We start from the raw sequence: 72,089 nt of genomic DNA, 5'->3' as shown, positions 1-72,089 counted from the left end.
CTCGATGTGGAGGAGTAGCGGCTCTACTCTGAAGCTCCTCCCTGGTGACTGAGCTCCTCACCCTATCTCTAAGGGAGCGCCCAGCCACCCTACGGAGGAAGCTCATTTCAGCTGCTTGTATCCGGGATCTTGTCCTTTCGGTCATGACCCAAAGCTCATGACCGTAGGTGAGGGTGGGAACGTAGATTGACCGGTAAATCGAGAGCTTTGCCTTTCGGCACAGCTCTGTCTTCACCACAACGGACCGATACAACGACTGCATCACTGCAGCCGCTGCACCGATCCGCCTGTCAATCTCACGCTCCATCCGTTTCCCACTCGTGAACAAGACCCCAAGATACTTAAACTCTTCCACTTGAGCCAGAGTCTCTCCACTGACCTGGAGAGGGCAGACTACCTTCCTCCGGTCGAGGACCATGGCCTCGGATTTGGAGCTGCTGATCCTCATTCCTGTCGCTTCACACTCGGCTGCGAACCGCCCCAGTGCATGCTGCAGGTCCGGGTTCGATGGAGCCAACAGGACAACATCATCTGCAAAAAGCAGAGATGAAATCCTGTGGTCCCCGAACCAGACCCCCTCCAGCAGGGCCAGCCCGGGCTTCTCAAGCACCCCAGGCGAGCCCGACACAAGCGCTCCGTGGGAACCGGGGGGGGGATTCCGACAGTTGCCGAGCGATGCCAAGAAGTGCAGTGCAGCGCTCACACGGACCATCAGAACGGCGCAGAGCGGTGCTCACAAGGAGCATGGAGCGTCGGGCCGCCCCTAGGCGGCCGCCTAGTTCGCCTATGCATAGAGCAGGCCCTGCCCTCCGGACCTCCAATGCAGACCAGACTCCTACTCCGGTCATACAAAGACCGGACGGCCCTTAACAAGGAGCCCCAGACTCTGTATTCCGGAAGCACCCCCCACAAGGCACCACGAGGGACGCGGATGAACGCCTTCTCCAAGTCCACAAAACACATGTGGACTGGTTGGGCGAACTCCCACGAACACTCGAGCACCCTATGGAGGGTATAGAGCTGATCCAGTGTTCCACGACCAGGACGAAAACTGCATTGTTCCTCCTCGATCCGAGGTTAAAATATCGGTCGAATCCTCCTCTCCAGTACCCTGGAAGAGAATTTCCCTGGGATGCTGAGGAGTATGATCCCCTATAGTTGGAGCACAACTTCCGGGAACCACCACGACGGCCTGCCAATCCAGAGGTACTGTCCTCGACCACCATGCGATGTTACAGAGATGTGTCAACCAAGACATTCTCGCACATCCAGAGACTTAAAGTTAGGGTAGACGATGTTGTCCAAAAGCATTTTTTTTGTCATACTGAGTGAAATGCTCCTTGCCCCCTGGGAGAAGTCAAGTGCAGAAAAAAATCTGACCACTGTAGCGGCCACAGGAGTGTAAAAACTCCGACCAATCGTATCGCGCGGACCGCTCTTAAGGAACCAATCAAATCCCTTCGCCGTTCTACCAGCTCCCTGCGCATTCATTTCAATGGCGTGCACTGGCCCTGGTTCAGAGCGCGCGGGCGTTGCCAAGGAGCTCTTGGCGCTCGCGGCTCGCGTGAAAAATAGAAGGAAGCGGAGCGGGCACGCTGCGCTCCTATGCGCGTTGTGTGCGGGCAGTCAGAAAGGTTGATAGCATTAGAGGCGATCACAAACTCCGTGCGCGTGGCGCTTCCGCGTCCAGTGCGTTCGCTCCCAATGGGAGCTCCTCCAATGGGGTGGAAGCTGGGCGGAGCCTTGGGGAGATGCTACATTCGTGCTACATGCTAGTTTTCCAAGATCGTCGACCCTAGCTTTAATGTACTCATCTTAAGGAAATGAAAAGCTTCAAGTAAATATTAATATTAGTATGCTAATACTAATATGCTAACTACATCATTTTCAGTACAAAGGCGAAATGCTTCTGAAACAAAAATGTGCTAAGGGATAAGTTTAGAAACCCCAAATCTACTTATGGCAGACATTACCCATTTGACTTTTAATGTCTCATAAGAAAACCAACATTTGTAACGCTCAGTTTCACATGGAAGTCAAATATGAGGTTTTTTTCTTTTCTTTTTTTAGTTTACTCAACTCAGTAAAGTGTGCTTGACTCGGAGATAATCATTTTAATATTCACAGTTTTACAACAATCTTTCTAACTTTGGAAGGATTACTACATAAGGGCCAACAAGTCTAAATTATCACTTCTTAAGAAAAGAAAAAAAAATGAAATATGTATTTCTGTTATATAGTGTGTTTTTATTGTTTACATTTTTTATTGTCTGTGAAAACATACAAACATCTAAGATCACATAATATTTTTTGTATCACGTAGCACTAATAGGCAACTACCAAGAAACTTTATAATCAGTCTGAAATGCCAATCAGGTAGTTAGCGGTGGTCCAACTGAAAGACCAGCAGCGATCTGAGCATCGCTGCGAGCTGAAAACATGCGAGCTATCACTTTCCTTCCTGCCTGAGCTCATTTTTCTCCCCTAAATCCATATTTTATGTTGCTCCTACATCTTCCCATACTCGCATGCAACTGGCAACCAGGGAGCGTGACTAACAGGCTAAGCTGAGATTTTGCAGATAGCATAGAAGCTATGCCAGCTATAGGCACTCTAAGAGCGATTTGATATGCGTGTCGCGACAGAGTTGTTACATCTGGCCAGATATTGCTCATGTGTCCATGAATCATTTACAGAGCGGTGCGAGAAGCCACAGCGCAGCTTGGCTGGATCCGGCAGCGAGGCCCGGAGTCGCGAGGAAGCTGCGCCTGAATGAGGAAACGGAGCCACAGAGCAGGACAACACAAAGAGGCTTTCCATCAAAATCAATCCCGCTGTAAGTCCCGCCGGCCTCGTTTTACCTCCATCTCTCATTCTATCAGAGGCGATGTCAGAGGAGGGAGGAAAAATGGATTCTGCCGCGGCCGAGGAGACGACATGGCCGAGTCATGCGGTCTGATCAGCTCCCCGTGTTGAATGTGCATCGTCCCACCGCCACGGCAGAAGTCCATTCTCTCCATCTCCACTCCGAAAAGAAATTCTGATTTGCAATTCCAAACATCCAGAGTGAGTTAACGTACAAGATCTTGAAACAAAATCCAATTCTACACTCCTGCCTTTCATTTCTCGTCTTTCTGTCACTCCCCCACTGTTTAATTTAATTCTTTCAACACTATGGAAGAGGTGAGCTTTTTCTTTTTCTTCAAAATAGAAGCAGTGCAGAGATTGGCTTGGGTCAGCTGGAATTACAGCAAATTGTTTAAAACTTTACTTTAAGAAAAGAAGCAAACACAATTTAATTTAGTGTCAGGGCCATAACTCATGTTCCCACCCCCCACCCCCAATCCCCAACCCCAGCCCCTCCCTGAAAACGGCCGGGATGGTATTTTTCATGTTGTTTGGGCAGTTTTGAGGCTGGAAGCGCAGTTTCATCCAGCATTGCAGGTGCAGGAAACACAGACGGCTGTGGTTTCTGAGACAATAGCAAACACACAAATGGGATTTTTCATTCATTTTAAACAACAAACAGAAAACAGATTATTATTTGTGCTCTTTCAACAGCTGCAGTGTCCATCTGTTCACGTCTGTCTATGACTTCCTCCTCTATTCTAATCAATGAATCCCTCCCCCTTTCTACATATCTGCACTTCCTATCTCTCCTGATGTCTGTCTGCTTTTCTCTGACTTTTCCTTACCTGAGCATCTCTACTGACCTCCTCTCTCCTCTGATTGCTACTGCCGGTCTGCTCTCTCTGCTCCATCTCTACTCACGACTCTATCCTTTATCACCTCTCCGGTGCGTCCTCTCGATGTATTTCTGTTGACACCTCAGCGATCTCTGTATCTCAGCGGACCTCTCCTCCTCTGTCTACTTTCTGTGTTTCTACTGATCTCTATTTCCGTTATCTACTCTAGACATAGAGAGACGTTGGTAGAGATAGTCTATCGTTCTATCCCTACTTATCGTCTCTCTAGCTATTCTATCTCTACTGATCTATATCTATCTCTATGCCCTATCTACTCTATCTTCATTGATCTCTATTTCCAGTCTACTCTATCACAAATGATTTCTCTCTATCTGCCCTTGACATCTATATACTTTACCACCTATATATAACTGTATGTTCACGTCTGAACCTGTAAGTCTGCAGCATAGCTCGTGTTTGTTTGTTTTTTTTTTTTTTCTGTCGATCCGTTATTCAGCCTTGCCGAGTGAAAACACCGCCGCCACCTGTGCCCACTTGTAGAGAGGCCTGACGTGGATTTCTGTGGCGCGCCGTACCGCCTCTCCCACTACTAAATCCAATCAGGACATTATCGCTGCGGGCCCCGCATGGCTGATTTGTGAGAAACAGAACGTTTCCGCTGCATCTGCTGTTCATGATTGATGCAAGTAACCGAAATTCATTTTGTTGTTTTTGTAGGCGACATGGGAAGAAGAAAAAAAAAAGAGAAAGAAGCAGGAGGTGTTGGATGGAGTGTTAGCAGATACGTAATGATATTGGAAGTGCAATAATTCTTCGCCGGCTTGGTATATTTGATTAAATTAGGCGTCTGACTGTTGCTGCTTTCTCATCTCGGGTCTCACGTCGCTCCTGGTGCAAGGCTTGCTCTTATTTAATCAAGACAAATGCTTATTATTCAATTTAGGAAAAAATCTATTTGCTTGATCTCTGTGTTTGGGTGTCACTCCCACAACAAAACCAACTGAAACAGCGAATTGAAGCGGTACCCGTTGCTTGGTAGAAAAGAAAATCCTGGCAGTGGATGTGGAAGTGAATACACTGAATGAAAGTGTGTTAACCCAGGTGGGGTCAGCTTAGAGTCAATTCACAATATTTCCATAAAGTTGAGTCCCAAATCCCATTTTTACCACTGATGCTTTAAATTCTGAGCGCATAAGTACCTTCACATTGTCAAAATATAAAAATATGCAGGCTGAGTAACCAGATGGTGGCTTCAGAGCGATCAGAAAGTGGAGTGTGAAATGCTGGACACTCCTTGCACTTAATGGTCGCTGCTGCAGATGGGCAGGGGGGACCAGCTGTTGCTCTGCTCATTTTAAAACCAGGAGATGTGTAATTTTGCACCAGTATTGCAATTTCCATGGACATTTTCATCATTTAAATTTAAGCGATCAAACAAAACCAGCGGGTATTTTTTGGGGGGGTGATGTTTTTTAAGATGGCGGTGCACTTGGTTTATCCTCATGGCGATGTGTTAGTGAGCCCATAAACCCTGACTGGTTCCTGATGGAAGGCCGGCAGCTTGCGTGGCAGCTCGTCACAGGAGGTGTGGGAGAGCAAGTGTGAATGGATGAACGCCACCGAAAGTGTGAACAAATAAAAGATCACCAGGATAAAAACATGCAATGCAAGTCATGTCTATTCATCCTCTTGCTTCAAGGAGCATCCTTGCTTCATGAAGCTGGTTGGAGATGCATCTTTCAGGCCTGTTTCACACAGAGTAGTCCATCTCTGTCTGGTCACCCTCAAACACCAGCTGGTCACGGCCTGAGTTCTGTAACAAGGAAACATCCAATCTTCAACCGGACAGTTGTGTTGGACACTGAAACAGGCGTAACTGGTGCAGGGCTTTCTTGATATAATGAGAAATCAGTTGTTTCACAAGTCTTTTATTGGTTGTTGACCCTTTCACATTTGTTGATATGCATTCTGCACATAAAACTAATGCATGTTGCATTTTCAAATACAAACCCAATGATTTCCAAAGGCAAGACTTAGACTTTTCTTAGATATGAAGGACACACGACTCAGCTCATCAGATTGGAACAATGTCGTCTAATCTTTGTATTTCCTTTAGTGAAAAATCATAATGTGAGACATGAAATACGTATGATTTTGTTGAGCTCCATCGAAATTGTACATTAAGATACGATTACATCCCGGTGTTCTCAACGTAGTGTTTTGTATGCCTGCATGATGGATCCTGTATCTCTAAGTGGTTCTAATGCTCCACTGTGTTTAACTGATGGAAGTCAAGGTCTGGAAATCACGGTACGTCTACTTTCTGGGCTTCTAGACATCTTGTGATGATTGGAAAATTGAGACAGTTAGTGTAACTCTCCTGGACACACACACACACACACTGGGCCTTTGACAGGGATCCCAGCAGACTCCAGAGTTCACACAATCCCTGCCGCCTTACAATCCACTGACTCACACACAGCTGCCAATCCTGCTGCTCAAACACACACTCGGTTTTTTATGTCCGGGCCCGATAAGGATCTGCTGAAGGTCGTGAGAGGGATCTCATTCTCGGCAGAGATGAGCCGGCCGATAGCGTCAGTCTTGCGGGCAGATTAGCCGCAGTCTGATTCCAGGGCCGGCCCCGTCGTCCCACTGGTGTCATAGCTGCAGGACTGATGCTATCGCAGCCAGCCAGCCGCCGGTGACCCTCCGAGTCCATTAAAGATTCCATTTAAGGCAGCGTCATTCACTGGAGTGGTATGAAGGGAGCAGGGTGTGCGGTGTGCTGCGCACACACACACACACACACACACACACACACACACACACACACACACACACACACACACGTGTCGGCCATGTTGTCTTTTGTCGTATTTTTCTGAAAGATGAATCAAATCTGAACCTGCTACATATTGACTCAACAAAGAGCTGCCAAGTACAACCGAAGTTTTCTGAGCAGCTCAAGTGGAGTAATTCTCGGATTGTTTCTCGCTCAAGGCACATCAAGGCTGTCTGCTGAGCGATGGGAGGCGGGGAGGGGGGGCACTCCTCTCTCAGTTTCTCCCTCTTCCAGAGTTTCACAGTCAGCCAGGGACTCAAGAATAATAATCTGTGGGTCAGAAAAATGGTTACGCTGACAGCCCGAAGGTGAAAAGACAGACATAAAAATGGAAGAAGCATTGTCTTGTCTGCAGTTATTAGCTTTGACGCGGCAGGAGTCGGCGTTTACAGCTGCACTGTTTTTCTCTCCGTCGACATTCGGGACGTTCGGGCCTGACAAGACGATCCACTTTAATCACCCAGATCTTAGGACGCGCCGCGCATTTCGTCACTTTGAGCATCACATTATTCACCGCATACCGCCCATTTTCTGTTTCTGCAGCACTCCAGAAAAAGCTTCTTTTTTTGTATGACAGTGACAAAAAAAAAAAAGGCAAGTTTAAAAATAAAGCAGTGGCTGTAAAATTCCTCATTAGAACCATTTCGAAATGTATCAGTTTAAAAATGATTTACGCTTTTTTAGCATTGAGGTGTTATACTGAAACACGTCTTACGGTTGATCCGTTTTGGATGCAGACAAATCATGAGTGTGGAGTGTATTTCTAGTAGTAATTAAGGACGAACAATGTGGATCATGTGCCTCTGAAAAGACCTTTAGTTATGGATTGCTCAGGTTTACAGAGTGGCTTAATAAAGAGGGTTTTCCGCTGTTTATGAGTTGGCAGAAGATTAAAGTGGAAGAAAATATTCACAATCATATTTCCTTTTTTTCCCGTGGAGTGCAGTGTCAGATTGTAGTAATCCGTTCAGTTCTGGTCTTGTTTGTTGTGCCTTCCTGGCTCATGTGAAGTGTTTGAGTCATTGTTGAAAAACTCCTCTCACACACTGACAGAAGCAGCTGATTATGAACTTTGAACATTTATTCATGGCTATCTCTGCAGCCTTCAGAGGACATGACTGACTCATCTTTAGTCCAGTTAATTTAGTGTTTGGACGGTGATTAAAACGGGCTGGTATGTTATGTATGTGAAAAATGTCAATTTTATTCAATCTGTTTCAAAGCACTGAACGTTCCCTTCACACAGTTCGAGTACATATAGCAACAACGTCACTCATGACCTCTGGGTGACCCAGGAACAACAATAAGTCCTGGTGTCCAACCCCAGGTTCGGTTCCTTTTTGCTTCTCGTATTCGGTTCGCATACAGCTTGGAGATTACGGTACGAGCCTGTACGTCTGCTGGAAGCCCTGCGACCGGGTCGGTCAGAGCAGCGCATTTGCCCTCCGAAGGCGGCATTGGTAGCTAGCCTGTTTTCTCCTCCTACAGCGAGTTGATGCCGTGTTAGCTTTAGCTTAGTGTTAGCTTTTACCGCTGCCGATGGAGGTGTCGTCTCTTGGCTCATTGGTACCGAGCCCATGGCTTGTGTTAGCTTTAGCTGCTGGTAAAGACCACATTTTTGCTTTTCCCCAGCTGGTCGAAGCCAACCACGGCTGTTAGCCGTACGGTTGGTGTTAGCTTTAGCCGTTGTTTATGAAGTTGTTTTGGACTTGCAGGCCATTTGTAAAACACCACGCCTCCTTCTGAAGCCCATTGGGATGGTGCAGATTTTACCTAAAATGTTTCAATAATAATGAATAACTGGTTTTTCTGAAGGTCTGCAGAAGATGTGCCACAGATCAGCTACAGCTCGTACACTGTATCTGAGACATGGTTATCCAACACGCTGTCCAGAGTCATTAGGAAGATGAAGTTTTTATCTAACAGCTTCTTCACCTTGGACTCTGTGTGTGTGTTCGTGTGTGTGTGTTTGCAGAAGAAAAGGTCAACATACGGGCACCTTGTGTAATATTCAAAGCCTGATTTCACTCGGACTGATTTATTTACAGCAGAGCCTCATGACCACCAGAGACTCTCTCTGCCCTCCGTGCCTTGAAGGACCGGCGTTGGATGGCGGGAGCTGAAAGAAAAGGTCACTTTTATTGCCGTATATATTCTTCGTCCCACTTGTGTGTGTGTGTGCGGTGTGTCTGGCTCTTCATTCAGAGGAACTTTTTCATTTCAAACCGACACCCCTGTCATGTGTTTTCCCCCTCCAGGAAGTCTGAGTGTCTCGGATTCACAATGCGTCTGGACTTCACGGAGGAAACATCGTCCGGTGATTCAGTCTGTTATGAAAGTCGCTGCTGTTTGCATGACCTCTGAAAATAAAACAATTTTCAGAGCGGAGCAGTGCTTTTTGTGTGTGTGATCAGGATTCTCGCTGGTCTCTCACCGTCTGGAGGAATCAGCCGCTCCTGAATGAGGACTAATTGGTTTCAGACCCGCTGAATAACGAAGCCCACTGAGCATCATTACCAGGTAATCACCTCATGTGGTAACGTCTTCATTGGGATGACAGACAGGCCAAAATCTCCCCTGCTGATGCCTTGAAGTGATTGTTCCAGGAAAAAAAAAACAAAAAAAACATTGTTTCAGACGTGCATTCAGATTTAAATACACCCCTCCCTCCCTTTTTTTTGAGTGTGTGTGTTTGTGTCTGTGTGTGAAATGCTAATCAAGACATTGAGCCAACGAAACTTTCTCCATTGGTATGAGTGTGATTCTCCCCACAGACCGACCAAACAACCTTTTCTGACTCGTTCTTACTTTTCCTCCTCGGAACTTTGTGATTAATTCCTCACCAGGACGCATCGCGCACGTTTTGAGGGATTTTTTTTTCTTCTTCTCCCCCTCCTTCCTCTCAATACGTCCGGCCTCATTCATTTTCTTGCCTTCTCGTTTTTCTCTGATCTCGATCAGCCGCACGTTTCATGTGTTTCTCAGTGTTTGTTTGCCAGATAGACGCTGTTGAATATTTATTACTGTCACAGAATTTATGTTTTTAGTCGAAATTCTCTGTATTTATTACTGGTTCTCTGGATTTTTCAAAACGTATGTACTCTTTTACACACTTTTCTTGCCAGTTTATAATCCTTCATCGATAGTTTCCTTTAATATACTGAAAAAACAAGATTTGTTCTTGTCAACTCACCAAAATATGCATATAAAAACACATTATTAAGCTTTTTGAAATTATTATAGATGATTAAAGGGATTTAGCATGTATCAAACATCAGGCCTGGAGGCTTAAACTGGCCAGTGAAATAATCTGTTCCATCCTCAGAGCTGAGTTTCTGCCAAATTCAGTTTTTTAATAAAAGCAACTGCTACTTGTAACTTGTTTATGGCATCGCAGTGTTTTAGCAACGGCAGAAAACAACACTGAAGAAAAGCCTGAACGAGTTATCATGAGCACGAAGGCCAAAGTGTGAGCGTGAATCATGTGAAAACACCCTGCGGAATGCAGGAATCGTGCTTCTTTAGAGGCTTCTGGCTTTAAATGGGCTTTACTCTGAAGATAAACATTATGGAAGAGACGATTTCAACTCTTTCTGATACATTTGGAGGGCCAAATCAAATTTTGGGGGGAAGAATTTGCTGAATCGTGAGCAAAGGGGCTTTTTATTTTTATTCATTACATTTTGTATTCATTTTACTGGGTACAGTTTAATACATAAAATACTGAATTTAACTAAGGAAAAATTTGCAGTCGTGTAGTTACCGGTTATCATGATATTAATACACAGGTCTGACCCACTCAAGTGCCTGAACTACTATAAATATGATTCCCCTGTTCCGTTTAGTGTTCACCAGCTGGGTCCAGATCAGGAGGGCTCGTCCAGGTCCACGTCTCTCCTCTCTGTTGCGTCCCATACACACCTCCCCAGTGTTAAAGAAGCCCTGCATAGTGACTCAAAAACATTAACATTATCCTTAGTTTTTCTGTCTGCTCTCCTAAAAGGCGTTTATCCCCCCAACAGCTGAAATCTCGTGCAGTGAACGGCGCGGCGCTCCACTGGCTGCCGCTGACGTTGCACATTAGCAGAAAATGAACTTGGACTGTGGCTTCTCTTTCTCAAGTTGCAAATAATCAGCGTTAGAAATTGCACATTCAAGGACAGACAACATGAGGCCTCCGGCCAAGAAAACTCACAGGTTCCATGCAGGGACAGACAGGGAGAGTGGTAAACACTGCACACCGTCCACTTAAGCTTGTGCACACTCTACACTCTGCACATCACATTTTCCGTACACTGCACGCGCCCCTGCGAACAAAGGTCGGTGGAATGACACCAACAAGTCGAGGATCTACCATTTAGTAATATTGACAGAAAAAAAAAAAAAGCCCATCAAAGTCTGCCATGCATGATCCCGCTTATTAATCATCCTGTCAGAGTCGGGATCAAGTACATTTATCATGAGTGAATTAGTGGCGCTGGTGATGAGCTGGATGGGGGAGGGGGAGGGGTTTGAGGGTAAGCTGGCCGCCGTCTCCCTCCCCCCCAGGCTTCGTCTCGCAGGTGCCGGCGAGCGAACTCCCCGCGGTGGCGTGCTGCAAGCGTCTCGTCCAACAGGTGGTCCGGGGCCAGCCCGGGCAGACGGGCCAGACCAGAAAAGTTTTGATTCCGTGGAGTTTTGCGGCGCTCGCCCGTGTCCAACATGCATATCCAATTCCCCGCCACTGGCAGAAGGTCTGGCGGCGAGCGTTCATGGTTCAGTGTTTGTGCTGATTTTGTGAAATTTAATGAGACCGCTTTGTTTTCTTGGCTCCGGGCGAGACCACCGTTGTTGAGTCCGATTCAGTTTTCAGATCAGATCCAGTCGTCGTCGGAGTTTCGGCCGTGACCAACGAAGAACCTGAAGCTGATCTGCCGACGCTGGACGGAACAGGTAGAGAAAAACAGACCGGATTATAGCGCGGCCCCAGTTTACACATGGAGGGGAATTTCAGAAACACCTACAGGACGATTTCCAACACCCACAGAGAAGCATCAGTACCATCTGGGCACTTGTCTGAAAAAAAAAAAGAAAAAACTGCTCTTTATCTTTGCCTCCTAATTACATTTTATGGCTAAGGTAATCTAGAGAGCTCTGCAGAACAAACATCAGTATCACTACATCTGTTCTGAGTGTGTGAGCGTGTTTGTTTACAGTACATATTCCCCGTTTGCCCGCGGGACGCTCTTTTGATCAGCGATTGAGATGCACGAGCATCGCACTCCGCGCACTGTTCGCTCTCAAAGACTCGCCGCAGCGTGCGGATGAGATCCGCTCAGAGGTTTCTGTGTACGGACACAAATGAATGGCAGACGTGAAGATGGAGGATTAGTTTTCAATGGTTTCCCGGAGCGCCGTGGCGTCTTTGAAGCGCTTCGCCCTGCCCGAGGCAGAGGCTGCGTCCGCCGTAACGAGGCGGGTTGTTGCTCATTGGAGCCCGGGATTGTGTGTGGATCGCCCGAACGGGCCACCGAAGAGCCCCCCCCCCCTCCACCGGCCAGGAGCCGGGGCCCTGTAATTCAGTTTAGGGACAACTTCTTACAATATACTTGTAGAATTACTGCTTACTGCAGTCACTGGTGTGTAAAAGACATTAAATATTTAGGTTTGGTTTAATTGATATATTTACCTTTGATTAAGTTGTTTTTATTGATGTTTCACAGATATAATCAGTCCCAACTGCGCAACACTGCACATTGGAAGTAAATAACTATTTAAGCACACCATTGCATCGTATTGAACTAAATAGGACAAAAGAGGGGAATTTCTTTTTTTAGATAAGACAAATAAAAACTTCATGAAATTCAGTGTGATCAGTGTCACTTTATTTCTTAATTTAATTCAAAGTAAAAAGTTCACGGTTAGTAGCTATAAATGTGAACATTTTTCTGTTGTGGAACAAGTGTATCCTCTCTCTCTCTCTCTCTCTCTCTCTCTCTCTCTCTCTCTCTCTCTCTCTCTCTCTCTCTCTGTCTCTCTCTAATTGCTTGTAATTTGACACCAGCCTCATCCATTAGCTGGTCTTTATTGCGCCACACTTCATTTTAAAGTACAGTTTTTTTAGATCATAACGCTGCTTAAACAAATTAGAGGAAAACAAAAAACCCTTCGATATTTATTTGGACTTTACAAACTTCCTCCAGTTCACTTTGTGATAAAATGCTGAGTCGTTGCTTTCTGCTGCTGGTGAAAGCAGGGAAATCAGAACCAGAACGAAACACTGGATTATTATTACGTTTACAGCTTTTCTCCTCCTGCAGCTGACGGTGCAGTTCAGCAGCATATATGAGCATCCTAATGAAGTTTTTCCAGTCATTTTCCTTCTCCTGTCCTGCTTGAATCAAACTCCACAAACTTCAGAACTCAAAATGTAAAATAACTTTTGAAGAGCGGAGAAGCCGCTGTCTTGTCTCTGCTAACGATGTGAAAGATTTAAGAGGCGAGCAGGAGAACGAACGTCGGCGCCACACGTTCCTCCAGCTGTCCGTCAAACTGAGTCAGACGTCCTGCGGTTATTTTTATAAAGGAGCAGCTGTAAATCAAGCTATCAGTCACATGTTGATGTTTTAATCCTGAGGAAATCTCATTTTACACGACATCTCAGCATTTCTCTGCAGGAGGACGAGGCGGCTCGTTCCCAAAAAACTTTCTTTGAGTTAGAATCTGTCTGAAATATCGTCTGGTATCAGGAGTTCACAGGTTCCAATCCCACAGTGGGCAGCTCATAACCGGCTCCCTGAGCATGACCTTTGACCCCACCAGCTTCCTGGAGGAGGGAGGATGGGTTAATGCTGGGAAAGGAGGAATTTCCAAAAAGGGCTTAAAGGTGCTGTAGGCAGGATTCCGCATCTCCGCCATCTTGCTTAGGGTTACCTAAGCAAGATGGCGATTTGACCCATCTAAGATGGCGATTTGAAACCCAGCACAGCCAATCCTGTCCTGTTTTCTCTGACATCTCGCCCTTACGCAAGTTAAGCCCCTCCCACAAGAACGTGCGACTAACGCCCCTCGACCAATCACGGTTAGAGCCTCAGGGGCTCTTCTGATTGGTCAAAGATACCTGGAGCTGTCGAGATTCCTTTTCAGCTCAGAACAGAGACAGATGGAAACGCTGCGCCCTCGCGGTAGTGCAATTATGCTACACTCCTAAAGGATTATCAATGGATACTCTAACATTTAATCCAAAGAAAACACAGAAAAATTAGCATTTTCTAGCAAAATCCTGCCTACAGCAATGGAATATCCAAAAAGGGCTGAATAAATAAAGTGGAATTAGCTTAGAGTATAGTGTGTTAATGGATTCTACCTGCAGATTATTTGATCGCAGTTCATAAAAACTACTGAAATATTTAAAAAAAAAACTGAAGATCGGCAAGAAAGTAAAAAACAAAATGTGAAGAAATGTAATGAAAAACTTAAATAATTCTAAAAAGTCACTTCACATTTTTGTAAAGAATCATTTCTATGTCGTGTTCTGTCTTTGTTTAAATGAAAACCAGTGAAAACGGTGTTACTTCAACGTGTTTGGTAACGATCATATCTGACAACTGTGGAAGTGTGGAAAAACCAGAAAAGAGAGATGGAATTTACCTGCTTTTTACATTATCTACATGTGTTATCAAAGTCTAACGCCGTGCTTGGCTTCCCTTCCTCAGGTCTGATTGCCGTTCCCCTCGCTGATGTGTTTCACCTGCGCCTGATCGTGGTCCTGATCCTCGTCACCTGGTGGCTTTGCGATGATCTGGACTGGTCTTGTTGGTTCGTGTTTCTATGCATGTTAAAAAAAAAGAGAAAAAAATAAACTGTGTGGGACTTTTTTTTTTTGAGAGAAAAGCCTGGACGAAAAACGCCGCGCTCCAGAACGTTCAGAGCTACGAGTGTTGCTGAGTCACAAACCCTCTCATGGCTGTCGGACCTTTTCCCAGCTGAAGCCCACAGAACGCGACGTGGACACACACACACACACACACACACACACACACACACACACACACACACGACTCCACCGTGACTCAGAGAGAACCACGCACATCCATCGTGACCGCCTCTCTTAGCCTGTGGAGTGGAGGAAGTGGGATGGGGGGTGGGGGTGGGGGGTTTCGGTGGGGGTGGGGGGGCATCAGCTGCACACGACAGCATTTTGACGGCGTTCCAGGGGGAGTCATTATTTATGCATTAGCGATGTGAAACTAATTGCATTCATCACCGCTGCACAAGAGTCCACAGAGCTGACATGCCATTTCAGTGTAACACACACTAACACACACACGTACACACTGTCATTCACACACACCTGCCAAGAGCAGGGGGCTGGCCGAAAACTCCAAAGCGTCACGTGTCAAAGATCTGGAGGCTCCAAATAAGACTGTAGCAGACGACCTCACGGCCGCCGACAAACGCGACACAGCGTCGGCGCTGGGACCCGGGCGTAAACACACACGCCGCGTCTCCTTATCGCCGCTTTGGCCTTGGAAATATCAGTGTGGCGGAACGCTCCAAAGTGGGAGTCGTCGCCCTTGTTTGCTCGAACAACACGAAAGCGGAGGGGAAATAATACAGTGGCAATTCTGGCAAAAGTGGGTATCAGGAAGTTGGCAGGCGGGGGCGCGTGCTGCAGCCTTAGATCTTTTCCAAACTGGTGGCCCAAAGCTTCATCTGGGCAGCGGACTGTGACTGGCAGCGCCGGTCCAAAACACGAGAGGGAAAAAAAACCAGACAATGGGATGAAATGTGCTGGCAGGAGGCGGGAGCAAGTTTGGCTCGGCGTTCCCTCCCCTCTGTTCGGCTCTCAGCGCCAGCTCCCCCCCCACCTCCACCCGCCGCCATCCCACTTGTATCCCCGTCCCTCTCCCGCACGCTACACCTCTGCCCCCCCCCTCGCTGCCCTTGATGCATTGTAGCTACAACCACCGCGCTCGGCTGGAGTTTGACTTTGATCCTCTAAAGGCTCTAGAAAGAAAAAAAAAAAATACGACGGGACAGTATACGCCCTCCCCACCCATCTCGCTCCATCAGGCACTCCATTCACATCGACCTGACACCCCCACACACCCCCTGCCTTCCTGCCCCGGAGGCCCCGGTGTCAGGCAGATATGGAAGGAGGAAATTGCTGTATCATTCCCACATGTGGCTTTAAAAAAAAAAAAAGAAAAACTCCATATGGTAAAAAGCCTAAAAGGACCAAAACAAATCCCGGGAGGATTTCTCTCCTCTTTTTCTCTCCTGACATGGGCTGTAATCTAACACTCCACCTGCCACTCTGTACCTGGATGGGCCGGGTAGAGCGTGGAGGAGAGAGAGAGAGAGACGCCGCCGTAACGGCGTCCTTTGAAGATTAGAGCGATGGGTGAGCGTGGCGAATCATACGCCCCCCCTCAGTGTTCCTCGCTGGCGGAGAGCGGTGGGGGAACATCTGTGGAGGACCTCTCTGACATGTTCGCCTCTGATTCCCCCCCCCCCCCCCCCCCCCCCCCCCCCCCCCCATTTCGGCTTAAACATGCCGGAGACGTCTTCACTGGAGGATCAGAGGTCTGAACGAACACAGACTCAGCAGTGAACACATGGAGGAATCCGAGGCGTCTGACGGCTCTTTCCACTGTTCGCCGTGTCATTAAATATACATTAGATGGTCTATAGGAGGCCTGCGCTGATGTGTGTGTGTGTTTTCCCAACAAAAACAACCAGAGGCTCTTCGTGCTAACTGCAGCGTTTTCAGCATTTTCCTCCCATTTCTGTGGAAACAAACAGCTGCTGTCTAAATGTGAAACTTTTCTGCAATAAAAACGAAACGGTGTTGTTTTCACTGTGAAAATAGGGCCTGAAAATACCGTAACTCTTTAATAGCTGCCTCCAGAACCCAGTACCAATAGTGAAGTACTCATTTTCAATAAATTTCTCCAACACGAAAACTGAGTGAATGATTGACGACACTTCAAAATAAATGATCCAATAAAAATCTCCCTTTTTCACTGTTCTACATATTTACAACCAACACACAGGTCACACAGTGACACTTTGCATTTTAATTTTTTTCAAACTTTTTCCACAAATCAGGATTTAAACCTATTTTTAACTGATTATTTTAGTTATAGTTTTATTTTATTTTGCTCTCCCTCCATGAAAACAGAGCTTTTGTTTTTCTTACTCAGAATTGAATTATTTTCTTGCTTCAAACATAACTTTTTGCTGTTTTAGATTTAAAGATACATAAATTTGAAGATATGTTTTGGAAAGAAATACAATAAAAATTGATGAGCAAATGCATTTGCATCTAAAATCAGACTAAAATGCTGAGTAGAGAAGCACAGAGAGCATCATAAAGATGACAAACAGAAGCCCAGAAGGATTTTCTCTCTCTTCTCCTCAATCAAGCCGGTTTTTGCAACATACGGACATATTTTCCCGTCTTCCTCCGAGACGTCATCGTGGTGTTGGATGAACCGTCCCTTCATCAGCTGATGTTTCTGACTGAAGTCCAGCTGCGGAGGAGACGACGCTGCTTTAACGCAAACCCGAGGAAAACAACGTGACTCTTGAAACAGCGTCCAGACAAGCGAGACGCTGATTAAAGGCCAGGGTCAAAGACAGAAGCTCTGCTCGAGTCTCAACATGACGGACAAACAAACACTGTAAGGTTAATCTGTGTTTTTAGCTTCTGGAGCTCAGATCGCTGTTTTTAAGGATTATTATAGAAACTGACACAGAAAACATGCAGACAAGCACAGATGCAGATGTGGACCAGAAACAGTGGCTCATCGAAAGCATCTGCTCCCGGTTTAGGGATTATTCCTGATTTCAGCACTCCACAGCGGCCGAGGACATTAATTTCCCAAAGAAAAGAACGATTCACTGTGAAAAATCCACTAAATCTGTTGGCCAAACGGCCAAAAACACTGAAGTCAACAAACTGTTCGCTCTGGAATCGCTGCGGCTGGAAACTGTAATTAAACCTGTGATCATTTAACGAATAAATAAAAATATAACGTTTTTCACAGCTGGTGCAAATTAGGAGCAAAATAAAAGCAGCACTCAAAGCACAAAGACAATATAACCACCTATAAGTGTTTATTCATCACTAATATTCGTATTATAATAATATTCAACATGATCTGGGATTTCCTTCACCAATAGAAATACAGTGAGTATTGATAACAACAATCAAAGCAAGAAGAGGAAGGAGGGAGAAGATGACGGGGCCTCGGCGTTTCTGAAGGCCGGCCGTTACACCGAGTGTTTCATGGAAGTGGGAGTTCATTTAGAGAGGCAGCGTTTCATCTCCATGTTCTCCAGAAAGACTCGGGAGAGCCGATTTCCCACAGAGGGCAGATTTCCAAATAAACACTTTGAGGTTTGAAACCGTAACAAGTCTCACCTCCTGTTTTTAAATCTGGCCTCAAGTGTTTTATCCTTGTGGTTTTATTCATTCAGTCATTATTTATTGAGCTTTTATCTTACTCCACATCTCTGGAAACATGAAAATACAAATTCACGAAGCCCATCCAAATATCTGTGTGAAGGTTTAATCCTTTACAGAAACCTCCGGTAAACAAAACCTGTTTTTAATCCGCTATTAAAATTTTCTTGTAAATTTAAGAATATTCGACAGTTGAGCTGAAAGAACCCGGTGTAAAAAGAAGCTGCTGAAAACTGAAATATGTGAAGAAAACTTGACTGAAATGAGTCACTGTTGGAGAACTTTGAGCTTTCATCAAGTAGCTGAGTCCAGACTGAATGAAGATGTGAAGTGAAAGGAGGGAAAAGACGAGAGGACGAGAAGAGAAACGGAATTTTCTTGCAGCGATGGTTTCTTGACAGACCTGGCTGAACGTTTTCCTCACGCGGCGTCTTCTGATTCTGCTGTTGGTCCAGAATCTGCTCTGCATTTACTCTCCGGCGTCAAACTGTGTGATTTGTGAAACTGAAATTCAAGTTAATCGGGCGAGTTTTACTCAGTGTGTTCTCAGTGATAGCAGATGTTGGTGGAGGAGGGTGGAGGAGCGTGTTTTTACCCCCTGAGGTGGATAATGGAGCAGAAGGCGGAGACTCAGAACGGGGTCCATCTCTCTGAAGAAACCACGCTCTGCCCGGAACAGAAGGGAACCAATTCGCTGAGAAATTCTAACTTCCTTGGAGCCGGTTGAGTGAAGAGCTGCCAGCTCCCACCCAGAACCCCCCCCATCCCCCCCAGCAAAGTTTACAGTCCCTCCACCCTCCCCTGTGAGATCACATTTTCCCAATAACTCAATCACTCCGGCTTGATTTCACGAGCGTACTCAAGAAAAATGTTTTTTTCTCTTCAGCTCCTCGCAGTAACGGAACAAAACCGGCGAGTCAGTGAAAGTTTGCCGGCGCCTCCTGTTCCGGTCGCGCCTCATTATCCGGAAAGCTTGTCACGTCTTTTAAAATGTCAGGATGTACAGTTATTGTCCCACAAAAGAAGTTCCCTGAAGGGAATCTGACCTCATCTGACAAGCCCCGAGTCAAAGCCAACACGCTGACTTCTTCCGCTCCTGATTGGTCGGGAGCCGGTGACATGTTAATAGAGCTGTCGGCGCTCGCCCGTAATGAGTCCGCACGCCAGACGCAGCCCTTTGTTCTGAGGTTAGGCTCCAGATGCTGGTTAGAATCTGATCTTGATGTATGATCTGAGAGGAAAACGTTGTGGACGTGCTAATTTGCGGCGTCCTCGGTAAATGACTGGAGAGCAGAGTTAAAACCTACCGATCGATAAATCTCCCCCAGATGAATCCAACATGGCCGCTCGGCAGGCAGCGAGACGTTTGCATGATTTAGGGGGGAGCTGGGAAGCGGTTCACCGAGTTCATAAATTTTCTTTGTTTACGCCTTCAACGAAATCCGGCTAATTACTAATAATGAACTTCAGAAGGCATCTGCAGCCTGTCGGGATGAGACAAAGCCGCGTTTAGCCATTCCTTTTGATTAAGACGGGATTTTTTTTGGGGGGGGGGATGACCCAGTCCGAGGCGTTCCTCGGGTTTATCACTTATAGATGAGGCGGCGTTCGACCTCCAGCAAACGCAGCCGAGCGTCGAGCCGCAACACGGAGAAAACTTCTGAAAGAAAAGAGGCGGAGCCGCACGGAGACGCTCCACGTGCCTCGAATAAAGGGAATGTTTAAGCACAAATCAAAGGCTCTGTGGGATTAAACGACGGGTTTCCTGGTAAGCCCGGTACCGGCCTGAATGGAGGACGGAACGCGGAGCCGCTCATCCGGGCTCAGGACATGTCGTCAACCTCTGCGGGAAACGCGGCTTACAGCAGCAAAGCTGTAATAATGCAGCCGAGCTACAGCTGCTCTCTGACTGCTGTAAAGGGATTTCACAAATCCACAATTCTATCTCCGGAGCGGGAATCTACACTTTTTAAAATGGGTTGCTGTAGTAAAACCCGCTTCCTTAAAGCTTTAAATTAAAGATGGAGCAGAGCCAAGGCTCACAAAGCATCACAGGTCCCGGCTGGTTTTTTAGCTGATTGGAATCAGTCTGGATCGAGCCTGGAGGCTCAGAGAGCACGCGTCCCGAGGTCAGGAGGTCACCGCTGACTCAGCGGACTCCATCTGAGCCAATTATGACATTAAGCCACTAAAATATCATCTGATTATTCATTATGGACTAATTCCATCACTGTTTGGAGGTTTAAATGGCACGCCTTACAGGGTTATTGTTAATATCAACTTTCTGGAGAAACCTTGACTTCTTCTGAAGTTATTTATGGAATATATATGTTCTGTTATAAATTTGACAAGCTCTGCAAAAACGGCATCCGGGAATGTCTGTCCAGATGAGAACACCTGTAGAGCACGACCCTCAGAAACGGCCCAAAAAATATTAAAAACAAAAAACCAACGGCCACAATCTGAGTTTCCTGTTAGTGACAGAGAAGAAATAACAGGTTTCACAGGAAAATCTAGAACAAACTCAGGAGCTTCGACAGCACAAACACAGCCTGTGAGGCTCCGTTTTGCAGCTGCTGATTGCAGCGTTAAAGGAGGAATCAGCGTTTCTGCAACTTCTGCCTGCAAGAACGGAAACGCTGGGAGAGATTTATCCACTGGGGGAGCCCGTCTGAAACACTCTGCCCAGGATCCAGGTGAAAACATGCAGACATGGCCTTACGGGAGGTGATTTTTTTGGAGTACAAATAACAGGAAATTACTTAATTTTAATTTACAGAGTGCATGCATATCACAGAAAAATCTTCTCTTGGCTCTGTTGATTAAAAAAAACTCATATGAGCAGAAATGAAAAAAGAAAATCATGTTTGACAGGAAGAAACAACCTCCACCTTGTTTTATTTCCTCCCTGATCAGTTGAATCCCTGTTTGTAAAGCTCCTCGGGACTGATTCTTCTTGGCCGTTCTCTCTTGTTGCTGCAGTCCTGCAGTTCCTGGTTCGATCCCCCATGTGAGAGCTCTGCTGTCGCATCTGACCCAGAGACTCTCTGCCCGGTGAAGGACACTGGTGCTGCAGACTGCCACACTCTTCTCCCAATGCATGGCTGGATTCTTCGGGTTCAGCTCCGTGAACCCGTCCACCTCCTGCGCCCGCCCAGCGGGCCTGGCACCCAGCCTTCACTGTAACTCCTCAGATTTATGACCCTGTTGTCAGTGGTGCAGAATCAAAGTCACATTTTATCAGTCCTGGACTGAAACGTCACCATCGAGACATACGAACGTCCTACTCAGCAGTGGAAACTGTCCTCTGTGTTCATGTGTGGTTTCCTCACAAAAACAAACAACTTGTGAAGGAAAAGGAAACATTAAAAATACAGTAAAAAGACCTCCTGTTGGTGCAGTGGGTAAATAACCAGCTGTAGTTTCTTGGTGTCGTTTGTTAACTGGAACACTTCATGTTCTGACTCTGCTCTCTGCGCGCCGGTAATAAGAAAGCAAAAGAAGAAAATACAGACTAAAGGAAGGCCAGCAGCAGCCGCCAGGCACCTGCGCTATGAAATCGATTGCTGCTTTTGCAAGATGCTTTTATTCTTCAGAGATACTTTCTCACAAGGGTTTCTTAACACCCAAAATTGCAGAAAAATTGAAATTCTGGCTTTGTTCCTTTCTTCCCCCCCTGAGTCTGCGAGCCCACGGCTCCGCCGGCGCCGCCGCCGCTCTCCTTTCATTAAAGCAACGCCAATGTGTTCGATGGGGCGAAGACATCGAGGGTAATTGATCATCTCCATGTCCACCTTCTGAAGGGGAGAGGAGGGGGACAGCCGTCCCTCACTGTCAGAGAGACAGCAGACAAAAGGCAACGGAAGCCATTTCCCTCGATGGCGTGTCGGTCCGCGGCTCACGGAGGGCTGAAGGAAGTCTGGATCCTTATCTGCTGGAGACGGGCGGAGCGTTGAGTTTCACCCCGGTCAGCACGGTCGGGTTTGTGCAGCGAACACGCTCCGTGGTCACCCCGTGCCGGCTCGAGCCAGGCCAGAGTTCACCGCCGCCATGAATAAAACATGCGGAGATAACTAATGCGATGGCCCGGTTGCAGATGCAGAAGTTTGCAGAGCGCGGAGCCGCTGATAAATGATGTGACAGCTAATTGGCTGCGGTTTTCCCCTCGCCAAAATCTGTTGAAATTTATCTCAAATGATAATGGGCCTCGCTATTTAAATGATAAGCGTTTGCAGCATGCGGCTCCTGAAATACACTCCGCTCTTTGTTCTCTGATTTATTCGTTTGAGAGCGGCTGGATGTGGAAAAAAAATAAAATAAAAATAGCCGCGACTCACAATAAAACGCACTGTGGCGCAGACTGGAACTGTTAACAGTGGAAGCATACAGAAGGATGCAAATATGCGCGCACGTGAGCGCGCTGGTGAGCAGCCTGTTTAAAGTTGCATGCAGCCAGCAGTGGGGGGAATGGATAGAAAAGATGTAGGTTTATTGACGTATCGATTCCAAAGCCTGGCGGTGATGGAAATGCTGTGCTTTGGCTAAATCGTATGGACTAAAGAGTAATCTTCCAATTTAGACCGGTGCAGGCCGCTGTAAACAGATCCGGCAGGGAGAGGAATTGATAATGACTCTGAGCTCAGTCTTAAACTTTGGGTGTTGTTCGGTTCGAGGTGTGCAGGGTGGAAAGCACGGCGAGTGAGCCCATCATTTCCAGCTAATTCCACCAAGTGTGTGTGTGTGTGTGTGTGTGTGTGTGTGTGTGTGTGAAAGCTCCATTGTTGCACCGTCACTGCTGAACTACAGTATCAAGCAGCCGATGCCAGAAAATCTGGAGTCTGGCTGCTCAGGCTGTCTTCACCCTCTGTGCAGGAAACGTACACTAAATCCTCATTTTATTGCTCAAAGTATTTCATTTGCATTACGCCGAGCAGCGCGGCTCATGAAACGCTCCGTACCAGGAAATAGGGCGCAATCAATACCCAGTAGTGAGCTTTATTAGGTTGTGCTTTGACCTTCCTAATAAATTTCCTCTGACTTCGGTAAAATGGAAAAAAAAAAAAAAAAAAATACACAAGCTTTAAATACACAAATCAAATGTTTTACTCATTTATTTCATCTATTTCAAGCCAGGACTAATCTTTGTGGTGAAAAGCACTTTAATGGTTGAACAGCCTGATCAATGCAGCGATAACTGGGTGGAAAAAGCCTGGGAGGACGGTGGGAGAACCTTTGTACCGACAGGCTGGAGGTGTTGGATTTACTCAGGCTGAGACGAGCCAGAGGGAATAAACCTCCTCCTGGTCGACACACACGTTGTTGTTCTGAATTATTTTGATCAGAGAGACTTATGGAAGACATTTTGAATTTCTTTTTAAATGAAATCTGAAAACTTTGGCTGTGTTTTAGAAATTTACAGTACATGAACCTGAGCTGAGTAGCAGGGTGACTTGCTGTCATGCTTCCTGAGACACTTTAAATTCAAAGTTTTTGTGCTATTTTTGACCCATGACTGTTTGTTTGAGACTTTTCTTTGCAGTGAAAGCCAGGCTGGTACATCCTGAAGATGTTGCACCTGCTACACTCCTGTTCATTTAATTATTTAGTCGTTATGTATATTTATAGTCAATGGTAAAAATGTGACTTCTAAGTATCGGTTTCGTTTACTCTGTAGATGTTAAGAAGCAGCCACGCGTTAGAGATCCTGTTTCTTTATTAAAGTTGACTTTTGAATTTTTTTTCATCATAAATACCTAAAAAAAAACTTCCAGATTCCAGAATGTTGAGGGTAATGATCATTGTCTTTCAAATATGATGGCTCATTTGTGTCAAATCTGAAAAATTTTATGAAGTAAATATAAGAGATGTGGGAGGGCTTGGTGTCAATCAGTGTTGAACAGTTCAAACATTTGATAAAATATTAACTTTGATGCATTATTAGTGATTGGCAGTATGATGTCAATAATCATTAATAAGAAAGAAGATGAACTTGATCAATTTTACTGTCCGCCATTAAAATAGTATTATTGTCTCACTATCGATCAACATTATCAGTTATAATATAGTTTCATACTTAATAATGAACTTTTTAATGTTTTTTTTCATATTTCTGTGAATCAAAATTCATATTCAGCTGAAAAATTTGGAGGAAAATGTTAATAAATTATTATCATATAGATCATACAATATCTCATAGATGGTTTTACCCCAAAATGAGAAGTGAAAAGAACTTTTAAAGCAGTTTTGGGAGTCATTTGTTTTCCTAAATGACTTAAAGCGGCAGTCATTTTTTCACATTTCCATTGATCTATTGGAATAACTAAAATCCAGATTTAAAAATCTGTCAGAAAATAATTAATCACACCAAAAATGTGCAAAATAAATATATACTACCCAAAACTCATTTAAAAACTTACAAGAAATGAGACGACGCTGGGAAAATCTGCAAGCCCTCCACCCTGAACCCCGCCCCCCATCACCTCCACCAGGAAACACTCTCCGCTCTGGCTTCATACAGATCCGCTCCTGCAGGCTGTAAAGCCATCTGGAAGCGTGGTGGCGGGTCCGGCTGCAGAAGCGAGTCCGTTGTGGCGCTCCGTGAGTCATGCAGGGTATTTGACGTAGGAGTCAGATAAAGAGGGAGTGAGTTACGGACGCGCCAACGCCAGGGTGCAGATCGCAGGTTTATCTAAAGAACTTGATATCGTGTCTAACAGTGAATCCTACCGGTGGACACTTGTAGTGCAGCGGGAAGAAATGATCCATTCATCCCTCATCCAACCTATGGCAGAGCACTATCCAAAACACAAACCCACCAAAACATTGCGCCTCTATTTCATCGTAAAGTTATGATCTTTAGTGCTACGTGTTACGGTTACATCACTACCAATTACAACAAGGGTTTTAAACAGAATACCGTAAGACACTGCCCCCGCAGGTCACCAGTGGTAGTATCGTGTCTGTATCCATTTATAGATTTAGCATCTGGCATATTTGAGCCCTACGATACATTCGCTGTCCTTCAACCGCAGCATTAATTGGTTCTCCCACTCTCAACTCTACTTGTTGCTCTAATTTTTTTAACTTTTTTTGAAGTTCTGCAGTGCAGCTCCTGGTTTCAGGTGATGTTCTTCCACTATCAGCGAAATACGGCAGTGGTAAAGGTTCTGTGTCGGTGCGGTAGCAGCTTTCCATCGTCCTACAGTGACACCTTGTGGTCCAAGATGATATCCTATTTTTTCCACATACCAGTGGCTCCCTAAATACTGTACTAGTTTCACAATTTTAATTCATGTGTACAGTATCCTTTATCCCTCTTTACTTTTCCGGTTAAAGGTTTAAAACCTGGAAAATGACTGCAGGATGAATGAATTGCCTAAATTTTAGGCATTCCATTCATCCTGCAGTCATTTAGCAGCACTCAGAAGAAATCCCACCCACACACTGCCACACTCTTCCTCTCTTCTATACATTACTGATTGCTCGCCATTGAATGCACCGTTTGCATTTTTTTTTCCTTTAATCAGCGGGCTGCAGGGGTTTGGAATGAAAGTGAAGCCGTGTACAGTCGGACACGTACCTGCCGAACACACTCCCGCAGACAAATGACCAAAACACGAGCCGCACACGACACACGCCGCGACAGTGGACGTTTTAATGGGTTTTTCATGCATCACATTTCCTCGCCGGCATTTAAGTCGACGCCGCATTACACAGCTGTCACGAAGCATCCGCGGGTTTCACGCAGACGCGCCGACCGCGGCCGTATACATCAGGTGATTACACGGGAAAGTCATGTTTATGATGACGAAACTCGAACTCGGCCGCGCCCGTTCGCCGGAGTCTCCCTTCGTTTCCCCGCCGCGTGTCGAGGAAAATCCAAAGTGACAGACTCCCGACGCCGCGCTAAACAGGGGCGTGAAAATGAGGGATTGTGTAAATAAGAGGGGGGAAAAAATCCAAGATCAATGTTTTCTTTTTGTGTCACGCAGTCTCTCGAAATTGCAAATCCTTTAGTCGTCTGGAAAGTGACAAGAAGAAGCAATAAAAACAATCCAGACTCCCCTCCTCATCTTCACAGCCGCCAATAACAGCACCGCGGGGCGGATGGGATTTGGAAGACGGCGCATTAATTCATAAAGGTACAATCTGAGTGAAAGCCTGTGAGTTTTTGTTGCTTCTTTCTGTAAACTTGTCACATTTTCTTTAATATACTCCCTGAACGTAGCTTGTAAAAAAAAAAAAAATGCCCTGACTCTCATTTTACTGAGAACGTCTTTATTATGATGACCTTGCCTCCCCGCTAAGTGAATCCTTAAAGTTTTAGGATCTGCAGAAATGCAAAATGTAGGAGCGTCCTGGCGTTTTCTCTCTTTGGAGTCTGGAAAAAACGTGGGAACCGAACAGACAGGATCAGGAGAGGAGACCGACGCTTTTTTCTTGGCAACGACTTCGCTGTAAGCGATAAGACGTCGGGGCGGAGAACGCGGCGAGCCGCTATCAGCCATCTGCACACCTCTCACCCGCGGCGCGTCCTCGCCCGGGCGGCTCTGTGATGCCTCGCCAGCGCCGTCCCATCGCTCAGATCACGGCCAGATGTGACCCCGACCCCGGCGAGCGCGGGCGCCACCGCCAAAGACGCCGCCAAGGAGGCCTCAAGGAAGAGTAGGAGGACGAAATCGCATCTCCCAACAATTTCAAACCAGAGAACGGTCTTTCACAGGGTCGTGTGTGTGTGTGTGTGTGTGTGTGTGTGTGTGTGTGAGAGAGACGCCACTTTTTAATCAGCGGCACCATTTAATATTCGAGCGGCGACGCGTCGCACAAATACTAGCAGGATCCCGAGGGTTCACTCAATAGACGGTTCATCCGTCCAGGCGGCGTCGGGAGCAGACTGCTGGCCTTTCAAGTTTTAAAATTCTGACCTTTAATAAGCGCCCCCATGAGGAACATCTGTCTGATGTCTGAACGCCGCTGCAAAGATTCATCATCGCTCCGGGTCGCCTCTGAATCTGTTTACCGGCGTCTGGTTCCTCACCTGAGAGGAGGGTCCAGAGCCAGCCCCTCCACCGCCACAGCAAATATTACAAAAAAAAACTAACAAAAAAAGGCTCTTGGAGCAAACCAACCGGCTCCCCTCCCCAGACTGCAGTGATAATATCGCTCATTTACAAGTTCACCGACTCATGAATTTGCATCTGAACATCTGTCAGTGTCTGAAATACGAAGATCATCTGCATATTTTAATGAGGAGGTGATGTTTCGCTGATGGTCACTCACTCTAACCACTAACACGCAGCATAAATTTGCTTATAATGAAGTTTGTTTACCCCGCTGCTTCGTCTGTATTTTGCCACAGAGAGAGAGAGAGAGAGAGAAAAAAAGCCAGGCAGCGATGACAGATGGGGATTTTGTGAGTTTTATTTCTCCGACTGCCTCCACTCCCCTGGAAGAATGCAACTTTTTTTTTTCTTTAATATCCAACATGATTAATGAAACAGATTCCTCTCCTAACAATAAGCTAATGCAAGACTGCTTTTATAATATTGCAGTTGTGCAACTCTCACAATGGCTGCTTTACAGCTCCGACAGTTTTACAAATCTGTCCAGCAGACTTTTGTTTTTAGTGCTGCGTGTGAAGCCCTGCATGAGCAGCAAAGTTTCAAGTGAAAATGATGCATTTTAATTTCAGAAACACTTTACTTTAACACAGCAATGTACTGTTAACAATGCAGCTTTCACGTTGGGCCACTAGCGGACGCTTGTCGCTTGTTGAAAATAGACCCAAAACGCAAAAAACGTGGGGTTTTGATGTCAAAAAGTTGGTTTCACATATTTGAAATCAAATTAGCAAGCACACGAATGCTATTTTCTACAAAAAACATTTTCCAAATTCAAATAAAAGCGTCTCATTCAATTTAAAAATTATAATTAACTTGAAGAAAAGAGGAAATGGCCGACTTAGCCAGACTCGCTTGTGAATTGCTATCATTTGTAAACTAACTAGCTTGTTTTTTCAGCCCAAATCAGGAACTACTGAAGGTTAAATATAATATTAATGATATGTGAGACTGTTTTATGTCTTTGCCTTCATGCGATGGTGTCCTGTGCGTCCTCACGTCTCCCGGAGCGCCGGTCCTCGGCCCCGACGTCTCGTGTCTGAGTCAGCTTTTAAAGGTCGACGATAATCAAAGAGTGTGTTGGACATTTTATTTATTCCTTCAATAACATGACTGTAAAAACTCTTTCTTCTGATTGAACCTTGCAAATATAAATGCAGACAGAAAGATGGACAGAGACATCCTACCTGACCACTGAAGACCTTTATCATGCTGTAACTATTTAAGATGATTGAATTAGCAGTCAGGTTTCATCATTTTGTTTAATGCTGCTACAAACCAGATGTTAGCTTTTTGTCAAATCTCTATAATACAGTTAGACACAAACAGTCAAACTTATTTGCTGACTTTATGTAAAAGGAGATGTTTTTTGAACGTTTCACTGTTTTCAGCATCAGAGGGTTTCAGACAGATTGGCCTCATGCTGAGCTTGTAGTCATTTCCAGGTGAAATTGGTTGATTTCGTAGGAAATATCACCATTTTTTGATCTATTGCAGTAGAAGCTGCCCACTCAAGGTGAAATCCGGCTGCTCGAGGCCCCTGAACCAAAACCTAAAATGTGTTTGACGGCGCTGAGTCGGGGCGGCTGAGGGGCTCGAAATGCCACACAGCAGGTATGGAGACGGGGAAACACAGGAAGTAAAGAAACACGCTCACAGGGACAACGTCCAGGAAATATCATCTACACAGACAAGACAGTTCAGTTTGGTCTTTGTCAATAAAGGGACGATTCAATTATTTTTCGAGGTCTGAAATAATGACATTTTAAAATTAAAACATGCTTAAAACTCTTTAGCTGCAATCCAGATGTTCTGATGTAAACTCATGCAACTCTGATTAGATCTGATCAGATCAAACAAGATGTGATGCAGATCTATAATGGCCGCCATTACTTTAACAACAGCTGATACACCACTGCGTTATTTAGACATTGTTCTTGGTTGGACCAGTTGGTCTGTATAACCTAGTTAAACTTCTTTAGCAGCCATTAGCCTCTTAACCTTCGCCAAAAGCTGAAATCCCCAAATTCCTGCTGTATGACCCGCTGGCCGAGGGGCTGAGCAGCTCTCCAGCACCTGGCCGAGGCGAGGCGAGCCGCTCGTCACCGCCGATCAGGCTGCGGTTCGATATGACTGACCCGGGCAGGAAATCTTTAAGTGCCCATGCATGTGCAGAGGAGGAGGAGGAGGAGGAAGAGGATGAGAAGGAGGAGGAGGAGGAGGAGGAAGAGGAGGAGAAGGAGGAGGAGGAGGAGGAGGAGGCGGCACATCAAAGCGTCGGGGATGCAGATTGCTCATGCATGCTAACGCGGCAGCCAAGGTCAGGAGGAGCCGCTAAGTGACGGCTCGCCATCCAGCCGCGCAGAACGAAGGTGGACATTGATTTAACGCCACTGCTAAGCAGTTTACTCTCCCTCTGATGCTGCAGTCGCACGACTTCTCAAACTGTTTTTGCTGCGATGGAAGCTGAGAAATATTTTATAAGGAAACATGTCTGAAATGATAAACTCTCCCGGCAGGCGAAAGCTGCTTTTTAAGTTTGTACAACGTTCCTGGAGCGAGGAGAGGGATGGAGGCCGAAGAGGCCGGAGTGGAGAGATGAGGATGATGAAACTGTTGGTGTGTTTTTGGAATCACACACCTTTTTATTAGCAGCAGATTGTATGGTTCCTGGAAGTCGGGGCTTTATGGATTGGCCTTGTTTTCACGGTACATCCTTCAGAGGCTTCAGGCGGGAATTTTAAGGCCAAGTCAACACTTTAAACCCGTTGGTATGTTCCTCTGACCACTGCCCAGCAACGTCTCCAGCCTGGGGATAAAAAGAAAAAGTAGGTGGCACAAGTACAAGGAATGGGCTGCTGCCGGCGTTCAGCTGAACGCTTCTTGTTTCCTTTCTCTGGAGAAGAAATTCACCGACAACATATCGTCACACAACCACAGATTTACTGACGTGTCCATTTTGAAGATCCTCTGATTGTTTGGGAAAGTCATGACTTCGGTGTCTCATGTCCAGATATCCAGCATCTTGATCCTTTCACGTGGGAGCACAAGTTCATAAGTTTGTCTTTGTGTTTGGGTTTACTGTTTCCAACTTTTTGGAAATGGCTCCCAATGTGGAACTTTTTGAAAGGGCTCCATAAAAACAATCCAGCTCAGTCCAGATGAAAGTCAGTGTTCTTGCTATTGTTGTTGATAATAGTTTAGAGCGTATTGTTCTCTGTGTGGGTGTGTGTGTGGTTTCAAAACAAGAACAACAACGCCAACTCATGGCCTGGCATGGTAACTACATCATTACCACGAAAACATGGAACTTTTCTCAAACCAAAATGCCAACATGACGAGTTTCCACTTGAAACAATGTGTGAACGTAACCTCGCTGGCAAGCTGAATTCTTGCGGTATTTGTTCACACTCACCATGAGAATCCATCTTGTACCGCTCACGCTTATGCACTCGGGCTCGGTTTGTTTTCCTTCGGACCAATCACGCGTCGTTTAGGGCGGGACATGAAGCTTTGACGAAAGCAGGAAGTGACGGACTGCTAATAATATTAGCATGACTAGCGAGAAAACAGTGGATGTAAACGATCCTGAACGAGACGTGATTGGACCGCAGGACAAAAATTCGCGCCCGAGCGCATGAGCGCGAGCGGTGCAAGATGGATTCTGGTGTTGTGTGTGAACAAATACCGCGAGAATTCAGCTTGCTGGCAAGGTTAAGCTGACAGCCGATTTCTGCTAATCGGTCCGCCACGCGTTTGTCGTTGGTCAAGTGGGGTTTTTCAAAAATTAGCAGTGTTTGTCAGTACGCCCTTAATGAGCAGATTTTCGCTACATAAACGGCAAAAATCACTCGACATCTTGTCACGAATCTCACTTTCGAATCGCACAGTGTCCTTCCATCCAATGAACGCAAAGAGTTCTACACCAAGTCCCTCCATTCCCGAACGGATTTGCCGAGAGAAATCCCAGACTGACATGTGAAGCAATTCGTTGCTGCACATGTTAATATGGCGTTTGCCAGGTTAGTGTGAACGGCGTTTAAGAAAATTTCCAACAATCTCACTGTAGCTTGTCGACAACTTCAAAGGTTTTTGTTAGGAAATCAGGGAAATGTGGCATTTAGATGAAGTTGTCTGTCTGTTCTGTCCTTTCTGTGGTTATGTAGCTTCATGGTGATACAGGAGAGTTAAATTTCACTTCTCTCTGCAGTTAAAAAAAAATAATGAAACAGTAGAGGGGGGTGGTCGACCACAGGGGGTTATTATATATTCCTCCTTTCTCCTGGAAGTGGATCAGACCCTACACACACACAAACACACCCACCTTCTTTCTAACAAGTGTGTGTTTTCAGTTATCGCTGCCTATCTGGTGACCTTCCGACATCAAGAAGTCATTTTGTCGCAGAGAGCTGCTGCTCGTTGGAGTTTTGTCTCTCTTTTGGGCCGTTCTCCGTTGACTCCACAGATGTTTGTGTCTGAAAACCCCAGCAGTCTGTGAAAAACAGCCAGTCTGGCACCATTAACCACAACACACTCAAATACTTCTGCATTCTCATGCTCGGTTTGAAGTTGAGCAACTCTTTCTGACCGTTTACTGTGTGTGTGCGTGTTTGTGTGTGTGTGTGTGTGTGTGTACTGATCGATGTTTACAGGAGCGGAATAGCCAGCCCAGTTGGACGCCATATCAGCTCTAATACAGCAGCCTGTGATCCAGATGTCCACTGATGACGAATGTCATCTGCTAAGTGACCTTGATGAGAAACATTTGACTGCACGCGGCCGTAACGTCGACGCCTATCGACAATCGGATTTAGCAAAAGAAAAGACGTTTAAAGAAGCCGTGGCGCCTTCGGTGACATCTTCCGGGTGGACGAAAGTCACTTTTCACTCTGATTCAGATCATTGAGTTAGAAAAACTTTGGAGCTGCAGTTTTTACCAATAATATCGCAGTGTGGATTCAAATCTTTTCTTGAATCTCCATTTATTCAACAAAACATTCTCAAGCTCCCCAACAGCTTCAAAACTATGAGTCCATAATTACCAACCTCTGGACGAATGAATAGGAGATAATTAGCATTTTAAAAGACGTGTCTGTGTCAGCATTCGTACAAAATGAGCTCAACTTAAAGACATGACATTGATTTAGTCTTTCGTTTCACAGAGACGTACAGATGTGAAGGGTTTGATTAGCATATTGCCTCATATTGACAATCTGATATACATAATCCATAGAAAGATATTCAAAAAGGAACAGGAGGAAGTTCAAACTTTTCCATGTTAACAAATTATGAGCTTTCTCTGTAATTTAAAAATGTATATCCACAGCAACGTGTTTTTTACCTTTGTGTTTCTTCAAAGACAGAAGAAAAACGGATCAATTTGTGTAACAAGTGTTAACAAGTAATGTAGTTATTAATGGTAATATAATAGAGATGTTGTTCTTATTGCACAGGGGCAAAAAAAAAAAAAAAATAGAACAGTATTAGACATTAAAATTCCATAATCCCTGCAAACAGTGACGGTGAAGGCCCTGCTCCAGCCGTGCACTCTCTGTGAATCATTCATGTGTGTGTGTGTGTGTGTGTGTGTGTGTGTGTTGATGCCACCACGCTCCAGCACTCTGCGGTTCCGAGAAGATGAGGTGCCTTAAATAACTTTTAATACTTGTGATTCTTATGTAAAGATTCCTGTCTCGTCTGAGCGGAACAGACAGGTTATTCCCCACGCGGGGCAAAGCGAGACTGGCGAACAAAGACCGGGATCTGGCGGCGGCTGCCTCCATCCAGATGGCAGGATAGAAGAAAAACTGCAAATCTTCCCATTCAGGTCACTTCACAGTATCACCTCCCTTTCAGTAATTAAACTTTACAAGAACTATTGGTTGATTTACATATTTCTTTGCCCCGGGTTTCACCTCTGTGCTGGTTAAAGCGTCGGCGAGGCGGACCTGCAGACAGTCCTCGGGGCGACTCCAGGCTCTCTAACATCACAAAATCCTCTGCACCTTTTTTTTTGTCCTTAGTAAAAACATTAAATTGTAATCTACGAATATCCTTTATGGTGAATTTTAAGTTCAGAGGCAGAAGTCGACCCTCCTCACAGGTGTCAGAACCTTTTTCTATTAGTTTTAGGCAAATACTTTAACAAGAGTTCATCCTTGAAATGGTTCCTGCAGCCAGGGCGAAACTTTCCGGTGCATTCTGGTTTTCTCTCTCTCTGCGACTGACTGAAGCTCACAGGAATCCTTTTCACTCTGGCAGATTTCAATTCTCTCCAAATGTTATTCATGGCTCACGCTTGGTCAGTTGAAACTTTCCCGTCTTCAATTCCAACGTTTCTTTTGTGCTTCCTGATGTATTCTAGAGGACTTCCTCTTGTAGTGGGGTTTTTGTTTCACCTGAAGGAACTCGGGAAACGTGAAGCCTTTCTGAATCAAGAGTCCGAATCTCATCAGGAACTGAAGAAAGGAATCTTGAACCTTGACGCTTCTCCTCGGTTTTGCCTCCAGTCTTATTTGTCTGGGAGTGTTTGGTTTGTTGGTTTGTGCAGACTGAAAGCAGCTGGTCACACGTCCAGTGTTCTGTCGCTCGCCTTCGGTCCAAACAGTGACTTTCTCCCAAGCTCCACATCCAGGAAGCGTCCAAACAGCCGTGAACTCCGAGATACCATCGTGGACGGTTCACAGGATATTTAAGGTCTTTCTCTGATAACCTTGCTGACTTTAAAATTGGACTTTTTTTTTATTTTCTCTTTGCTGTCAGACAGCTCTTTCTGCTTCCACCACTGTGACAGAATGCGTCTTTTCCTACAGTTAAACCATTATTTATTCATTCATTTGTTCACCGGAACATTAAGCAGCTGTTTTCTGGCATTTTTTTTTTCCACTTTTTATAGGAAAATTATACAGAATACAATCAAACATGAAGTAATGTTTTATTAAATGAAATACAACAAAGCATGGAGGACCATGAGAAGTATTGGTCACAAATCAAAATTAAATAAAAAAAAAAGTGTGAGGTTATTTTAGAACGTTTGTTTCCTGTAGCGGACGTTAAATGGTTAAACGTGTGCGTGTGTACTGCTGATTAGTGTGAACAGTGATCTTTTAAATACACTGTTCTGTGGCCGATCTGACGTTACCTGTAGTGACGGGAAGGTAATGAATAATGGATTGATAAGCATTTTGGCGTTTTGCTTGAGCGATCTGAATCAACCAAAATTGATTTTTCAGCAGTGGTCCCCTATCTAATCATGCTTGGTATGTGTTTCTGATAAATAGAGTTGTGTGTTTGTGTGTGTGTGTGTGTGTGTTGGAGACGCTAGGTTAACAATTTGCATTTTGAATGTTTTCCTCTCCGACGGGTTTTATTATTAAGCGTAAATGAAGAGATTGTGTTTAAGGCTGGGGGATTGAAGGGAACCTGTATTTGCCATGACCAGACTCAATTGATGCTTTCATTACTGTTCTGATATCCATGATAATAAATACAGTTCATCCAACATACTAATAGCCTCTCTCCCGCGCAGCCTGGGCTTGTATTTCCTGCGATCAGCGGGGGATAATAACCGACTTTTGTGGCTTTAATGTAATAGATTTCAGAGGTTTTTGTTGGAGGGTTTTGGGGTTTCAGACGCTGCTCCGGCTGAAAGCCGGCGTCGTTGTGTGCAGCGGGTCGAGACGGCGGCTTCACAAAGCAGCGGTTTGTTTTGTGTTTGTCCCGACCGAACTGTCCCCAGATGAATATTGCTCTCCCCTCCACTTCCTCCACCTCGCCCGACAGAAGCGCTCACGCCTGAGCGCGGCGCTCCCGGAGTGGAGTGCGAGTTACGCCACCCATCTTTGTTGGGAGGGAACCGAAAAAGGGTTTATTTCATATCACGCTCCATAAACCGGCACTAAACCTGAGAGGGCGAGCAATCAGGAGGCGAACACATTGTGGGCCGCGGGGATTCTTCCAACATGGCCGCCCCTCCAGCTCCCCCGGATTCACGCCAAGCGTTAAATCAAAGATGGGGGAGCCGGCTATATGCGGCGCTCCAGATTAGTGCTGCAGAAATGACTCCATGCTAATTGGAAAAAGAAACCCGACGACACCTTATGAGCACAAAACCTATTATGCGGCATCATGGAGGGAGAGGTGGAGAACGCGGTGAATACCAAATGGCGGCAGACTTTTGGAGGCGAGTCTTGCGAAACTTGTGACGGACGGATCGGAGATGAAAGTATTCAGAGCGAGAATCACAAAGTAGCCTGATTTGAAGACGCGGGGAACCCGGGACATTACGGCGCCCGGCGGGAGAGTTTAAGCCGAGCCATTAGGTGGGATGAAAGGGTGGCCTGACTAACGCCGCCCGCGCCGCCGTTACAACGCCCGGCACAAAGGCGCAGCGGATTTCTGCATTTCACGATGGCGTCCTCAAAGGCTATTGTGTGTGAAAAGGAGTGGACATAATGCAGTGTGGGGGGGGGGGGGGGGGGGGGGGGGGGGAGCTGAGAGAATCTTCCGGGGAAATTGAACGCCGCGCTGACAGTGTAATGGGCGGAGGCTCGGCCCAAAGGTTGGGGTCGTACAGTTAATCCAAGCTGACGGGGGAGCGGATAAAAATGGGTTTCTCCTCCGCAGCCGACTGGAGGGCCAACCCTGTCCAATCTCTGTGATGGAGAGGGCTGCACCCCCCCACCCCCACCCCCCCTCCCTAATCACCCCCACCCCCCGATACATGGAGGAGCAGGGGCAAGAAGAAGGTGCTTTATTGAAGGTGAAAAGTTGCAATGTTTTCTGAGTGGACAGCCTCAAGGGCAGCTGGCAAGAGATTAGAGGATGTTATTAGAAAGCAATGGGCTGTACCCTCCTCATAATCCTCCCACACTGCTACCTGTGTGTGTGTGTGTGTGTGTGTGTGTGTGTGTGTGTGTGTGTTCCCCAGTGCTGAGGTAAATGTTTTGTTTTCTCTTTTGCCACAGCGGTGCACCAAACATCCCCGGTCGTCCAGCTGTTGACGGCGGTCTCATCAGTCCGGGTGGGAAACTTCAGAGGTGGTTTGTGTGTCTGTGAGTGACAATCTTCCCGCAGTTTCCTTTTTTTCCACAATCACACCACAGCAGATCACCTGTTTCTCTGGAAGTACAGTAATCCGGATCCGTTTCCCGGTTCACCGGTTATTTAATCTGTTGATCAGGGAGCGTTGGTTAGTTGGGGTAACACGGCAAACGGAGAAAGAGTAACTGGGGAAATCCCCTCCTGTTTGAATCAAATTGAACCATGGACATAATCTTGAGAACCTCCTGAACAAATGAGGATGGCTTGATTTGCTTGATTAGTTAGTTACAAAGCAGTTTTCCTCCCTCCAGTTAGCAGCGGGGCTCAGGCTGTCGTTTCTGTCGTGTTTGATGCGCTTAAATTATTCCATCTTGGGTGCTGATTAATTACCAATAATGTGTTCTTCTAATCTTCTGTCAAACTTCAAGGACACTGTCTTGGGGAATTTTTTTATTTATTTGGTTTTTTTTTTGTCCACTTTTCTTCCATTTTGTGATCAATTAGGAACTTCAGTGTTACTTTTTAGCTTGATTCTGTATGCAAATTGACAATTCTTCCTACTCAATATGCATTTTTGTGCTCTTGGTTGTTTATTATTCTGGCCTTGGGGACCCAGAGCCAGTTCCATCCCTGTAATTTAAGTTGATTTATTCTTGCTGGTTCCTTTTCCTGTTTATTTTTGCAAATGGATGCCATTTATTTTCACCATTAAAGTGCTTTTCTTGCTGGTATTCAGCTTCGTTTTAACGCAAGTTGCAGCAGAATGTTTCCCGTTAGTGCCTGCATGGCCCTAAACAACACAGAATACATTTCATTTTTCCTTAATCTTCTTCTGCTCCTTTAAAAAAATCTTCAGCTCTCTTCACTAAAACAGCCAGGAGATGTTCAAAAATGTCAACATTATCCACAGACTAATAAAAATATCATAACAAAAAGCTACATAAAATCAATAAGTCAGTGACTTTTTGACAAGCCTCTTAAAACAGCGGCGGTTTTCAGTGGTATGCATGGTATGGACAGGAATACTAACTACTGTGAAGGCGTAGCACAGATCACAGACTCACTCCCAGAGATCAGACAGCTCTGAATCCTCCTCCTGAAATCAAACTTTATTTCTTCCAAACAAGGGTCACACACTGGAGGCAGTGGTCGAACAATCCACCAGACTGGAGCAAAGGCCAGAGAGAACGTCACCCAGAATCGAGTGGTGGAAGGACTTCAAGCAGATGCAAAGACAATCTGGAGCAATGGATGTCAATGAGTGAGTGAGTGAGTGAGTGAGTGAGAGAGTGAATGAGTGTGTAAGTCAGTCAGTCAGGTTCAATTTACAAAACTTTTCAAGTGAAATTTATCACGTTTGCGTTTGTCTTACAAAAGTTCAGCATTTTTCTGGTAATGTTTCGTCTGTTCACACAGAAATAGCAGATATCCTGAAATCCATGTCGCTCACATGTTGAGCCCAGTGGACGCTACCGGTTATTAAAATGAAACCACACACGCATGCAACAGACCATAATAAACATTAGCAATAGTTTAGTACACAGGCAGAACAGAGGACTGAGTTCTGATGCTGTCACAGGTGACTCCCTGCTATAAGGACACGGTCACATGAAGCAAAACATTGATATTTCAATGTTCTGAGGCCTTTTTTTTTCCCCCTAAATGAAGCTACAACAGAACTGAAAACGATCTGAAAACTTCTGGCAAAACCCAGCCTTTAGGTTTGCATGTAGACAGTGGGAGACAGAGTTGAACATCACAGAATTACAGACTGGCTACGGAGATTACAATGGAGGATGGGAAGGTGCTGCTAATTTTCATGTTTGTGCAAATGTTTTTCACCTGTTTCCATTTTCTCCGAAGGAACAGGAAGTCCTTTATTGATAATGTTGTTGTGTTTTTTTTCCCAGGATTGTGATTGGCTAGCATGGCTTTAAGTTTTTCAGTACGCTGCACCCTATGGGTTTGGCATGCTCGCTGCAGCTCTTAATGCGGTTTGTGTCAATGAAACTTTTTTTTTTCTGATGTGAACAATGTTGTTTTTGAAAACTTAGAAAACTTATCAATTTTGTAAATTACTGGCTATGTGTAAAGATGACCTAAAACCACCAAGTCCCAGGAGAAAGTGAACTCTGGAGGTCACGGCCATGCAGTGCATGCACAGTAGCAGCATTTATGTAAAGTTGCATTTTTGGACGTTAAAACCGATTCGGAGAATTTTCAGAAAGTTGCTTTTTACCCCGTTTAGAGGAAGATGAAGTCGAAACATTTTCAATAATTTCTATATCATGAGCCGTTTTCAACAAGTCCCATTTGGAGTTGCTCCCAGCACCGTTGTTTAGTAAACAGACGCCCAAAACACAACTAAAGTTTTCTGCTTTCACCTGAAAACGTTAGAGTGTAAATGTGGAAAGAGAGACTGGTCAGTGACGAGGTGTGGTCAGGGAGGAAACTGTGTGGGTTCAAAAATAAAAGAGGAAGTGCCATCAAAGCAGATTTGACACTGAGAGTCTTATTTATGAAAAATGGCATGCTCACACGCATATAATGCACTTTCAGTCTGTTTCCATTCCGGCTTTCTGAAGGAGAGGATCTGTTTGATGTGATAGCGTTTGCTGTGGAGCGACCGGAAGGAGACAGTGTTGTAATGTGATATCCTGGAGATGGTTGTGTTTGGACCATTCCATAAAATCAGTTTGAATCCCAATGTGGTAGATTTGCTGTTTCACAGTGAAAGGTGTGAGGAAAAGAAAAGCAGAGACTATTGTTCTCTGTGCTAATAAATCAAAGTGAGAGTCCGTCGCCGGATCGACCGTCGTGATCGGATAATAAACGTAATGACTGTTCTATGCGTGACCAATCCTCACACTCACACCGGTCATTAATTAAGGCTTTTACTGCTCGGCACTTTGGAATAATCAGCGTGGCTGCGGCTCGTGGGGGCCTTCAGCTCGGCTGTTTCTCGAGGTCACGATCACCACAAAGTGAAATATTGAAAGCTGTGGACTTTGCGTCTTCTCCGCTGAAGAGCAAGAAGGTGAGTCAGTGACACTGAAGGACTTTTCAGAGGCTTTGAAACATCCGACGGTGTCATGCAAATGAATTTCTTTTGAAAGAAAAGGCCTTAGTTATCCAGCAAGACAATGACAAACCACTTTATTTCAGCACATTTCAACAGCGTGGCTTCATGATCAAAGAGTTTGATCTTTTCATTTTGCAGTTCAGACCCCTCAGCTACCAGGAAAGAGGCCTCAAAACCATAAAAGTTCAGAATCGGGGAATAACGGTTGACCGCAGTCGATTTTCTCAGTTAAGACATTTGTGTTAACAGAGGAAGTCCTAATGCAACACAGTCAGCTGTCTCATGTTTTATGATCTGTTCCTGGCACCAAGCTCCAAACTGGCTTTCAAAGTTTAACAAAAGAAAAAAAAAAAAAGGCAATTTTTTTCAGTTATAAACGTTTCACTTTTACTGCTTCTAATTGAAGATGAAAGTTTGTACATCACTGTAATCTGTTTCACACACGTTTTCACATGTTGGTCTGGAGCCGGTTCCAGACCGGAGGGCTTTCCCACATAACTGGAAGCAGAAGTCTGAGCGTGTCCGGGCGCTGGGAGCCAGACGCGTCCTCGCCGCGCGTTTCGCAGTGAACCGGGCCGGCTTAAGCTCTGGCATCCCAAAACAGCTTGTTTTGCAGAAAACCTGGCATAATAATGAATGTTTTTGTCACCCATTTGCAGTTTCCTGCAGGTGCTGAGCCGCTCCTCGCCCACCCATGACAATAATTGTTGTTTTCTTGGCGGGGATGCTTAAAACAGTCTCTCAGAACAAGGTCATCTGGGAGAACAACCTCTCACTTTCCGCACTCATCCGCCGGAGCTCCCGCTTCATCTCTCAGCCGCCAAGGCCCTTTCATTTCCGCCTCCATTAGCGTGTACGTACGCGCTCATGATACGTCCCAGAAAAAAGCGCGTGAAGCGTTTCTTCACCTCAATCAGCCCTCCAACTCGGTGGTGTAATTTGGCTTTAAGAGAGAGGGAGAGCGGCGCTCCCTCTGTTCCTAACCTGAGCGAGCCCCTGTGGCAAGCGACGGGAGCTTAATGAACTCCCAAGAATGTGCTGTTTTCTCCGGCGCCGAGTCTATATAAAGCAAAAACAGGGCTGGCGGTGGTGCCTTTGAGGAAAGAGGGCAGCCTGTTCTCGCCTCGCACCTCCTGCGTCCCGTCAACAAAACCAACTCCCAGATCAGAAAGAGTCCTGAAAGGCGTCCTTGAAGACGTCGCGTCGGACGGATCCAGACGGAGTCCGCCGCTTTGTGTAACTGTAACTATTTAGTCCTCAATGCGCCGTCTGTTTACCGAGTGACACCACGGTGACCTGTTTTAAAAACGGTCTGATGTACAGACGGAACGGCGGCGCTCAAACGAGACGTTTCCAGACTGATTTGTCTCCATCATTATATCAGTTTATCTATCAGGAAACACTTCAGCCGGATGTTTGAGCAGATATCCAGAAGATAAAAACACAGCTGAAGGCTGCTGAATACAAGGTTAATGTTCAGAACCTGAAAAGTTTAAACTGGAGCCCATGTATGTAAGGATTGATCGTGGATTGATTTATTCAGCGTTTATGTATATAGATCCTTTAATAAGATTGTGTTCAATCAGAAGAAAGAAAAACGTCCACATAAATGAGGCTACTGAGACCCGAGCTGAGATGCTGCCATTAAAGATGCTAACTAGCGTTAGCCTCAAGGTCAAGCTGTCAGGGTGAGTCTGTGAAAACGCCCACAACAGCTGGAGGAGAAGTTCTTAAGACATTTCTTTGAATTTTGCACCAGAAGGCTTCAATACAATTGGTTTTATGTTGAGATTGTAGTTATTTTCTGTGGTAACTGTTTGATTTTGTGAAAATAGAGAGATTTTCTTCACATATTTTCAGCACCACAACACAGAAAAAGTTCAGTTTGAAGGTTATGACGGCACCATTTAACCAGTTTGACCCAGTGGGGATGACATGGGGCTGACTGTGGCCACTGATCTACAACGTGGAGGTGCAGACCTTCGTATTTATTCTCAAATACCTAATTGAAGCTGAGAAAGCTCTCTGGCCAGACACCAAATCAAATTCTATTTATAGAGCACCTTTCATGCAGCATGTGTATTCCAAAGTATTCAAAACACAGTAAAAGTATAAATAGCCCTCTCACACACACACAAACACCACCACCCCCACCTCCACCCACCCACAACCTCCCTTACCCATCATTACCCATTTCTTTTCAGTGAAAATAACATTTTTCTTCTTCTGTCTTCTGCTGCTTCTTAATTCAAACATATTTCACTGATTATTTTACATCGTTATTTCATTTTTTTGAGCAGCAAAAAAACAGAATAACAAAGGGTTCTGTGGTGTAGTGGTCATCACGTCTGCTTTACATGCAGAAGGACCTGGGTTCAATCCCCAGCAGAACCATGTTTTCCCTTAATTTCTATGTATGAAACAATGTTCCTCCATTTCTACTGACCGGCCCTCCGTCCTCTTCCTGTACATGACTTTTGGCTGCACAGTGGTTAGAACTCTAGCCTCACAGCAAGAAGGTCCTGGGTTCAAGTACCAGGGCTGAGGGCCTTTCTGGAGTTTGCATGTTCTCCCCATGTGTACGTGCGGGAACTCAGGCTTCCTCCCACGGTCCAATAAAACACGCATGTTAGGTTTATTGTTAATTGCTTGTGTTGTATGTCGTTTTGGACAAAAACATAAATAAATACATCTTTTTTCCTGTTGTGGGTGGAAAAAACTGAACACGAATGTGACTAAATTACACGATATTCTGATATGAGGTCCTGAGTCATCGTCGAGCTTGAACCCCGACTGTAACCTCTTTTAAAAAAGAAAAAAGAAATTCATGGAGGGATTTTTTTTTTCTTTCAGTTCACTTTTTATTTGTGTCCTCGGAGGGCGATTAGTGTTGCAGTGAAGCATAAAACATAAAAACATACATACATACAGCAGCGTTTAAAAATCCAGCAGGGAGGGGGGATAAAAACTCAGCAGCAGCAACTAAATAGAATCATAAATAAAATATATTAGGTTGCCTTCCGATGGGCTATCAGCTGTAAAATGGAAAATCAGTCAAGTTCTATCGAAGTTCCTGCCTACGTGATGAACTGAGCTGCTACTGCTGCTCTGGAGGAAGGAGGACTGAAGGAGTGGCTGAGAGGAGAGGTATTGTCGTCTTCCAGGTTGCCTGTGTAGAAATGACGTCCCTGACCCAGTCAGAGGAAAATCCCTCCTGAAACAAAGTGGTTGTGTCTGGGCAGGCCTGCTGGAGCGGAATAATACTGTTTACAGGAGATAAAAACCCTCCGTCCAAATTGAAGGGTGAGACTTCTTATTAGAGCAGAAACAGGGAGGAAACTCTCCCTGAAAACACTGAGACAGCAGCGCAACGCAGCCTACCTGTAGTCTGATTCACCTCGGACGGTTTACAGTCCGGGATATGAATGAGGATTTAAACAAATGGGAATAAATGTGTAATTAGTATTCAGGGTATGAGCGCATTCCAGACTGTTCACCTCGTTCCAGGGTTCATGAGTTGTGCAGCCGCTTACGTGAGTCCCCTGGACCATTAGCTATCATCGTCCATAAATTACATAAAATGCTATAAATGTTAATTTACCTGCTCTATATTTATATTTTATATACCGCTTCCTGCATAAAAATGCAACTTTACTGTGTGCTTGATTTTAAATTCTAATACGTTCAGTTTATTAGAATAGATGAGGAGTTTTCGATTGCACGGAAGTGTATGGAAATCCTGTTACGTTCAATATTAATGGTGTTTGTGCTATGGAGTTTAATTTCATTCTGTTTCTCTCTAATTACGTCTTCACATTGTGAGAGTCTGGAGTAGAGCGTTTATTCCCACTGCATTTATAACCAAGAACATAAATGCAGAATTAACTATATTTACTGAACATTTTCTCAGTTTATACTTTCCTGGAGGTTATATAGGAGCCTGTGAAGGCTGATTTCTTCTCTATTCAGTGATAGCTTAATTTGTATAACAAACAGTATAAACTGGTTTCAAAATGTGGAAATCACGAGCGCACTGTATCTATTGGCTCCTTATTTTTTCTACATGCGCAGATTAGAGGACGGCCTGGTGCAGATAATGACTCCCACCGCCGCAATAACTTAAAAAAAATCCACTTGGTGAAGATTCAGTGGATATAAGGACAATGCGTTTTCAGTGATGCAACTATTTATTACTTATGATTTATTATTTATTAACTATTTATGATTTAGATTTAGCTTCAGTTATCTGGATGTCGACTTTCAGACATCTTGTCTTTCCCGCCATTTTCAAAAAGTTGTGTTTTGAGAGGCTCGATGAAACCAAAGTCTTCTCTTGAAAACGTTAACGGGGCCACGATGGAGTCAGTCGCCATGATGGATCCTGGCTTTGATCCACGTCTCCCCTCGCTTCCCCGTGACGCCCACCGTTAGCAAAGTTCTAAAAACTCAATAAAAACACCAGTGCTGGCGATCCCCCCCCCCCCCCCCCCCCCCCCCCCCTTCATCTGCAATAAAGCACGAATTTGTCGCCATGCCGGTGATTATAAGAAGCTCCGACTGTGGAGCGGCCATCATCGCGTCGGCCGTAAACGCCTCCTTTTATCGCCGTTATAAAGAATTCATGCTCGGCGTGCTCCGTGACAGCAGCGCTGATACATGGCGGGACTAAAACCCACGACTCCCAACACGGCGGTTTGTTTTTCCTGCATGTTGGAACATATTAGATCAGATTCGGGGGTAAATCACCTCATTTTTCCGACTGTTTCTCTGAAGTGTCCCGTTTACGAAATTAGCAGGATAAATCTGCCGTCACGTGGCTGCGCAAAACACCCCAAATTAGCATTTAAATTAAATAAAACGAGGATAAATTATTCATTGGATGGAAGGAAGTTGCGCTGCTGTCGAATGGACCGACGCCTTCTGTTGAGGCGGCACAACTGTCGGCCGTTATTACGCGTCGTCACCGGAGAGCGGAGGCGGCGGAACGGAGGTCGTCTCATTCAAATGAGGGCGTCAGTTCAACACGAGGAGCTGAAAACGCTGGATTACTGGAGACATGGTCTACATATATATGTATCTTCTATTAATTATGAGTGAAATATCACCAAAGAGTTGATCAAGTAATATTCATAAGTCTGTTTTTAGAAGATTTAATAAATCTGTACAAAATATTCAAGTCATCTAATCCAGATGTTACTGCCTCAACGATATACTGAAGCAGAAAAGACTTTATTTATTATTAACTTGTTCGATCCAGACCAGTGCAAACAAATGAAAAATACGCATGCAAACAAAAAAATCAATTTAAAGTGATAATAGTTTATCTCGAGATATACCTGCACACACAAGCACACAAATATACTCATATAAAGCCTTTGGAAAACGCCCATTTACAAAATGAATAAATGTGAAAAACTAGACATGTATAAACTTAGAAATACACATTTATCTAGTTCAACGTGTCTGAAAACGGGCAGAGAGAAGTTAGTTACTGACCTTACAAGACAACAGACACACAAAATGTTCATTAAAAACCAGACTTTATTCTCTAAAGCAGTGGATCTCAGAGGGTTTGTCTTCAGGGACCAACAAGCTGAGATCCAAACCTAGAATTACATTCAACTTCCTTTCAAATAGTTTGAACTGTTGAAAGTTTAAAAATGACAACATGTCCAGCAAATGGGGCGAGGAGACAGAAACATTCACTTAAATAACTTTATTTTTCCTCATAAGTTCAGAATTTACTTCAGTTTCACTGGATTCATGCTTTTATGTGCTAAAATGAAGGTTATTGTCCCCCTCTGTCCACCGTGAAATGACATTCTAATCTCATATCCTCCATGGTCCCTTCACTCTCTCCTTCTGTAATAACGTGAAACAGTGGTTGTCAACTTATATTTCAAAGTATTAGCACCACTTAACGTCAGGGATTTGCATTTCTTGTCATTATTTTTCTCAGTAAAGGCTAAAATGAGGCCAGTGACCCCGTTCTGACCCCCGGCCGGCCAGCTGAGAGCTGCTTCAACAACTCCCTTAAGTTTTTGAGTTTGCAGCACATTATTAAACCTGAAAAACACGTTTTCTTTCACAAGTATTATGTTAAAATTATCGTGAATTTGCCTTCTAAAATACTGATAAACACAATGCATTGTTATATATGAAGATTATTACTTTATTACAGTAATTTAAAATAAGTAGTTTTGCTGCTCATATCGCAAACGCCTGCCTTTTTTTTTTTAACTCACAGCGTCATATTGTTTCATTGCACATCTGGCGACACAAAAAAAATGATTTCTTCTTCCTTAAATCGACTTTGCCGATGATCCACCTCAGTTTCGTGTGTTTGTGTTTCTGTGGACGCTGTCGATCACATCTAACGGCGCCGAGCCTTCAAACTTTTAATAACTTCCAGGCAAAGTCGTTTCTTTTATTACACTTTGTCATTTGTGCAGTTGGGAACATTTAAGCCCTTTCCAACATGAAAAAAAGTCCCGAATAACGAGTTGTTAAGTTTGAGAGCCTTGTTAAATTTTTAATCTTCTTTCATATTGCATAAAGCATTCTGCTGGATATTCACTTGTTCAACATTTGATCTGAATGAATCTGAACACATGAGAGAGGCTGGTTCGGGCTGAATTATCATTCCGACTCTGTGTAACTTTTTTTTTTTTTTTTTTCCATCTTTCTGCCCTTTTTTCAACCCTTCCTGCTTCAGCTTCTCCGTTCTCCGTGCTTTCTGAGTTTTGTGCAAAGAGATGACTGAAGTCTTCGAGCAGCTCATCATCTTTCATTAAACTGGCTCTTCAGATCCAAGGTGGATTAAAAAAAAGTCACCGCCGGAGAGATCAGCACCGTGGCTTTCGTGTAAAAGTGACCAGAAGGTAAATACGAGCCGAACGCAGGCGCTGCTGCAGGGACGACGTTTTGTTTGAAGCGGCGGGCAGCGGAGGCCAGAATGAGTGAGTCTGCAGTGAGTTTGAGCCCCGTTATCGCCGCCCTCCTCGCCGCTCCGCACAGTCCCGGCTCATATCGCTACATCAGATGTTAAATTGACCGTCTCCCGGTACAAACGGAGTGCGCCGCAGAACTGTAGTTTATCCATCAAACGGCGCGTTAGGAGCGACGGACGGTTCCTCTCTCTCATCTCAAGATTCCCTCCATCCAGACAGAACTGAGAGAAACTAAATGTGCACTTTGATTAGAGAGGCAAAGACGCCATGTGTACGTACTGTTTGTTCTCTTTTTTTTTTTCGCTCATGCTTTTAGCAGTAAATAGCATTAAAAATGAATCAATCAAGCCAGTATTCAGACGCCCGCCGAGGGTCAGATCCTCGCTGTAATCTGGAGGTTATCGCTCCGGCTCGGGTTTCTGATATTTTCCAGCGTTTCATGATGCGTCGAGAAGCATCGGGGGGGAGAAATAATGAGACGTGCCAATCTGAAGGATCACGCGGGGCTATAGAATATCTCATTAAGTTGTGCTTACTGTGTGTGTCTGTGATGCAAAATGCATGCACTTAATTAAAAAAAAAAAAAACAGTAAGCCTATAAAGCGTGATGATACTTGAATGTGTGCAGCAGTCCTAAAACTTTTGCACGTGCTGCAGTTTTTATTTATTTATTTATTTATTTATTTAATCACTTGGTAATCATGCATTTCTCACCTCTATATAGATACATTCTCCCGGCTCCGGCTGTCATCGCCTCCTCTAAAGCCCTTGGGGGGGGGGTGTTACACCGCTTTGCCCCCCACCGCCGCGCCACCGTCTTTTTGGCGGTGTGCCACCTCCTGGCAATCAATGCTCATTTTCCTCACTCATCCACACCCCTCGCATTGATCTGCGGCGCCCTGGACATCCTGCATGCAGGCGGCGGCGGCGGCGGCGGCGTTTTCACCGCTTCCTGTCTGGAGCACAGATGGCGCTACACAGGCCCACAAGAGGGAACTGGGTGTTCCAGGACTGTAGTGGGGGAGGGGGGGGGGGGGGGGGGCTGGGCAGCGAGAGGCCGCTGGCAGCGCTGAGCGAGATGGACTACATGATAATGCTCCGTAATGACTTGTCGCTGGACGGATGGGCGGGCTGGGAGACGCGTGAGAATGGATTCACGCGGCGGGGCAGGGGGAGAGACGGATGACGGATGGGCGGGCGGAGGGCGAGCGGCGATGAGGAGGGTGGAGCGGCGCAGATCGCTGCCACCGGCGGACATCTGCACAGCACTCCCGGCCACAAGCAGCCGCCCGGAGAGAGCGAGGAGAGCCGAGCGGCGTCCGGACCTGCTCTCGCCGAGCCGCCGACTTTTAATGCATCATGATTGGAACCTGGAGGGAGGATTACCCATCAGGCCGCTGGCTCACTTAGTGTTAATTGCTATTTGGCAATCTGATTAATTGGGAAGTTGCTGCAACATCATCAAAGCGGGCAGGTCTGCCGGCGGAGCGTGGAGGAACTTTCAGCCTCCTGGCTTCACGGAGCCTCGCAGCTTCCTCTGTGGCACCTTAATGAATAATCATCCACACTTTATCTTGTCTGGCTGACGCTTGTGTTTAGCTGTAGTTCACGATACCGACGGTGCTCTGGAAATGCTCCGTTCCAACGGTGCAGCCAGTTTCGATGAATTAAACGTGTCCAGAGTGAGTTGACACCACTACAGACCAGCCTCTCGGCTCCCAGAGTTCCTTTTTCCCCCCAATAAGCCTCCATCCTGAACGACACCACCGCGAGGAGGAACACCGACGAGTCGCAAACAGTTCCAGTGACGATTCCGACAGCGAATCCCTTCTCTCCGCCGCGAGAACACAGAGACGCTGCAGTACGACGCAGGAGAACTCTGCAAATACCCGGCGCAGCGCTGATCTGACTGACTGCTGAGGATCGTCGATTCCATAAACAATGGAAAATAATGAGCTGCTTCAAACGCAGACAAAGGAATCGCTGTGTTCTGCATAACAATGTGTGCTCAAGATAAGCTTGACTACCTTCAATTGTATTTGTTTGTGTCAAATGTGTCTTTTTTTTTTTTGTTCCTGTGCTGACATGGCTGCTTGAAGTTTGATGGAAAAAAAATAGAAAAGAGACGAAAACACGGCATGTATCTTTTCAGTATTAGTATGAAGCCGGCAAGCTCTTGAGCTGCGCTACCAGACGAGGTCCCAGCAGTAACCCAACAGGCCGGGAGACAGACGGGAGGACGGCGAGACGGACGGAGGTGGAGAGAGATCCCCAGAGTTCAGTCATACTAATCCCTCTGGCCGAGAGCTGCGAGTCAATTATTCTTCATTTGTCTTTTATCTCGCCGCCGCTGTCTGGGAACGGCGCTCCTCCAAAGGCCTGTCAGCCACTTACTGATGCCGTCTGGCCAGAAGGCTCTCGCACAAGAGACGTGCGAAGGGTCCGAGGGGGTAATTGTGTCAGGAATTGGGGTTGGGCAGCTTCGTTTGCTGGAGAAACTGGGCCAAGACGAAGCTGTAGCTTAAGACTAAAATGGGGGTGAGAGGTGCTGGGCGGCGCTACGGGTTTGATAGCGCTGGAATTTATCGGAGGGAGGTTCGCTTTGTGTCTGAGCAGAGCGGAGATGTGAAATTGGACACAGCTGCTCCTGCAGGACTGCCGAGTGTCACTGAGAGCCTCGCGTGACGGACCGGCAGCGAAAATCAGAACAATATGGAGCAAGCAGCCTCAGAGGGGGGGGGGGGGGCCTTTCAGGTGTGGAAGGGGAAAATAATGTTTCGACATTTCACCCAGAGTGCAGCGGGGTGGTGCATGTGATGGTTCCCCAGTTTGATCCCGATGTTCCAGTTTGCGCTGCATGTTCTCTCTGTGCCTGTTGACTGTATTCCTGCTGTAGCTGTGTGCGATTAGCCGCTGGCGCTCTCCTGCAGCTGCAGGCAGGTCGTCCTCGTCCGGCTTGTTCCTCCGTTGCTGTTTCACATCCTCAGAAAATGAAGTCAACCTGCTGACCGGGGCGCGTTGTTTCTAATTTGGAGGACCTCTTTGTTTTTCACGGCTGACTCCACTGGCGCCGTTGCGTTCTTGGTGGGAATAAATCTCGAGGGATGCAGTGATTCGTTAACCTGAACACGAGCACCTGGCTCTCTGTTTGGATTGGGACTCGGCCCTGAAGCAATCAGCTCGTCTCCGTCAAACGTTGGAACCAAACTGCAGGATAAGATTCTACGTTGCAACGAGAGATGACGTGTATTTTAAAAATTTTGGCTGGCCCTTAACAGAACCACCCCGGAACATGAATACATTTCACGTACTGAGTGGACGAGTGACTGCAGCTACTCATGATCTGATCAGCTGTATTTGGGTGATGACTGACACTCAGAATTATGTATTCAAAATGGAAGTTTGCAACAATTGTTCAATCTCGCTAAACTTAGTAGGTTAATGTTCATTTAATTCATCATTTTTCTTGAAAACAACCAGAAAACTCATTCACAGCTATGGGGGACTAATCTGAAGCACCTGGAGAAACAGTCACCTCTCGCATCTTTCCCTTCTCGATACCAGCTAGCTATGAAGAGGAAGTGAAAAGCTCCTTTTCAAAGACATTTTCAGAAAGTTCCACCTTGGGAGCAATTTTCAAAAGCAGCATTTTCAGTGGCTCTGATATCATAAATGACCCTGAAGACTCCAAGTTTTCAGGTTTTGACTTTTCTTTCATTGAAACGGGGCATTAATTGCTCGGCCAGAGAAGGATTTCAAAAAATTCAAAGATGACTCTGAGGTCCAAGAATATGTGAGCTGCCAGTAAAAAGACATTTACCTGGAGGAACGTTCAATGCATCTGTCAGGCATGAGTGGAGATCCCTGAATGGTTTGGGGCTGCTTTGTTGGTGCTGAAGTGAGATGGAAAGAAGAACGAAGGCTGCTGTCACTCCACTTCACAGCGCCGCTGCACACCCTCCGAACGGCGCATCGATTGAAGCCGATTTCCTCCTAAAGCAGGACAGTGACCCGCACCTCCATGACAAGTCTTTAGAGCAGAGGCAGTCAGATGGCGTCGGCTTCGCGGTGGAGCTGCTGGTGCATTCAGCGGTTCACAACCTTATTGAGCTGCTTCAGGGAGCAGCCTGATTGTGTGGCTCGTAAAGAAACGTCCATCAAACCGGGGGAAGCTATACGTCAAGAGAGAGGAGGCAACATGCTTGACCTGAGCTCCACAAAGCAACAAATACCCTACATTTCAGTGTGGGAATCACACAACACTTCCAAATGTCCTCCTCTGCCGGCGGTGCAGCCATACCCATGAATCTATCCGGTTACAGATGGAGATCTGTCGAGCGCCGCTTCGTATCTGGATTCCCTGCATCGGTGATTTGGTTGCTGACACGACACTGAAGCGGGTCGCGGCGGGTGACGGGCCCGGCGGCCGCGGCCTCGGGCGGATAATGAGCCTTTAAATGATGCGCAGTGTCGCCGGGTTTCAAACCCGCCCGAGTTAGCCTTCGAAACGCCGCCACGCACGCGAGGATGAAAGATTTAACAAACCGGCGTGTCAATAACAAGTCCGCTGATTTCCTCCGGGTCAACGTGTCAGATCTATACTCTGTGTGTCGCATATTCTGTCAGGGGCCCGTCCTGCTTTCATTTATCCTAAAACCCATACGACGACAACGGAGAGGAGGAGTCTGGTTAAAAGGGGAAAACGCTGACGGACAGTCATCTGGGTGAAGGAGGGAGGCAGCACGAGTGGAGGGGGAGGAGAGAGAGAGAGAGAGAGAGAGAGAGAGGCGTGATGCTACGAAATTCCGCTTTGATGCTTCAGTACAACCCGAGATGAGAAGTCCGCCCTTTCATCTCCACTTTTTCAGAGAAACATAGATGGAAAGTCTCCATCTTTGAAATCATCGCAAATAGTCTCTCTTTGACAAGTAAATGCACATTTGTGTCAACTTCCTGTGCATTTCGCACGTAATGCATGCGAGGGGCGTCAGTCGGAACAGTGGAGACTCGAAAATCTGCATCAAATCAGGCAACGATGAAAATGGTTTCCACCTATATCTTTCAATTATTCCAGCTGAGGACGAGGTAACAATCACCCAGTGCTGTTCGACACATAAACATCTTTATTTCTTCCCATATATCTGAAAAATGTACACAGTACGGCATAAATGATCTATATCTAGACGTTAAACTTAATTTGTCTGCAGACTAAATGACTTGGTAGGTTACCATAGCGAACAGGCCCGGCAAACCGTGAAACACTGGCAGCTTTAATTAAAGAAAAGATTAGAAATGAAATAATGCCAGTGATTTAATCCACACATTAAAGCCCACGAAGTTAAAACGCGAGGTTTCAGATCCGTTCCGTCTGTGCCGTCGTCATGAATAAAACCTAAAGAGGAATTAAATTTGCACACAATGAAAGCAGCATAAGAGTCTTTCTAGAATCCAGGCCTTTCATTCCCGGGACTGCTGCTGCTGAGTGTCGGTGAGAATGGGCTCGTCTGCCAGCTCTTCACTTTAATGTGATGTTTTGGCAAGTCAGACATATAGAATGAGCTCTGAGAGACGATCTGGAGGCTCAGGTGGAGCGAGGCTGGCTGGAGGGCCGGCGGAGGAATCACCGTGGAGGCCTTTAGGCCCTGCGAGGAGGAAGAATAAAAACTACTCTTCAGTGAAAATGATGTTGTTTTCCGTTAATGGGGTTGATCTCAAACACTGCTGGACTATAGAGGAACCCTGTTTACATGACATTTCAAGTGAAAATCCCCGAATCAGCTGGTGGCTTTGAGAGCCGTCAATACACATCTGTTTGAGCTGCACTGGAAACAGCTGGAAGGTTTCTATCATGGCTTCGCTCTCCCAGCGCTGTGCTAAAATCGCGGACAGGCCTCTGATTGATTCGACGTTCGTTCTACAGCAGAGAAAACCAAATGACCGAAAACCCCCCACAGCCAATGTTCTCAGAAACCACTTAGAGATTAAAGAAGAAATCCTGGATGTGACGCTCTGATGCTCCCAGAGACCTGATTTCAACATGGTGGAGTCTGTCTGGGATTACAGACAGAGACAGAAGGATCAGCTCCAGGCTGCGTCTAAACGCCTGAGCCAGACGACGCAGGCAGCCTTCCTGAAGTGTGTTAAGAAGAATTGTTGCTCTTTCTTCAATCATAAAAGGCGACCAAACCTGATATTCTGTGATAATAGATATTTGAAGTGATTGCCAAAATGATGTAATGGCCCATTATTACAATTTATCACATTTTCAGGTGAATCAATGCGACACTCGGATATGTCACCGTCGAAACACGACATGAACGTAACAGAAATTATTACCTACCCTGCTGAAGTACCTCCTCACCAAGGCCTGTCAGCGGATGAATATCCGGCTTTGTATTTGTCACGGGAGATTTATTCAAAACAGTAAAATAAATAAAATAATAATCTTTTTTCCTTGTTGCCATGCCGACGCTGTTAAAACACGTCTGTTCCCGAAGACCCGCTGCGCACCCTGGCAGGACGGCTGTAAATAGGCGACCTGCGAGGTTTTCTGAAAGGCCTGAGCGGCGCAGCGGCCTACCTGGGAGATGTCATCTTGACCCGTGTCGCTCTAAATTGGGCTCCTCTCTGCTCGCCTTCTTAAAAGCACAAACGGGGATCCAGATGGGAAACAGTTACGGAAATGTCATGTAACCGGCTCAGATTTAGAATAAATGTCTGGGAGACATCCTGGAGGGCGGGCACAAAACACACACACACACACACACACACACACACACACACACACACACACACGCACACACACACACTCACTACAGAGACTCGACACATGTTCTCCAATCACATTAAGAATAATCCACATGTGTGATTTCCTCGAAAACATGACAAGCTGTTATTTATTCAATAAGAAAAACCCAGAATGCCGTTTCTAAGGCTCTGATTATACATGTCGGCGACTCCGAATCTAAATGTTAAACAGGCTCCTTCCTCCAGTGTCTTGAATAAAAAGAGAGAGAAGTCCGGGCGAGAACCTGCAATCAGAGGGTTACCGAGTCTCTGCTACATGAAATACTGAGCAGGAGCGCAGAATGCCTTCCTGTGTTTGTTTATCTTCCGCTGTTTGACTGATGTTCTGAGCTGTTGTGAGGAGAAGACTGGTTTAAAATGACTCAGCAGTCAGAATGAAAATTAGACCTTATCTCCACGGAGAACGCTCCGTCTTTCAGAGGGACGTTCTCACCTCTTATTATTCACCTCGTGCCCCTCGTGTTCGACAACCAACCCTGGCTTGTAAAATGTGTTATCTTTTACTGTTTGTTTGGCATTATCTCAGTGCTTTTTTTTTTTTTCTGTTTCGACTTGGAGATCAGCTGTTTGCTCAAGGGCACGTAGACAGGGTGAGATGAGGAATCGAACATGCAACACTCTGCCGACCAAGCGACAGCTCGTTGTTTCTCAGGCAACAAACATTTAATTTAGTGGCCTTTTTACAAACCCTCATATAAAGTAAAATGTGCATATTTTAATCTTATTTCTTTCTCTGTGAATTTGGTTGAACTAAAAATCCAAGACGGGATCTCTTGGGCGTCAAAATCTGCAAAAAGATCTGAAATCCTCTGAAGTGTTTGCTAAAGTCCGACAGTTCTTCAAAGAAGGTTCGGTATTTTTCACAAATTCATTCTCACAGTTGGTAAAAACTAACTAAGTGATGATTTTACAGCTGTTATTTTATTAAAGGGGCTGCATCATGCTTTTTTAGCTCGTCCAAACCCTAGAAATGGCATTAACATGGTAATAGTTTATTTTTGGCGCAAAGGAAAAGTCATTTTGTGTGAAAATAAAAGATTTTCTGGGGTTAATTCTGAAACCCGGAAGAGAAAACGCTCTGTTTCACTGAAAATCCCGCCTCCTCCCCCTGTGGACTTTGACTGACAGCTACTTCAACCAATCAGCGCTTCGTTAGCGTCTCTAAGGGTTAGCTTTAGCTCTTTAGCTCTCGCTTCTCTATACGGAAATACACGCAAAAACGTCTTTTCCTGTTAGAAACTCACCAAGCGCAGACCCTTCAGACCCTTCAGACTCTTGCTCTTGCTTGACTGTTACTTTCACACGATGGTTAAAGTTTATCTCCGTAATCAGAGTTAGAAAAAAGCTGCAACGCTGATTGCCGAGGGCCTGCAGGAGGGGGGCTCAGGGGAGCCATCTTCTCCGTGTGACGTGAACGTGGGAAAACAGAGCGTTTTTACGGTGCGGGAGGGGCTGCCTCTCTGAGCAGCACAAACAGGGGGAAAGCTCAAACACCCAGGCACGAAGGAAAAAAATGCTTTGGGGATGTTTTTGGTGAGTACATAGCCATATAACAAGGTTAAAACATGCAAAAAGTGAATTTTGCATGATACAGCAACTTTAAAACTCATCACCATCTCCAACATGTCCACCAAAAACAGGCTTCCTTTGTGATTTCTCCACTTTGGAGGGTCGTCTCATGGTTAGATTGGATCATCGGGGTGTCTTCCGGTCGGTGGGAGCTGATTGACCAAACGGTGCAGTACCACCGGTGACCACATGGTGACCACACGTGTTGAGATGACAGGCACATATTTTTCATTTTCAAATGAAAATGCAAAACTTCAGAGTTTCTCTTTATCGTCACGTGCAGCGATTCAAACATTTCCTCTGCAGGAAGACTCACTTTTCTTTACAACTGTCAGAACTGTTTCATTTATTTTTTGGTTTGTTTTGTAATGGACTGTTTTCCTCCCTTTGTTGTATGTCTTGATGAAGTATTGATTAGAGGGGGCTGGCAATGAGGCATCGGTTCATCACAGTGGGAGTCATCTCCAAAATGAACCGGTGTCGATTCTCCTTGAGCGACCTCTCTTCCTCTCACCAGAATATCATATCCACGCGAGGAGGCACAGGACTGCGCCAGTAATCGTTCATCATACTATTTACTCCGGGATTGCTTGTGGATTTGCTTGAATTAGCTCCAGGGTAGTTCCCTCTCCACGGTCACGGCTCATAGCCTGTGGAGTGTTGCGAGGCTCGGCGTGAAACCTCCCCGGGTTAATTCTGCTACAACTGGAAAACTCCGACCGAGCGAGTCAAGAGGGCGACTCCACTTCTGAGCGACGGAAAGGAGCGCCACGAGGAGCGCCGCGCTCCGACAAACGCTGGCTGGAGACGGCGGGCAACCTCAATCTCACCTCCCCTCTCTCAGCTTATCCAATTAGAGGTACGTTCCCCGTAAACCCCGCTGCTTGGCGGTGCTAATTGCCTCGGCGCGCCTCCCCCCTCCTGCTACCCTCTACCTGGCAGCGCTCCACGCGCCGGTTTCTCGCTCGGCTTTCAGAGGATAAGCAGGTTGGAGGTGCTCTTCCACGCAAAACTCCGGCAAATCCTCCCGCCGGCCGTCTCATCTGATTACAGTGATTATACTAATGTCTCCACATTAATGTACTAATGATTTATCGGTGGCGAAATGGCAAAAATGTAGGTCTGCGTGCGACGGCGCGCCGAGGCCACGCTGGTCAATTAGCCAGTCAATTAAACAAGACCTTTGTGGCGTTTGTGTCCGCATTAACGCCTGGGAAGAAGAGCGCATGCTTCGCTGTAGAAACAGAAATCTGTGCAGGAACATTATTTATTATGAACATTAATTTAATGGTACAGTATGAACGATTAAAGGGCTGCTTTTCTCGCTTTAAGCCTTTTCTTATTTTATTAGTCAGAAATCAGTGAATTTCAGTTCTTCATCCATGTTAGAATCATTCAGCTTTCTGCTTTCAGACCTTGGTCGTGGCTGCTGCGTCGTCGATCCACTAAATGTTGGTTTAGTTTGTCGTTTCAGCTCCAGTTCCTGGTGGCCTTTGTTAGTTGTCTTTTTTAGGTTTAGGCGGGAAAAGTTGACGGCCCACAGTGTATTTAATCCAATTTCTAACCTGCTTTTGTTACTTTTAGCTCAGACCCACTTCCTTTTGGTTTATTCTGTCGAAATACTGACTTGTTTTTATTCCAAATTCTTGAATTACTGACATTTGATATAACTACCTGGACTTTGTGGACTCATTCATGCCATGCTCGTTGCATTTTGGAGAACATAATGTAAAGAACTTTAATGTTTTAAAGCATGACTATGTAGCTCTGAAATATAATGTACTATAAGGAAGAGCTCTGAATGTTCCTTGATGATATCGTGCTTTAAATAACCAACTCTGGACATCTTTTATCACATTTCGATTGCAGTGCTAAAGCTAACAATTGCGCCAAAATCACACACGATGTGAATATATATTTAAAAGAGACATTCTTGAGTCTAGACTCCTTTGAAAAATTTGAAATTATTGAAAGGCGGGAAAACATTGCAGGAAAAAAAAAGTTTGAATTAATTTGATTGATTTGATTAATTGAGACACGTCTTCCTTGTCTGGCCTGTTTTCGGTCTCTGGAAGAGGAAACGCTGCTCGGTGGATTGAGGTGCTCCGACAGGCAGCGAGCCGAGCCGAGCCGAGCTGAGCCGCCGGGGCTGCTGGGACAGACGCACGCCTCCTAAAAACAGCCCAAACTTAATTATTGCCGTTCGGCCTGTGGATCCCACCTGCTTATCAACACAATCGTCAGCCACTGTGACCCGACAGATAAAAAGCTCCAGGGCCTCAATTTCACTCAAATACAGTCCTGTTTCTCTAAATTGCGGCCCGAAGAAGATCTGTCCTCAGAAAGAAAGACTCATGGCGTCGGAAAACACAGTTATGGGCTAACACAGAAGCCACAAAAAAAAAGAGAGGAGAAATTAGAGCTGTAATGAGAATTAAGAGGAATTAATTTACTCTGTTTTATCTTAAAAGCTTTGAGTTTAAAACCAAAGTAGATTTTGTCTTTTTTCTTTTTTTTTAATTTAGAGATGGCAGGAGGATGGCATCAGCTTTTTGGCTGTCTTCTCATTTACTCACACACTAATGGAAGGAGACGCACACACACGCACACACACACACACACACACCTCAAGCACCGGGCTGCAATTTATAATGAGGAAGAGATTAAATTGGACTTATGAGCAAGGCAGCGCAGTGTTTCCGGCCAAGAGTGTCTCTTAAAAATGCATCAACACTTATTACATTGTGCTTAATGGGCTCCGAAGAAATTTGTCCCCTTGTCATTTTGGTCACGGCTTCCGAAAAGTGGCCATAATAGATCCAAATTAAGTCATGAGCAAGGCCTGACACACACATACACACACACACACACACACACACGCAGCCCGTGGCAGTCTCTCACCCCCTCGGTTTGACTGAAATTGCCCAGATATACGATCCGCAGGAAGCAGCAATAAGTTTTGATTTAAAAAATGATGGAGAGCCTCATCCCACCGTTAGGACTCTGATTTGAGCCGGAATCCGTCACGCCGCTCCTCCAAGAGCCAGAGCCCGACACGCCGAGTCCGCCACGCCACGGGCGACTCCAAACCTCACAAAACCAAGAAAAGGCGTCTTCACTTCACGCTGGCGGCTGCTTCCAGTCACTTTGCTGATTTTTGTTTTCGCTGTTTCGAGTTTTAAAAACCAAATTCGGAAACAAGTACAATGACGGCGGAGCGGACTTGAAGTGGTCAGCGGTCCCATTGAACAGAACTATAATTATCCTCTTGTCCATCTGGTCGTGTGGCCTCCTGTGCCAGCAGCGAACCTCCTGCTGTCCGCCGTCCGAACGCCGCCAAACACGGGCCGGCTCCTCAAATGAGGTCAAAGAGCGGGCCTGGCACGGCTTGAGAAACGGCCGGCACGTCGGCCCGGATAACTCCGGTCCCGCCGATTCATCTCTATTTGTTCGGGGGGGTGTGGGGGGGGGGGGGGGTGTGGGGGGGGGGGGGGGGGGTGTCGGTGGGAATGTTCAGAGCCACTGTGAGAACTGGAGTTGTGCAATCCCAAAGCTGGAGCTTTGTAAATGATTGAGTGTTTTTTCTTTTCTTTTCGAGCATGTTCTCTTCATGCGCTGCGCTCTCTCTCAGCGCAAACTGCCTCTTCCTCTTTTAAAAAAAAAAAATCCCACAGTTTCAAGTAGATTAAAAAAAAAAACGTATCACAACAATTTGTTGTGCGGTTCTGGAAAACTGGCTTTAAAAGAATGAAAACAGCAGCTCGTGATGGATCCTCTGGAACGGCGCAGGCCTCACGTATGCGGCGAAGACGGCTCAGGAATGTAATGAAAGGTAATAAGTGTAATTAGGTGTAATGAAAGATTTTGAGTGGCCTCGCAGTACTGCATTAAAATAATGAGAAGCCACACTGACCTTGAACCGGGGTCAGCTGCGTCTAATGAGGCCGTGTGACGGCGAGCGCGGCAGAACACCAAAGGGCAGGAGCATGATGGGGAAACAGACCGGGTTTCATTATCCCGCCGCGGTCGGTCGCAGTTATTTGACTTGATAATGAATTGATTAGCGTCCGTGAAATGAACACAACAAAGTGGCGAGGAGTGCTTATTGTACAGAGCTTATTGTGAATTAACCACGAGAAACTGTGAGAATTATGGCAGTTAATGCGACTGAAGGAGCGATTTTAATCAACACGCGTGCTTTGATTTGTATTAAATTGAAGGAAACTCACTCATACAGTCGTCCTGAGTGGTTCTGATCATTACCTGCTTTTTAAAATCACCTCCTCTCCTCCTGCCTGGCAGCTTCATCCGTTATGTGTCCAAAACGTCAATAAATATCCAGCATCGCTTCTCAGCACAGCTCCAAACTACCTCAACCAACAACCTCCACTTTTATCTGGAAACTGCTCAATATTCACTCCTGAATTAATTAAAGGAGACAAATCTGTTTGCACAGTTGCTCATTATATAGTTCTGACTGCTCTTAAAATGTTTGAAGGTCCAAAAATTTTATTTGCATCCTTCCCACGCTCCCTGTTCTCACTGTTTGTTCTCAAAAAAATTGAAAAGTTGATTCTGTATTTACACAAAACAAAACATTTTGATCGATAAATAATAAACGAGACAGAAATGAAACAATCAATCGAAGCAATCAGTCATGAAGTCAGTGACAATAATAATAACAACGGCTCAGAATGTTAAATTCTGAATATTTTCGCAACATACACAGGTTTAAGGAAGATAGAAATCTGCTGCGCAAGTAGAATAAAATCTAACAATTTTGCCAGCATGGCTCCAGAGCTATGTAAAGAAAAATCAAACAGTTGAGTCTGTTTGAGTTTGTTTATCATCACTGTGGAATTATTTCATGGAGTTTCTAACAAAACTAAAATCATTTACTTTTTTTCTGAAACAAGTACTTTTATTTTTTTGTCTTTTTGATTTAAAAAAACAAAAGAAAACAGAATGTGTCCTGCAGTTATTTTTCAATTAAATTTTGGTTTTTCTGTTTTTTTTGTGGGGAACAAATAAACAAGTCCAGTCGTTACAGAATTCGCCTTATATTTTAATTGAAAGGCTCCACAACACATCGCCATTTATCGTGACTGTCTGATCAATATATCCAAAAAAAACCCCACTGAACTGCAATAAACAGTTTCCATTCACTGTGACTGTTTGCTCTGCAAACTAGAAATGACAGAAATTTATGGAAATGAGGCGACTCAAATAGTTCCAGACAAACTGTCAACAAGGGGACGAAAAAATTCAATGGAGCCAATACCAAAGACGACAAGAGGCAGTCACTGGTCTGAAGCGAAGATGAAGATGTGGTTAAAAAGAAGAAGCGATATAGGACGTCCCAGTCTTAGAGCTCTTTTAGAAAGGAAAAATCGCAAGACCAAGACTCCAAGACTGAGTCAAGACCGAGACAAAACCAAGATCCTGAAGGGCCAATATCAAGATGAGACCAAGACCGAGACAACGCTGCCTCGAGACCAACACCGCTCTCCAACTTCAGCATCTATCTCAAAACATACGACGGTACAATAAACTACCGGGATCCTTCCTCTCCAGTGCGATCAGAACTGTTTGGGTTTTTATTATTCCTCTCATGAGTCAGCTCCGCTCTCTCATGTGACCCCGGTACTGTTTACAAACCGAAGCCTCGCGCTCAGAGCAAGCTCTCCTCCTGCGGAATAAAAAAAAAACGGAGCTTCTGTGAGGCACAGTAGTCGTGTGAAAACCCTCGAGAGGAAAAAAAAAAAACAACAACAACAACAATCTGAAGGAGTGTTTGACTGTAGCGATAAAAGACGCTGCTGGAGTTTTGATAAACGCAGGAAGACTTCCTCCGTTTCTTTCTCTTCTAGCGATGAAGTGCAGAATGAAGCAGGCGGGGTCCTGCAAACATCCTCCCACGCTCCACTGCGACTGCCACTTCTGCCTGTTTGTCACCGAACGAACGGCGTCTGACAGGAATTAGCGGCGCCGCAGCCGTTAGCTAACCGCTACACGCTCCGGCGCCATAATACATGGATTCCACGAGGAACATCCATCTGCATTATGCACGCCGCCGGCAGCAGAACACAAACAGCCACAGCTTGCAAACTGCAGCTTTGAAACGTTCCCACCGGTTCGACCGTCCCTCCGCGGCGCCGCGGCTCCTTCACCGGCGCTCCGAGCTACGTTCCTGCGAGCGGGTGCAACGGCGAACCCGACGCCGTCCACTCCCTGAAGTTGAAGACTTTATTCTCATAAAGTTTGGATGACTGCAGACACACACACAGCGCGGGGACGACAGCTCGGGCTAATCCCTCCCGCTCGGCGCCCGAGTCGCTGTTGTTCTTCTGTCAGTCAGTCATTCGCTCGGCCGCGCTGTTCAAACAATCAGCCTCCCTGTCCAAACATGCTAATCCACCTACTTCATCCTTATTCCCATGGACCGCCGCAGCACTCCGGCGTCCTCCCCAGGCACTGTCTCTCACACACACACACACACACACCAGTGTCAGTGTGGTTAGCGAGCCTCTTCTGACAAATATCCCCCGTTTTGCCTGTTCAGATGGAAAGAGTATCAGATAACACTTCTGGGAGTTGCGCGCGATGTGGATTTTGGAAATAAAATAAACAGAGCTGTTCGGTCTGCCTCATGTCTTCCCCTCTCCCACCCCGGTGATCATCCACGAGATAGATCGCAGCGGGATCTTTTACAGGAATTAACACTCCTCCTCCGGCGGTTAGCGCGTTGCTAACAGCTAACGCTGATGTTTCCGTACGAAGCCGGAGTCCTGCGACGCGACACTCCGGGTTGAGGGATCAATGCGTTTTATGAGCTTTCCGTATTGATCGCCGGGGGCATGCTGTACGTACCGTAAGATAAGAGAATCACATTCAGGAGATGGATGGAGTCGGTTACGGCGAGCCGTGTGCTGTAGCTCATTTTCAGCGAGGCGCACGGGGGTCCGGGTTCCCGCCAGCTAACAAAAACACAACTATTGATCTTCCACGTGTCCTTCTCCAGTCCGAAAGTGTTATGTGAGATCGCAGCAGAGGATTTCAATCTGGCAAACCTGAAATCTGCTCTGACCAAAATTTCACCAATACCTGAACTTAACAACCAGAGGAAGCAACACGTCAGATCTGATGACCACAAACATGGAGGACTCAGAGAGAAACTGAAAGTTGCTTTTTTTTTTGTCGTCATTTCAAATATTTTAGGATTTCTTATTAATTTTTGAGATATTCTGTGTCTACGTTGGTCGTTTTTAAAGGTTCATGTCATTGTCTTTATCGATTTTTGGTTGAGGATTGCAGCTCTCAGGAATTTCCTTTCTCTTTTTGACTGTTTAGTTTTGAATTTTCTCCATTTTTAATCTTTTTTGTCAGTTTTTACTGACAAACACTCTGTTTTGATAACTTTTATTTTAAAATATTTTCTTTAAGGGGGTTTTTATGTCTCTGAATGGTAGTGTGGTTTTAGTGTCACTGATTTGTTTTTTGTGTCTTTTTTCATGGTTTTAAGATACTGAAATGTGAACGTGGACGTTGGACACCTTTTTTTCATGAAATTTCTTGAAAGCTTTTAAGATTTTCCTGGAAACACTTGTGTTTTATCACTTTTAAAGTTTGTTGTGCACCTCTTCGTGATTGTCTTGTCTGTTTTTGTTCACTTTACATTTTCCTGCGCACGCACTGTGGTTGTATGTAGTTTTCAAGCTTTTCTTTGCTGCTTTGCTCGTTCCTTCGCTGACATTTCATGTCGTTGTTTTTGCTTTCTGCCTTCACTTTGCGCGCCTTATTACAGATCTGTGCTGTAATCCTTCCACAGCTGTTTAAGACCTTCCCTGCAGGCTGGACTTCATTTGCGATGCACACGCAGTCGTTGTTATTACACTTACATGTATGCATTTGTTTCCAGCTCTATTTTTATCAGAATGATACTTTATCTTCTGCGTGACAGAGATACCGCTCCGTGTTGTTAATTATCTCCTGTTGTTATTTTTATTATTGTTTACTCAGTCACCGTTGAGCTCCGGTGGTAGAATCCATAGATCTCCTGGTAGGCTGGTAATTTGAATGCCGGCTGGAAGTGTTGACTGTAATTTAAGTGCGCTCATGAAAACAACAACAAAAAGCTAGAGAGAGAGAACGAGGGAGAGCTTTTGTAAGCATACTGGCAGCTTATTAAAGCTACATAACAAAGTGGAGAGAGGCGGGATTAATCCACAAGGAGGAAACTCTACAGGGACGATCGCTTCATGTTCACATCTGCTGACGCCAGAAAGAAAACATGAATTTATCAGCGCCGCTCCTGAATCATAGATCACACGTGACTGTAATCCCCAATTCTTAAAAGCGGCGCGGCGCCGTCTCGCAGCCGCCGAGAGACTTCGCTTCGAAAGCCCCGCCGCGACCGTGCGTCCCGCGAGGGACGACTTGAAAGCGAGGAACAGCGGCGTCTCGCATGAGCAGAGTGTACGTGTGCAAGGATGCGAGTGTGTTTAAAGAAATATCGTGATTCTGGCGGCGAGACGCCCCGCCGTGCGAGATGCAAACGCTCGCCCGGCTACATCGGCGTGGAAGTGAAGGGTTCGGCGGCGGCGCTCGTCTTAACGTCTCGCTTGGTGGTGGGAGACGCCGGCGGCCCGAGGAGGGAATGCAGAGCCGTGAGGGAGATGGAGCCGAGGAGCCGAGGAGCCGAGGAGCCGAGGAGCCGAGCCGATATCATCAATAAAGAGCAGCCAGGTTCCTCACTGCCTGACCTTCTGGGTATAAACTGTTTTCTTTTTTTGGTTTTCAGCAGAGAATGTTTCCAGCAGGCTGGCAGCTCTGCCCGACTGAAACAGCCGTCTTATTAATGCCCAGGAAAGAGTGTCCCCGTCCCACATCGATCCTCTCAGGTGTAATTAAAAGAGCCTGTTTTGACGGCGTTTTCCCACTGATTGCCGAACGTGCGAGGCGCAGAATTACGGGTGTGCTGTTCGTTAATTAGCCGCCGGTGGAGGCTGCGTGTGATTTACTGGGAGAGGGCGGCGCGGAGATTTTCATGTCTGCAATAAAAATATCAGCTCTCCCTGGTGGAGCGTTGAGACGGCGACGCTTCAACGCTCGGCGCCGCGGATGCTGAACCTCCTGGTTCGCTGGTGCTGCTTTGGCGCTCGCCAGTTAATGAAGCAAACCTGGACGCTCATGAGCATCATTGGAAAAAGGTGTCTGTTTACTTGGAAATGGCAGAAACGCTGTGAAAACCCTGTAGTTTTTGTGCTGGGCATTGCTTTGCAGAAGAGCTTTAAATATGCCCGTAGTGTGCACGTAGTGTAGAAAAAGTTTGAAAAAGAACCTTTTCACTTGAAAATGTTGAGTAAAAGTGAAAACAACTAATATTATGACTGATGGTGAACCTGCTGATGTGGCTGGAACCAAGAACAAGTAGAAAAGAAACGTTTCATAAATTAAAAACAAAATAATTAATAAAAAATGGTTTAAAAAAAAGGACGCAATATGAAAAATATAATTAAAAAAGTAGAAATAGTTAAAACAGCTATATTGTTCCGGGGGTTGGTAGTTTTACAGTTGAGCCTGTAGCAGTGGTGCCAAACATGTTGAGCATGTTTGGCTTTTTTTTTAATTCATGACTAATTTTATTTGTTAAAAAACACCAGAAAGCAGCACTCTTTCATGACAGCAGGTAGTGAGTTAGTCAGCGAGTCAGGCAAACCTCACTGTTTTTTGTTTTTTATCCGTCCATTAATTTAGTTTTCATGCACAGAAAGAGAACGCAGCTTTCTGCATCACGTGTACTACTGGACAGTGCTCTTTAACATTCACAGACCTTGATGGGCTTCCTGATGAAGACGAGCATGACGAATTCATGGCATGAAACTATTTAATTGGCTGTAAAAACAGCGTTTAAATGATCCAACACAAAGGAGCGTTCTGCTCATTTTTAGTTTTTCAGCTTCTTGATTTTTCTGTCAAGTATTTCCGATTTTTTTTCCGACTGAACAGAAACACACAAAGATTCACCAACACCGCAACCAGAGACGTACATGACCGTACATTATGGGCTGTCTCAGTAGATGGTCAGGTCGCATGTTACCCATGAAGGGATGATTTCTTTTTGTTTGTTTGTCCTTTTGTAATTCTCCTAGAAGTAAGCAAACGTGTAGTCAGTTCCTCATTTCCATCAAATGATGTCCATCTGCACAACGATGCTGCAAAGTGACACACAATGATTTACAATGCTGCAAAATGAACCACGATGCTGAAAAATACGACGAAACGCTGCAAAACGCTGAGAAATTATATGCACTGCTGCACACTGTTGCAAAATGCAACAAAATGGTTCAAAATGTCACACACTTTGGTGAAATTAGTCAAAATTCTACAAGATGAAACGTTGCAAAAATTACAGAATGCTGCAAAGTGATGCTCAGTGCCGTTAAAAATATGTGCAACGCTTTAGATTAAGATGATGCCTCGTGATGATGCACTAAAGGAATAGTCCACAAAATCCGTCACTGTTGCTGCACATGTTTAAAAAACAAAACAAAAAAAAACTACTTTGAATTAATTTTGACCAAACCTACAACAAATTCAGTCATATTTCCTCTCTGACGTTAAAGCTGATAAGGTGAGCTGGGAAAAGACGTTCCCCTCAGCTCAGCCGCTCCGTCCTGCTGCTGGAGGAGGATGGAAACAACCTCATGTGGGCTTCAAACCTCCTGGGTCAAAGGTCAGCGCTGATGTTGGAACTCTCACACAGCCTCCCCCTCCTCGGTGTGTGTGTGTGTGTGTGTGTGTGTGTGTGTGTGTGTGTGTGTGGGTTTCGCCCTCCTGGCAGCGAGCTCTCTGACACATGGCTGTGAATATTGATGTGAGTGTAATTGCGATGTTGGCGCTCTCCGGGTTCGAGTCACGGAGCGTCGCCGGGTGAAGCTGCTCTCCTCCAGCCGGGCGGACGGACGGACGGACGGACGGACGGCTCCTCTGAGGACACAGGATCATTTCAGCCTCATGAACATGGCAATCTGCTGCTTTCTTGTTAATTACCTGGAAACAGTGGAAGAAAACCCAGGCCGCATGGTGTTCATGTCATTTCAGCCACTTTTCAATTAATGGGCTGCTTCGGGTTTATTTTTAGAGCTTTCTCACCGACAGGCCAGACGCCCCCAAAAACACATTTCACTTAAAAACACTGCAAATCTGATGTTTGTAAAGCTGAAAAGATATTTGCTTCGCATCACCCTGAGGGAAAAAGGTTTTGAAAACAAGAATTAACAACAGTAAACAGTGATAGTGGCGATTTTCTTCATCATACAATGAAAAGTCTATGAAATCACACAATCATAGATTTTTTTTATCAAGAAAAAACGTGATTTCCTTTTTCAAAGCTCAAAGTTTCAAATAAAATGGCACAAAACTTTGTAATTTGTCTTCATCAAGCAGTTTTTTCATTGGCTACTTACATATAAATTTTCATTTTGCATTAATTACATAATCATCTAATCAGTTTTTAGTAATTTTAATAATTATCTTGTTAACACACATGCACATTTTTATACAATAACAATAAAGATTAACGCATTAATCCTTCACAACTTTATTTTTTCTCTTTTTTTTTCCAAATTGAAATTTCCAAAACATTTTGTCTGTTTTTTTTTGTTTGTTTGTTTGTTTTTGTTTTGAATCTATATAATTTTAATGCATAAATCCTGCAATTCGATAAGCACTGCATCTCCTAAAATCTTACTTTTATCTCAGTTAGATTTTTTTTAAAGAGGTAATGGTCATCAGCTTTCTATTTTAAATGTAACCAGTTGAAATGAATAATTTGAAGCAATGTTTTCATTCATATTCAGTTATTTTAAAGACACATGAAGGTGCTTTGATTAGGAGTAACTTTATCTTATATTTGAAAAAAAAAATTGCACATGTTAACCCTAAATCATGGGTGCCAAAGACTGATAGACTAAAGGACTGTATGAATTATTACTTCAATATACAGCCTAGAATCATTTTTTATTTATCAGGATAACTCATAAATTAATACCATCTTTATTCAGCAGGTTTGTTTTGACCACAAACTGATTCCATATGAAAAAATGAGTTTCTGCTCAATTTGTCTTTACATATGATGCTGGAACATGTCTGTCTTTTTGCTAATAGATTTTATTCATTCATTCATTCCTTCAGATGTGTGTTTTCGTACTGCTACAACACCTTAGTTTCATGCTCCACCCAAACCGGAAGTAGCCTCAGGAAGGAGGCGGGGCTTCCAAATTCTAAGTATTTCTAACAATTTTGGTTTTGTGAAAATATTGACATTATTCATCACATACTCTCTGCTTCAAAACTTTAAATATAGAAGATGTTATGACACTTTTTTACCGGTCCGGCAAACTCAAGATGAAATATTAACCCATTATTAGCCTACAGGGACTATGTGAATAAATGAATGAGTGAATCAGTCGTTTAAATGAATGGGCTCAGGAGTCGTGACGTTCCTCTATGAACGCTGTCAGCATTAATTCACAGCGCTGCGTCTCGTTCGTGCCACGCGATTAGCCGCTGAGCTAATCTGAGCGCTAAAGAGGAAACAGGAAGCATGAGGCCTGCTGTTTATTTCTAATTAAAAAAATGTCAAGAGTACTTAAAAACCTGGATGATATGCAGCTGAATGAGAGGGAGGTAAACAGGCCCCGGGGCGGCAGAGTGTGTGACACACACACACACACACACACACACACGTCCATTCATTACCACTATCTGATTAAAGACTGCCTTTATTCATTCAGGAAGATAACTGGTTCTTCCAACAGAATATAGGAAACATTAATTTCAGGTGTGTGTGTGTGTGTGTGTGTGTGTCTGTGTGTGCGTGTGAGAGTGAGAGAGAGAGAGAGAGAGAGAGAGAGAGAGAGAGAGAGAGAGAGAGAGAGAGAAGTGGACGTTAGAAAGAAAACAGGAATTTAATGGACTTTAAATGGACTTTTTTTTTAAAATAAATCATGGAAAACATATTTTAATTGGAGTAAATGCGTTAACAGATTGTCTCTGGCACAGATAAATACACAGACGGATCAGAAATTTCACCGCAGACACAAGGACATTATCACACACAACTCCAAACCTTCTCTTTCCTGTGGAAAACAACACTCAGAATCACCTTCGCATTGATTTCTTCTTAATCTGTAAACACTAAATTCTAATTCTATCATGCAATTAAGCAACATTGCCAAGAATAAATAAGAATCAGTGGCCGGAATGATAAAATCAATCCATCAATCAATCAGTTAGAATCTTGGTTTTCAGCTAAACCGTGTTCTTTTGTTAAAACTGCTGTTTAGTGAGGTGATTTGAGTTTAGAGTCAAACTGAGAGGCTCCTGATGAATGAGGGAGAGTCAGAAGGTTAAAGCACTCATAAAGCTCATCGGTATTATACATTTTTAAACTATTGGCTTTCGGCAAGTTTTAATAAAAACTGTAAATAGAAAAACTTTGTCAAGTGTACTTTCTCATTATTTTTTCAAAATTAAAGAACATGATTTTTTTTTTTTTTTTTTCATGTGAAATTTTTATGGAAGCTGTTTACTGGATTGACAAAATAAGTAATAATCCTGTCATCTTAAATCAAATGTTTCTTGTATTCTGCTAAATACAAGAAACATTCATGCTAAACTTTTGTTGTTTTTGGGTTCATTTACACGACATCGGTGCTCGGAGCCACTGAAAACGCAACTTTTTGAAACAACTTCCCAAACTGGAACTTGGAAAACACTCCGACTCCTTCTCTGTGGAAACGGAGGAAAACACAACTTCTTGAAATTTCATTATCGTTGTCTTAATGGTGTAAAAATGAATGAATTTTCTGTAAAGCTAAACACAGAATACTTCTTCTGCACATGTACATGAGTAGATGGCCAATAACGACCCCCTCTAGTGGCCTGGCCTGCTCACTACATCATTTTCTGCATTTCTAATGCATTTTCACGTGAAAAGCTTTTAAAAATCAGCTTTATTTCCTGTTTTGAAACAATATTTTCAACCTGACAGCACGATGAATCACCGAAAAATGTTCCTTCCTCCAAAACCTCCATTATGTTTACTGATCATGTATTAATGTTTACGCGACTGACCGAGCAGATGGTTTAACATACTGCCTGTAACACAGTGTCAATGGTAAGTCATTAAGATTTCATCACGCGCATTTTTCGTATTATTTTGAGAATACAGAAGCAGATGGTTGAGGAAGCGTCTGTCACAATAATGTGGATTTTCTTTAGATTTGTGTGAACAAAACGCCGGGGGGTTGATTTTCGCCGCTCACTCACAGAGAAACCGCTCGAGAGACGATCGTCAAACTGATTAAAGGTTTTATGGAAGGTAATTATGGTGAAGTGCTTTTTGTCCCTCGTAAAGCGAGCCCCGCCCAGAACGGACCGATGAGTGAGGGGGATTCACCAGGAAGCGAAGCCAACGAGGAGATTACCCATCATCCACCACCAAATCCTGCGGTTTGCCAGCGAGCGAAGCCCCCAATTACTGGATGGGAGTCGAGTCCAGGCCCGTCTGAAGGGAAACCTTCGGATTCTCGGCTTTTTGGACTCAAATCTGCTGGAAAAAAAAAAAAAAAAAGTGTTGAGACTGCCAGACGTCCCTGGATGCGGCTCTACGCCGACGATCGTCTTCAGAGACCGAAGTCCAGACGAGGACAAAGCAGCTCCATCTCTCTTTTTAATACTCTCCATTTCTGCCCTTTCTCATTTTCATTTTTCTCATTTTCTCTGTTTTTCACTTCCCCGGGCCTCCATTCCTCGCTCTCTCTCTCTTTCTTTTTCCTTTCTGGCCCCCAGACAGTGAACATCATCAACATCCAATAAAAGATCATTCCTATCTGAGAAAAGGTCGAGGCGAGGAGCCGAGGTTCAGCTCGTTCCTTTCAGACAGAAAGCTGATTAAAAGGAAGCTCCAGCAGAGACGAAGCCTCCTTCCCTTTAATTACACTGTTTCTTTGAATAAAACGAACATTTATAGTCTGTGTGTTTAACAGTGATTGCCCTGCGTTATCTAAATATCAGAGGAATTAAAAACTATTTTCATGCAGCAGAAGACAGAAGAAGGAGAAACGTGGAGTTCAGTGAAGTAATCCAGTTACCCTGCTGGTTCACAGTCTGGGCCGGATCCCAGCCTTTAAAGGGGAACGGTCGTTTTTACAATCTGGACCTTATTTCACATTCATAACAACAACATTTACTCACCCGTTTGACTTTCGTGTGATTTGCAGTTGGTTCGGAGATAATTAGATACTCCCATATCCATACAACGGCAGCGGGCGGGGCACCGAAATGCAGCCGTTACAGACGCTCTTTTCTCTTATGTTTGTTGTGGGGTGGTAGATACATGTAAATTTATTAAGTCGGCATCACTTAGCGCTATTGGGAAGTCTGTAAACCGTCCAGATTGAGCAAATCTCCGGGAGCTCTGAAGTGATGATGTCATCACACTGCGCCGTGGCGCACTGTGTTTGTTTACATGGGAGTAGCGTCTCTGCTCTTGCAGTCAGACCACGGCATCTCGATCGGCTTTTTTAGGCAGTCAGAGTTTATTTTCAGCTGGTTGTAACTTTGGTACAATGGTCTGAGTGTGCATATATCCTGGTTGTGAAAGTAAAATGACAAGCTGGACGTCACTGAGCTCACAGGCTCCCACTTCGTGACCGGGATTTATTGAAGCTATGGCTAATAGCGCTCAACATGGACTCCAGCATCAAAGTTCAAACTTTTCGACGTTTAGATTATCGGGTGTGTAGTGTCCACTTCACATCTGTGGACTTCTTCCCAGTTCAGGAAAGAAATGAAGGCCAGAAGATCCAGAGAATGAACCTCAAAAACAATGCCATTCCAGCGGCTGCAGGAGGAGAACAGGTCGAGGTAACGTGATGCTAATAATATTCATTTTTTTCTTTACTAATGTCCAGAGGCTAGGATGAATACTGTTTAGTTCATTTGAGCAACAACAAAGGATGATACAAGTATATATGTCAATGACAGAGTTGTACATAAAAAGTACAATATTCTGTACACTGTTGCTCAAAAGGAGTAAGGACAAGTTTATAACATTCTCGCCAACTCTAGACATTAGTAAAGGAAAAAATGAATATTATTAGCATCACGTTACCTCGACCTGTTCTCCTCCTGCAGCCGCTGGAATGGCATTGTTTTTGAGGTTCATTCTCTGGATCTTCTGGCCTTCATTTCTTTCCTGAACTGGGAAGAAGTCCACAGATGTGAAGTGGACACTACACACCCGATAATCTAAACGTCGAAAAGTTTGAACTTTGATGCTGGAGTCCATGTTGAGCGCTATTAGCCATAGCTTCAATAAATCCCGGTCACGAAGTGGGAGCCTGTGAGCTCAGTGACGTCCAGCTTGTCATTTTACTTTCACAACCAGGATATATGCACACTCAGACCATTGTACCAAAGTTACAACCAGCTGAAAATAAACTCTGACTGCCTAAAAAAGCCGATCGAGATGCCGTGGTCTGACTGCAAGAGCAGAGACGCTACTCCCATGTAAACAAACACAGTGCGCCACGGCGCAGTGTGATGACATCATCACTTCAGAGCTCCCGGAGATTTGCTCAATCTGGACGGTTTACAGACTTCCCAATAGCGCTAAGTGATGCCGACTTAATAAATTTACATGTATCTACCACCCCACAACAAACATAAGAGAAAAGAGCGTCTGTAACGGCTGCATTTCGGTGCCCCGCCCGCTGCCGTTGTATGGATATGGGAGTATCTAATTATCTCCGAACCAACTGCAAATCACACGAAAGTCAAACGGGTGAGTAAATGTTGTTGTTATGAATGTGAAATAAGGTCCAGATTGTAAAAACGACCGTTCCCCTTTAACTCCTCAACACAAACAAACAGCAGTTTTTATCATTTTACTTGATCGGAGGTAAATAAGAAGACGTTTCTGATGACTACTCTCCAGGAATGCCAGGAAGCTGATTGATTTTCCCCCGAGGCGTGAGCGATGAAATTTTTCACATAAAATTCAAGCGAAGGAAAAGAAAGTCGAACTTTAATTGACTGTTAAACTTCAGAAGTCTTCAGAGGAGGAAGGTAATGCTTGTTACTGTAAAAGAATATGCACAATTATTTGCATTTTTATGCAAGAGGTGAGAGGAAAAGAATCTAGAATTGAAATGAATTGTTTTTAAGATTAAAGAATTATTTTTTCCACAGACTTTCGATATGGATGTGTCCATTTATGGATGTGTATTCTTTTATGTGGTTGCATTTTGTTTCGCACCATGGTTTTAACATGTCTGGTATTAATTGGTTTTTAAAAAAGTATCTATACTATTATCGAAAATAATAATGGCAACAATAATAATAATAATAATAATAATAATAATAATAACAAGTTATTATTATTATTATTATTATTATTATTATTATTGTTATTATTATTAATGTTATGATAAGTAGATAAATACTAA

At 44.9% G+C, this 72,089-nt stretch overlaps 1 non-coding gene across 1 annotated transcript; it reads left to right on the top strand.

Annotated features, from left to right (window-relative positions):
* The first annotated feature begins 41,568 nt into the window (after window positions 1–41,568).
* On the top strand, window positions 41,569–41,641 carry trnav-uac (transfer RNA valine (anticodon UAC)). Its single transcript has one exon. It is a non-coding gene; the product is annotated as a tRNA-Val (tRNA).
* Window positions 41,642–72,089: the final 30,448 nt, after the last annotated feature.

The sequence above is a fragment of the Salarias fasciatus genome, chromosome 15 (genome assembly GCF_902148845.1).
Source record: "Salarias fasciatus chromosome 15, fSalaFa1.1, whole genome shotgun sequence".
NCBI classification, from domain to species: domain Eukaryota; kingdom Metazoa; phylum Chordata; class Actinopteri; order Blenniiformes; family Blenniidae; genus Salarias; species Salarias fasciatus.
Note: the sequence above shows the minus strand (reverse complement) of the source record. Positions and strands in the feature narration are given on the sequence as shown.